At 37.7% G+C, this 72,089-nt stretch overlaps 1 protein-coding gene across 1 annotated transcript; it reads right to left on the reverse strand.

Moving 5' to 3' along the window:
* Nucleotides 1–7,492: 7,492 nt before the first annotated feature.
* Nucleotides 7,493–49,615, reverse strand: ANKRD50 (ankyrin repeat domain containing 50). Its single transcript, XM_061992791.1, has 5 exons — nt 49,439–49,615; nt 47,021–48,297; nt 25,442–25,671; nt 13,583–17,130; nt 7,493–11,367 (listed from the first exon to the last, which is right to left on the reverse strand). Exons 2-4 carry the CDS (start codon nt 47,497–47,499, stop codon nt 13,586–13,588), a joined length of 4,254 nt encoding a protein of 1,417 aa, XP_061848775.1. The 5' UTR covers nt 47,500–48,297; nt 49,439–49,615; the 3' UTR covers nt 7,493–11,367; nt 13,583–13,585.
* Between the last annotated feature and the right edge of the window lie 22,474 nt (nt 49,616–72,089).

Below are 72,089 nucleotides of genomic sequence, written 5' to 3' on the forward strand. Positions count from 1 at the left end.
GTCAACCAACACTCCCAGGTCCCTCTCTGCCTGGCAGCTTTCCAGCCACTCCTCCCCAATCCTGTAGCGCTGCTGAGGGTTGTTGTGGCCCAAGTGCAGGATCTAGTACTTGGCCTCAGTGAAACTCATAGAACTGACCTTGGCCCAGCCATCCAGCCTGTCTAGATCTCTCTCTAAAGCTTCCCTACCCTCAAGCAGATTGACACTTCCACTCAGCTTGATGTCATTGGCAAACTTAGTAAGGGTGCACTCTATCCCCTCATCCAGATGTTAAACAGGAGTGCCCCTGGGGGACACCACTCATAATTGGCTGCCAACTGGATTTAACTCCATTGACCACAACACTTTGAACTTGACCATCTAAACAGCTTTTCACCCAGGAAAGTGTCTGCCCATCCAATCCAAGAACAGCCAATTTCCCTAAGAGAATGCTGTGGGAAACAGTGTCAAATGCCTTGCTAAAGTCAAGACAGACAATGTCAACGGACTTTCCTTCATCCAGCAAGTGGGTCACCCTGTCATAGAAGGAGATCAGGTTTGTTAAACAGGATCTGCCCTCCATAAACCCATGCTGACTGGGCCTGATCACCTGGTTGTCCTGCATATGCTGCATCATCAAACTTAGGATGATCTGATCCATCAGCTTCCTGGGCACTGGAGTCAAACTGACAGGCCTGTAATTTCCCAGATCATCCTTCTGTCCCTTCTTATAGTGTTATAGTGACTGAAATCCAATCAGATGAGACCTCCCTAGTGAGACAGGACTGCTCATAAATGATGGGCAGTGGCTAGGCGAGCACTCCTGCCAGTTCCCTCAGCAATCTAGGATGTACCCCACTCACAGATTTTTTGATGTCAATGTGGAGCAGCAGGTCACTGACCATCCATTGAATTGCAGGGAGGTAATTTTGCTCCTCACTCCCGTCTCTTGGCTTGGGGACTGACTTTCCCAATGTGGAAATGCTGCTATTACTAAAGCCTGAGGCAAAGAAGGCATCAAGCACCTCAGCCTTATCTTCATCTCTTATTACCAAATTTCCTTCTGGATCTAATAGGGGATGGAGTCTCTTTCTTTTATTGTTAATGTATTTATAGAAACTTTTCTTATTACTCTTTACCTCTAAAGCCAGTTTGACTTCTAGCTGGGCTGTTGACCTAATTATCTTCATACATAACCTAACAACATTCTTCTACTCACTGTGAGTGGTCTATCCCATCTTCCATAAACTCTTTTTACTTCCCTGCTTTTAGGCCAAATCTCCCTATTCAGCCAGTCCGGTCTTTGCCTCTGTCTCGTCTTACGGCTCATGGGGATGGCCTGTTACTGAGCCTTTAAGATTTCCTTCTTAAAAAGTGCCCAGTCTTCCTGGACTCCTATACCTTTCAAAACTGACTCCCAAGGGATTCTATCAAGTAACCTCCTAAACAAGTCACAGTCTGCCATTTGAAATTCCAAAGTGTCAGTTTTGCTGCCCTGCCTCCTAACATCTCTATGAATAGAGAATTTATTAATTTCGTGGTCACTGTTCCCCAGATAGCCTCCAACTGCCACATCCTCCACAAGACCTTCTCTCTTCACAAACAACAGGTCCAGCGGGGTGACCCCAAAGGTCGACTCACTTACCAGCTGTGTAAGGAAGTTATCCTCCACACAATTCAGAAACTTCCTTGTTTGTTCCCTCTCTGCTGTGCTATATTTTCAGCAGACATCTGAGAAATTGAAGTCTCCAACAAGAAGACCACAAGATTTCTCCCAAGTGCTTACAGAATGTTTTGTCTACCTCACTACTATGGCTGGGAGGTCTATAGCAGACTCCCACAAAAATATCAGCTTTATTGGCCTTGCCCCTTAACCTAATCTAAACACACTCTCAACCCCAATATCACTATACTTAAAAGTTCTGAACATTCACAACAGTCCCTAACATCCCAGCCACTGCACCTCCTCTCCTTCCCCGTCTATCAACTTTCAAAATTTGATAAAATGCCAGCTATTAGCAATTCTGCTTCCCCGCTGTTTCCAGCTGCCTACAGGTTGCCCAAGATCAGTATGTACCACTATGGAGAGAGACAGCGTATTCTGTTTGTCCAGCTCCATAGCACTTTGCCTACCAATTGGGATGCCTAAGTGAAGAAAAGAGCAGGTTTAATTTAGACCGCAGTTTTGCCATGTGAGGAACAGTGCCCACAACCTAGCGACCCTGATGGAGTGGGAAAGCTGGAGAAGTCGAGGTATATTTTGACCATCTTAATTGTGGAAACTTATTTTATTTCTAAAAGAATGAGTTAGGACTGTGGGGAACATCAAGCCTAAACCAGCTTGACACTACTTGGCAACTTCCAGTAATTGTCCACATGACCTATAAAAATCATAGAGTAAAATGAAAACAGATTGAAAAGATAAACATTATCTCGGCAGGGTAAGAGCTTGATCCTGTGAATACAGCATGGCAAACTGGGAACTTAGGAAATGCAGAAGGGAGTAAATCTGCTGGATTAATTTTCCTTTTCACCCAGTTACTGTCATGCTGCATGACAGTACTGACAAGAAGTATGATGGTAATACTATCTTGCACCTATGTTCCCCTTTGTGCATAATGTTAATTTTGAAAAGTAATTTTTAAGAGTATGCATTCCTTATTACTAGCATATGATGGCTTGGACTAACAGTTAAAGAGATAGTGAATCAATATTCAAGTTTGTTCATGTTGTTAACCAATAATGAGGAAATAATAACTCATATTTTCACTCTTGGGATTGTCTTGTTACTAGGCAGAAAGACCTGTGGCTTCCCTACAGGATCTGGGGTAGTGTAACATTTTTTTCTTGCTTCCTGCAAAACAGGTTTTTCACAGATGTGAGGAAGTTCTTCTGTCTCAAGTAATGTCTTTACTTTCTGCACTGTTTAATGTTAATATCAAGTGCTCCTCATTTGTTCCATACCAAACAAGATTTTTTTGACATCTAGAGTTCTGGTATAAATCTATGTAGGGATTAAACCTTGTGTTTTCTAGCTGATTGCTCAGTGGTCTTACCCTTAAAGAGCAAATATTAAACACTTTTTTTAAAATTGCAACGGGCTTTTCCCATCTCAGCCCCTTGTTCCTGGCTGATTTGCTTAATATAGACCAACATATGAAACATTAATGACAAAGATATTGTCTCTAGGCTTGAACCACAAACTGCTGGAAAGCACTAAGAGGAACAGAAGTTTTAACCTGTTCTTATAGTCTTAACATCTAACATTGGTCATTGCTAATGACAAATTGCTGGGCTGGATGAATTTCTGATGTATCCTAAAATGGCTGCTCTTTAATTTATCATCCCATCTTGGCAAAGAGGAAAGACTTACCCTTTATAAAAGCATTCATGTAAATGAGTCAGCAGTGTGAGCCAAAAACCACTGCAATATCAATTTAGGCACATATTCTGCTACCTTTCCTTCAAGTGAAGGGACTTGTACTCTTAAGGCATTGCTATGGAAACTGATGTAACAGCTCAAAGAGGGAGTCTCTACTCCATGTAAATGAGAATGTCCCTGAATAATTTTGTTCATTAATTTCACACGTTAAAAGAGTAATTAGCAAAATCATTTTAAAAAGAACTTCATCCAGTGTCTCTGTTGGGAAATTGCAACAGCAGATAAGTAGACTGAATTAATTATGGTGTTACCAGGGCACGCATTGCAACAGAGAGGAAAAGCACTTCTGCCCTGTCCCCAGTCTGCAATGAACATCTCCTGCTGAAAAATGAGGACTCTTGCTCTTAATTATGCACCTACTAAAAATCTCAAGGTTTGTTCTGGTAATAATTTTTTTTTTAGTTTTATTTTTTGTGGCAATGAGTTAATTGCATTTTGAAGACTTCTGAGATGACATAAACCTGTGTGTCCTCTACCCTCACCATGTTTTTTCTCACGCAACCAAATCTCGTACATCAACTCTTCTCGTGCTTTTTGCTTTTGCCTTTTAGAGAAGTATAACTTGCAAGATATGTAGACAGTTTGGTCCTATCCAGCTTCTGAAAAAATTATATACTTTGAACATTGTGCCTCTAAAAAGATCTTGTCTCTCAATACCATGAACACCATTGAATGACAGTCCTCAGAATCTCACAGACCTATTAATTTATCAAAAGACTGACAGCACACCAAGGCACAAGGGAGACAATAAATGTTTCCCGAGATAGAAACATTCACGTTACTTTATCTTTCATTGAATTGAGAGTATTACATTAGGAGAAAACTGGCACCAAAACATGAAGGCTGGGATGTACACTCAATTTTTCTTCTCATAAAGTTTGAAAACCTCTGCAGTCTTTCTGTATCTGTCAAATCAGGTTCCTGGGTCAGCCTTTTTTTTTTTTTCAGAGGGACTTCTGAAAGATCCCATTGCAGTGGCAAAAATGAGCAAAACTACACATAGCGCTTAGCGAGCCACACTACTCAAGCACACACCATATGCAGTGAGGCAGTCCTTTGCCCAACCTAATACAAATCTGCTAGTTGAGAGGCCTCTAAATTGGAGCTGACTCATCTCCCACCTAGCTCAAATGGCAGGCCAAAAAGCTTGAGCTGGCGGCACCCAGCTGTGTGGGTAGCCTCCAGCAAGTTATACTGTAAATGCAGAAAAGCAGCTAAAGAAAACAGGAGATGAATTAATGCCAGACAACAAGTTATTCAAGTTGGCAGAATTATCTAGTGCTGGGAGAGACTAAGGGGATTTTCCTGACTTTATTTTTGGCCTGTTAAGTGACTGATACAGAACAAACATTTCTATATCTTAATACTTGTCTTTTCTGTAAAGTATTTTGGGACTTACTGCTAAAAAGTAAGACCTAGAAGCACATGGAAAAAAAGCAGTGTGATTCTGACATTATTATTATTAAAGCAATCTAGAGTGCTATAGCATTGTACTGATAAACTGACGAATAAGACTGGATTGTTTTGTATGTATCTGGGGAAAATACAGTGGTAAACTGTACAGCCAGTATAATGGAATACAACAGAAAAAATTGTTAATAAAGGTCCCTTCTGTCTTTGTCATCTATGAACACAGCTTTGAATTTTAAAGAGTCTTCCTATGAGTTTGCTTAATGTTTGCTAAGACATAGCAAGTACACAAAAGCTGTGCTCACAGCCTTAACTCACAATGGAAAGAATTCTATTACTTACCTGGAGATACAGACTGAAAATCAGTTACATCAAAGAAGTTAAAGGGAAAAAAAAAAAACAAAACCCAACTCAAAATAAAAACCCAGCACCTTATTCTGTTTTGTCCCCAAAACTCTCTTCTCTGGACTCTTGTTATTTTCAGAGTATCAAATTCATCAAGAAATCTGTAATGTCATCAGGATGCAGAAGGTTCCTTTGCTGGCAAGCTCCTTTAATAAAGGCACCAAGCACCTAACAAAGAAGTCTTGTAAAAACTTCCTGCTCTTTCCAGCAGTTCCAAATAAAAGAGACTGCCTTTCTCAATACAGATTTGGCAATGTACATTATCATCACTATTCTAGAAGTGAAAAAAACCCTCAAACCCCAGTATTTAATATGGCCAAATGAAATATTATGAATACTCACTTTAATCTATCCTGGTTTAGCCTTTCCATTATGTTCCTCACATGATAATTTGACCAACACTTTTCGGTATACTTTCTTCTCTTTTGGGATACTAGCTTTGTTGCAGAAAAAAAAAGATTAAAACCAGCCTATGTACAGGTGCTCTTCCCCAGCAGGAAGTCTTTATCCTACATGTGTAATGAACAAAATTTAACTGGAAATAAAACCATATCTTTAAATCAAATCATAATCCAGCTGTCAGACTTTGACTGGAGAAACTGCAATAAGTGCCTCAGACAGCTTTCAAACTTTTTGCATTTTATTTACTCCCAAATCACTCTGTGAATAAAAAATTCTAGACTTAAACCCACTAACTTATTTAGCTAAAACTTTAGACTTGTGGTTTTCATGCTTTTTGATTTGCAAATTCCTAAGCCCCTCTAAAGAATTCAAGTCACCTGATAGGGCATTTTTGTTAGGCCTTTTATGAAGGCCACCACATTTGTTCATGAGTTATGAAACTTCTGAAGACCACAGCTGGAAAACCACTGTTCAAGGGAAAACAGCTTGCCCAAATTATGCAAGTCAGACCTCTCATCTTAATTCTCCAAATTGCCATATTTAAAAAAAAATAAAATTAAAATTTAAGAAGAGTAAACAGACCGGAATGAGGGTTTCTGGAACCTGCCCTATTTAACACAAGCCAACGGCAAATAAACCAGAAGCTCTGTAGCAGTCTAACATGCAGTAAGAACAATTTTGAACACAGTTGTAGACTTGGAAGCTAAAAATTTTAGTCCCCCAGGTAGGCTAGTCAACTGAGTTGCACACTGCTACTTTGTAAACCCATTTTCTTCAAAAAGTTTCTCAGAAATAATTGATTTCCACCCCCAGAAGCAGTAGATTGTGTTTGGAATAAATACAGTCCTTCAGCAAGGATTGACTCTTGAAGTGCAAATCTACCTGATGCAGCCAGAGGTATAGGGATGCCTACCCTTTGGCTAGAGATCCAACCCCTTCTGCCAGGAGGCTGGTAGCCATTCCAACATAAAGCCTGAATTACGGCTTCAACTTAATGAAACCATTAGAGCAGAGACAACTGCTTGAAACCTTCCAAATTCAAAGCAGCAGCTATTATTTTTCTGATTAGCTGTATAGGGCATTTCCTGCATCATCCTTCCCCATTACTTGTTTTTTCAAGGATATACAAGAAAAACAGTGAAAGTGACTGTTGCTCTAAATGATCCCTTACACAAATGCTGCAGCAAGCCCCAAAAGGCAACAAACAGACTGTATAGTCCAAGATGAAGTAATGAGGCTCAAAGATGGAAAAAAGTTCCCAAACCACAACATCCTTACTGTGGTCTTAATCTATTAGAAATGGTTACAGGATGCAAACTGAATTCCTAAAGATGCAAGATTTTATTACAGGAGTCTGTTAGAAGTAATTGAATTCAGCTTAAAATCTACCTGTAATTGTAGTTCTGTGACTTGACTGGTTTTATAAAAACTTACAAGAATTAGAAATGAGAATGGGTCTTTTTGGGTCTTTAGACTTTAATTCTAAAGATCAATTTGCTTATATTATCTACGTATACATTTGGAGACTTCTTTATTAAAATGATCTGTCAAGTAGATTTTTCAGTCCCATACCCTATTTCTGTGACTTTGTAGAATTCTTTGATTAGAATTTAGATCAATGCCAAATTCGCACTGCTGCCTCTCAAAGGACCTCCAACTGCCAACGGCCCAGCTTTCTTTTGAAAAATATATGTAATACACACGTCAAATTGTCATAAAGGTCTCACAGAAGATTTGAAGCATTATTCAGCGTAATTGTTTACATTCCATAAAATAAGAGATTAAGAACAGTTGTTGAATAGTTTTATTTAAATATTATTACAGCAATTATCTGAAGAAAATGTATGTCTCTAAAACGTAATATAACTTAAAGATCAATCCAGTGAAAACGATTTTTTGCCTCAACGAAAAATAGCCACTGAACTAATGTACCCAGACTTTGTTATTTCTGACATACAGTACTTAACAAAAAAGGGTCAATAATTATTGTGGGAAACCTCAGAAATATACAGAAAACAAGTCAACAGTTACTGACAATTTTGGCATTCTCCTAACCTTAGAAATAAGTTGACTCATAAGCACCAACATCTGGAAGCTGTATGAACACGTGGAGATAAACCTGAACCATCGCTTACAGAAGGCACAGCCAAATTCTTCCTTCACATCTGATAACTCTTTGCAGAGAAATCACTACAGGTATATACTCAAAAGCAGAAGTGAGACAAGATCACAGGGGAAAATGGGATTATTGCAATGACTGGAAAACTCTCCTACTTTTTTTTTAATAATGAGGTCAAGAAAAATTAGTACCCACCATCAGTAAGTGAGCTTTTGCTTAAACTAAAAATACTGCAGAGAAACACTAATCAAAGAGATCATGAACAAATACCACTTGAAGCGGTGAAGAACTTAGAGCAACTGAAATTTTTAATTTCTTGACCCTCCTGGTATATATATGGTATGTAATGGCCAAACAAAAGAACACACAACGAATTTTCTCCTGCAAATGCTCAGGGCTGACTCAGAGTAATGTGAAAACGGTCAGTTGAGTGATAAGCTGGGTCACAGGAATTAACATCAGGGTCTGTTTTGCTAGCCTATGTTGCCTACTGGACACATACATCGTGTTTCACCAGGTATTACAGAGATGTTAATGAAGCTTAATAGCCTTTTCTGGAGATGTCCCAGGAAATGAGGTAGTAAAATTAAAACAGATGTCCGCTGAAAAGCAAATATATTTATTATGCATTTTCATATACACAGGGATTTTTGCTTAATATAATACAAGGAATAAAATAAAAATTTTACAATGTGAAATTCATTCAATGTACATTAAAGGCTATTTACAACCCACTCCAGGAAAAAACAGTCTACCTGCAAACCAAGTTAACTGAGGAGTTCAGATGGGGAATATTAAGCATAACAGACATTTGCATAGCAGAGTAACTGATGAGGGAAAAGACCTTTTTATTTTTAAATAAATGGTAATGTTTTCAATACCAATCACAGAGAAGACAAAAATGCGTCAACTGTGTTGTTCTATCTCACAATGCATTTCTCTTCTCTTCTGAAGTTTTCCCACATGCATACAGTATTGAGATGTGTCCACAAAACAGTCCTTTTCCCTAGGTCTCCCATCACAAATTTTAGACGTCTTGTGGAGGTGACCTTGGAAAGACCAGTGAAATGGGATGAGGAGAAAGAGGATTCATGTTTTATTCAGGTTTTTAGGTTGTGAGAACTGTTACATTGCCAGAAGAAACTGTGCTGAGTGACAGCTATGCAACTCCATTCACCTCCACTTGATTGTACAGATGTGAAAGATCAGAACAGAGTGAGCAACAGGTGAGGGGGAACAGTAACTTTCTTTGTACATGAAATCCTCACCAATGATGACATTAAAAATCACAAGCAACAGCAATGTGAAATTACACAGACCTTCTGAGAAAATAAATCTTTTAAAGCAATATCATGCTCTGTTCCAAAGTGATATTCAAAATCTGTAGGAACTGACATTCCAAAAACATTTTTTAATTTCTGCTGATTTGGATAGAAGGTTTCCCCAGCAACTGTTTCAAATGTAAAATACTATTCACACAAAAATCATCAGGCTATCTATAAGTTGTGGCCCCTTGTGAAACTGGCCATATTTTTACTTCCTCTGTCCACAAGGTGCAATTAATAACAACACAATAAAATTAAATAAATATAATCCCAATGACAGTCAAGGTCAGTAGAAAAATGTCGGCATTCAGAGATCCCTTTCTACAGAACAAAACATACATCTAGTAACTAATAAAAGTTGTATTCTTGCACAATATTGCAAATGTACTATATTTGAGGTTTGGAATGAGTATGCTGAGAACATTTTGGTACTGTCTCTTTACTGAGCCATTAACCCTCTTAAGGCCATTCTGCCAGACTCCTGTTTTGTTTATTTTATAATTGTCCCACAGGGACAAGAAATTCAATACATGAAACATTCGGAATAATCAATATTGCCGTGTGTCAGCTTTTAACATCTAGTTTAACTATATGCTGAATGCCTGACTAGAAAAGATTCTTTTCACATTTAGTAACAAGCAAATAAGAATGGAGGTGCAAGACATTAAAAAAAGTTCTGATGATTGTTAATCATAGTAACAAGACATAGAGTCCTTTAGTGCCTCAGAATATGCACTATATATACATCCAGGGGCCATTTATCAAAGTGTAAGGATAGCCATACATCTAATTAATCCTCTATGAAAAATAACCTCAGCTTTCTATCATGTTATTTGTGGAATGACCAGAATTAAGAGTATGAAAATCATGAAACCCAAGCCTTTAGAAGAAATACTCACGTACAAAAATAGGCTTATTTTCTAAAGAGCAAGGCTGTGTAATGGTGAATAGTAGAATATAGCTTGCATTTGTAGGAGAAAATAACCCACTTGTTTCATTTTATCACTTGAAGAGCTGTGCAAGTAAGATGTGCACATTTAAGGGAAAAATTCATACTTTTCACTTTCACAACAATGGCCTTGATTTTGCTCTCTTTCATATACACAGTATTTGCCTGCTCTAAGAGTGGGGAACCAGCTTCCCATTATCTGTAGATGGACTATCCAAGACTGCTGATTAGCCACGCTTCCAAGTAAAGAGATTCTCCTGCTGGCTCCACCTAACCCATCTGAAGCAGTAAACACATTCATACAAGTTTGTGCTTTAAAGAGTTATTGTCTCAGTAATCTCTGTACTCCCCAGACAAGGGTATTACTGACGGTTTGCTTTTCCATTGTACTCTCACTGTAATATTCTTTCAGCCTCATTAACAATGCATCTTTATTTTCCATGGTTCATTTTACTAACATTCTCAGTACAGTCCTCTACCTTGGAAAAAAAGAAAGAGCTGTTTTTAATGTATTAAGATAAACATGAAAGGAGGATCAGACTTTTAACTTTAGCACCTAAAAATACCCATATTCAGTTACCTCATTACCATAACAATAATGGAGGCTATTTAAGATCAAGTGTCCAAGAGTAAATTTGCCTATTGCTTTCAATGGCCACAGTCTGCCATCCAGATTTGATGCCATAGTACCAGAGAGTTGTTTTTGCCTCTTAAAAATCCCAAAGATGATGCAGATGTGGTTGTGGTCTGACTCCTTTGCTACTGCTGAACAGCTATTACATAGAGAGAACACACAAGTACAGTATTTATAAAATACTGTTGCAAGATTTGTATTTCTGGAGAGAACTTTCTAAAATACACAGGGAACTGACCATATATTACAACAATGCAAATGTGACAAACTCTATGCTTATTTTCTTTAGCCACATGAAAATAAATTAAAAAAAAGCGCTGCCTTTCCATACACAGTTTGCTGTGGCACATGCACCTCTACCAAGTGTTTTGGTATAGGAAACCAGAATTCCTTGGTCTTACCATTTTCAGCCGTTGTCAGGGAAAATACAGCATACATCTTTCTGCGATTTAAAATTTAAAAAGTGCTCATTCTGTGTATTAAATACAAAGTACACAAAATAAATTTTTGAAGCACAGAGGGTTATACTGAGAAGGCAGCCTGAAAATGTAGGCACGTTACAGTAATTAAGGTAACTGTACTGTAGTAATCACATTCTCGAAGTTCTAGGAGGACTTAACAAGCATTGTATGCTTTCATCCCAGCCAGCTGATAAATCACTCGGAGCAGAAGAGCCTCTGTTCATGGCATCATGGAATTGGCCTAAAAGTACAAAATAAAAACAAGTTTTGAAACACTCCCTAAAACAAACAGCATTGCCAGAGAGAGCTAAATAATTTCTGATTAAAGTTAAAAGCACAGAACATACCAATGATGAAAAGCATTTCCTGCCTAACTCCAATCCCTGTGCTCTCTATCATCCAAAGCAGCTATGAGGTTCCCACAGCAGGAGAGTTTCCTGAATAGAGCTGGGAAGCAGCAGCCAGGGAAAGCAAGCCATTTCTTGGGTGCTCTTGTAGAGAATTTCTGATGTGATTCTTCACAGGTGACTAATTTATTCACTGGTCAGGGAAATTACTGGTTTTGTGCTTGAGACTTGGCAAAAGAGGAGGCAAATTATAGCCTGTGCCAAGCAATTCATAATCCACACAAAATCCACACTGTTTTAAACTTCCATATTTAAAATGAAGCTATGAAAAATCATTAAGAGAAAAAACAAAAGGAACCCTTTAGTTATCCATCATCTCATAGGCTTAGCAACTTGCATAACGAAGTACTTCACAAAGACCCTGAATTTTCAATATAGCACTATTTGTTCCACATAAAGCCCAATCTGAGTTTTAAAATAATACATTTTAAAGTAACAAAGATGTAAAAATCATCAAAACTAGTCTTTTCATGACAGGCCAGGTCAAATCCATACATCCTAGGTCAGAAGCATACAATTTATTTACAATAAAGTGTAACATGAAAGCAAGCAATAAACATCAGGTGCAGGTATGTAAGAGTAAGGAAATACGCTTCATAATTATACTTTTGAATATGTTTTATGGAGTCAGGAAAAAAAGTACAAACCAATTTAAATCCTGTTTGGACAAGAGGTAGAACTGTGGGAATTTTAAATCCTTTTGACTTTTATGATTTAGGGCCCATTCTCTCTCACCTTCTCGTTGCTCTCTATGCCTGCCCCTGTTGTCACACCTCTTCACTTCTGCCTGCCCTGCAGCTTATCTGACTCTGCTAATATCTTCATTTTACAAATGTGCAGGCTCTAGTATACAGATGCAGGCTTTTTGGAACACTATTGTTTGAAATAGTATAATTCAACCAAAATGCCAACCCCAAGGAAACACCTGAAGAGTCCTGCACAACATTCTAACGCTCTGCAACTCACAAAAGACTTTAGGTACATCTAGAGAGATGTGTTCTGTTAAAGTCAAATCTATTTCCAGGATGTTTCTTGAAAAATTCTGTCAACGTGTTTTTGACAGTTGAGACCCTCCCATTCGTGGATTCTGCACCACCTGCAACTGTCCTAGAAATCTGAAGCCTTTGATGACTTGCGGCAGAACCAAGTCAGCTAGCAAGAACATTCTTTTTCTAAGGAACAGCAGTCTGTAAAAAATGCAGTATTTACACCAACAAAAAACTGTGTTTTCAAAAGTAAGCAAATAAGCAGTAAGTGATATGTATATATTTCATAAAGATAGTGCTTCTTTGAAATTTAAATAAAAAAGATGAATTATTAACACATTCCCAATACCCTAAAAAAGATACGATCTCATCAGGAAGAGGAAAAAAATAGTTCTATTTTAGCTGACTCTCTGACAATTCTGGTCTGAAAATGCTACATAAAATTCCTTTTCAGCTTAGAGCTCCTTTTTTTTTCAGCTACATAAAGCTCCTTTTTCAGTATGGAAGAGAATGAACTCTACTGATTAAGAACTACAGAATGGTCAGAAAATTGCTACCACAACACAGATTCTAATCTCGCTCTAAGGAATGCCATCTCTTTTAAAGGAGGATTACTGTCACAGTAGAAATCTAATATCAAAGCTTTAGTGTGGCACCTTTTTAATTTGTAGATAATTATGCTGCTGAGATTTCACATTTAAAATAATTACTGTATCTGAAAATATCACATATTAAAATTCCCATCTGTCCTTACATTTGAAAAGAAAATTCCAAATCAATGTTACTTGAAACTTGCTGTTTTATTCAATCACATATCAAAGACAGTGGGGTACGATTTCAGCTATCAGAATTCAACACAAAACACAACAGTGATCCAATTCCTCTATAGTTGATGCTTGTTTAAGGCAGCAAAATAAATATTTGCTAAGTTAAGATTTCAACGTTCATGGTTTTCATTAAGCAACCAATTATGATGGTTAGTGACAATGAAACTTCAGCTTAGCATCTCTAAAATGCATGTGATAAAACATGTGTTTGGTTCCTTTGTGACTGGATAGGTTACCTTTTATAATGGTGTCTCCTTCTTGTAGTTGAAACTTGGGTCACTACCTTCAATCTGAAGTTTTAAGGCTTGCTTAAGGCTGAGTTCTGTTTCTGCAGGAGGATAGCCTTCCAGTACTTCCTGATGTCCTCTATCCTGCACTGCTCGCGGGACAGAAACCCTACCGAGAAAAACCTGATTGCTCTGAAGATGGTAATTTGGATTTGTCATAATTCCATTTCTCTTCTTCTGTTCTCCACTCTGTTGGTGAATTAGGAACTGTTGCTGGGATCGACCAACTTCTTGCTGAGCTGGCGGGACCAAAATTTTGCACTGTGGCTCTGCCGGTATTGATTTAAGTGGCACACTTGTTCCAGATTTGGCAATAGGTGCTCGTTTATCAAACTGAGTCATTTCATACTCTAACACTTTTGGTTGGGAGGAACTACTTTGTTTTATTTTTTTTCCAGCTGACCCAGACTTGCTGGAGTTGTCCATTTTCCCCCCTTTGTTAGCTTTAGTTGATTTCAAACTAGGTTTTACTTGGCTCCATTCAAATTCACTGCTTGGTGAATTATGATTTTGACTTAGGGAATGAGTTGTGGAGGAAGGAGAAACAATAGATTGCCTACTTCTACTGCGTGGCAGGGAATGTTGCTGTATTTGCTCTGTGAATGACAGGCTGTGGAAACTATCAATGGGCACTGTCTGAGCAGTTGCAGTTGAGGACGTGGTGCGGAGAGAAGAATTTTTGGAACTTTTCAGGGAATTATTTGATAAAGATGACTTCTGACGGTCAACCGTAGAATCAGGTGACTCTGAAGGAGAACTGAAGGCATGAGCAGGCCCATTAGATAAGCCACGCAGACTAGGCTGCATATCTCCACCAGTACTCCCTGAACTATTTGACTTCATTGTTAGTGACTGCATTTTAGAAGAGACTGACTGTAAGGGTTTTTGCTCCATTGTGTGGACTGGAGATGGAGTGCAACCATTCAGAGTAGATGCACCATATTTTTCCAGTAATTTAATAATCTGAGAGTGTCCATTTTTAGCTGCAACGCGCATAGCAGTGCGTCCAAACTGGTCTGCATGATTTGGATCAGCACCATGCTCCAGTAATATTTGGACAACGTCGATGTGCCCTTCTTGGGCTGCAATGCAGAGTCCAGTAGCACCTTGATTACATGTGTGGTCAACCAAAGCACCATGCTCAATGAGAAGCTGCACCACCTTCACATGACCTTGCCATGCAGCAGACTGCAAAGCAGATCTCTTCTCATTATCTGCAGCATTCACATCGGCATGGTATGTTATCAGCACCTGTACCATCTCCAAATGGCCCTGCCAGCAGGAAACATGGAGTGCTGTTCTGCCTTCAGCATCACTGGCTTCTACATTCGCACCATTTTCTAAAAAATACTCAGCCATTGTCAGCTGGTTTTCTAATGCCAAGATATAAAGTGTTGGCCGGCCATCGGCATCTTTGTAGTTTACATCTGCTCCATGGCTGAGCAATAGTTCAACTATATCTCTGTGACCTTCTAAAGCTGCAACCCGGAGAGCATTTCTCCCATCATAGCCTCTCTGATCAATGCTGGATTTATTTTCCAGTAATATCTGCACACAATCATAGTGACCTTCTTGTGCAGCTAATATGAAAGGTATACGTCCATCGTTATCAATTTCGTTTGTTCTAGCACCTTGTTCTATAAGAGCTTCACAGATCAACCTGTGACCTTCAAAAGCTGCCATGTGCAAAGGTGTCCAGCCTGCATCATCTCTATGATTTTCGTCTAACCCTCTGTCCAGCAGAGTCCGTACTACTTCAACATTGCCCTGAGCAGAGGCTATGCTCAGAACTGTTCTCCCTTCACTGTCAATGCTATCAACAGCTGCGCCCCAAAATAAGAGAGTATTTACAACTGAAGCGTGGCCCATGGAGGCTGCTGCCAGAAGCGGTGTACGGCCATTGTTGTCTGTGTGATCAACATCAGCTCCTCCTTCCAGAAGTAGATCAACAACATCTACATGTCCTTCATAAGCTGCTACCAGCAGTGGAGTCATGCCGTCTTTATCACAATGGTCTACTTCAGCACCGCGGTCAATTAGAAGACTAACCACTGAGGCGTGTCCCTTGCTGGCTGGCACACAAAGCGCAGCAACAGACAGTGCAGTCCTTCCATCCACGTCCTCATGGTTTACCTCTGCACCGTGATCCAGCAGGTGCTCCACAATCTCTTTATGTCCCATGTATGCAGCTGCAATCAAGGCCGTTCTGCCCTCATTATCAGCTTTATTAACTTCAGCACCATGCTGAAGCAGACTGAGCACAATATCTTCATGTCCTCCCCAAGCTGCTGCTCTCAGCGCCGTTCGACTATCAGCATCTGCACAGTCCACTTTGACCCCAGCATAAAGGAGGGCAGAAACGACCTCTGTGTGCCCACCCCATGCTGCAGATCGCAATGCCGTCCAGCCATCATGATCGGTGTGATTAACATTAGCTCCACATCCAATCAAGCAATTAACAACCTTGGTGTGACCCTGCCGAGCAGCTAAGGTAAGTGCTGTCTGCCCATGAGTATCTTCTATCTCTAAATCTGCTCCCCTTGAAACCAGCAAGTTAACAACATCAAGATTGCCACTGTACGCTGCATTGGCCAAGAGCGTTCTCCCATTGGAATCACACTGGTTTACTGATGCTCCGTTGTCTAACAAGGTGCGAATGGAATCTTCCCTCTCCAGGGCCTGTCGAACAATGCAAGATGTACGGTCATCTTCGCTGTTGACGTGAGCACCAGCTTTTACCAGCAGCTGTAATACTTCTTGTTCTTTAGGAATTAAAGTTGACAGGGAGTCTTTGACAGGTGTGCCATTCCATATCATCCATAAAGCCAGCTCCGAAGTCTCTAACTGTAAATTTGAATTAATTAGATGCAATGCAAACTCCTGAGCTTCTAATGGTGTTAAATCCTTTGCTCGGCAAGTGTAACTCATCGCCAGCATTCTGTGTCCCTCTGCTGCATTACACAAGTATTTCTGTGTACAGTGCTTAACATCTAGCAACCACTCTGCAAAACTGTAATGAAACAAGATTTTTGTATTTCCAAGTCCATCAATAAGGACTTTTGCCAGGACATCCAACTTGCGTTGAAAGTCTTCCACCGTCAATGTCATATTTTTGGTCCACACTGCATGATACAATTCCGTTGTGGTTAACGGCCTACAGGCTGCAAGAATTACATTTAGAATAGGCTGGACTTTTGCAAATTGTTTCCTCACAAAAAGTCTCTGACAGAGCCAAAGATATAGGCCATTTAACGTTCCCGGAATATCACGGATCTCTCGTAACATAATAAAATTCTCCACAACTCCATCTAGGACACGTTCCAGGTACAAAAAGCAACCGCTGCTTTTGATGTGAAGCTGATTCAGCATTTCTGCAGTTTCTTTTGTGAGATGTTGTCTCAGTGCTTCTTCTTGATCTAAACGATGCAGAATATATTGTTGCACATCTTTCACAATATAGGCCTTTCGTAGATCATCCAGACTTATTTTTCGAAAACCTAGTAAAAAAGAAGAAAGATATTATTATTTCTGATCTAGTTTCACTTCATGTTTAAAAAAATTAATAAAAGACAGACATTCCTGGGTAGTGAACACCCAAAATAACATATTTTGAGATTCTGTGATTTTGTGTGTACACAATGAATGTGAACTGATAATGATAGCTAAGAACTTTTATAAGAGATGAATTTTTATCACCATCTACCACAAAAGATGAAATACATGCTACCAATAATTTCAGAAAGCACTTTGAATCAGGCATTGTGTCTACCTACTGATACTAAATACCTAAGTGAAACCACCAGAACTGCAGTCCAAATAAGATTATTAAATATTATTATATTTAATATTAAATGAATAATCTGTCCTCAAATGTGGTTAACAATGGAATTCCACATAATTTTCATCTGTTTAGATTAAGACAACTATTATATTAATTATAGAAGAGATTACTCACACCTCGTGCATATGCCTGATGAAATGTACATAAATCACTTCAACTTGATCACTCCAGTTTCCTTTAAAAGCCTTTTATGATATAGGAGAGGCACACTTAAAAAGAAGTTGTGTCTTGCAGCTCTGTGCACTCAGATTACCTACTTTTTTCAAGTAAGGACTGAGTTTTAGATAAACACCCTGGTTCCTTGGTAGGTGATTCACTGTATAAGGAAATAGGTTGTCTCATAGTCACGTGATCTTTTTGTTCTTCCAATCTGTTTACTTTTTAGAGGAAAAATGGAAATTATTTCATACACGCATACTGTGTAAATCCCCTCCCTACATGCATACACTGCACCTGTGGCATATGCAGAGTTCCTAAGGGCAACCTCAATGGTTGTAGGCTCAAGGAGGAGGAATGAAGCTATAGTTCTATGGACTCCACAGCCATCTCTGTCATTTAAAAAACATTTGCTGTGATAGTGCTAAGTTAAGCACTTTACGATGAATGACACTTTGCACTGTTTGAGTACCACTTTTCTGGAAGCTATGGGAAAAATGCAGGGATCACCAACACAGCATTTTAAACTTCTGTGTTTCAGACCAGAACTGTACCTCACTTCTCCAGGGACAGGTTGTCATCTCATTCTCCACTGTCGCAGATTGCACCTATTTCCTCACAGTCACCTCAGCTAGTCACAAGAGACACCCAACTTTACTTTTCAAACCAAAGCATTTAGTAACCTCCAAACTATATTGAAGGAAAAGTAACCACTGAACAAGCCATTCAATGAGATTTTTGCCCTGTCTGCAAGGAATCAGTAATTTTCAGTGAGACTCTGAAGACTCTTACTTTTAGATCTGTTTTTATTGTATTTAAACATTCTGTGGTTCAAACTGCTCAGTCTGTGAGCTTGTTCTGACTGAAAATTCAGCCTGATAAGAGAGCTGTTCTTTTTGTTCCTGAGTGTCATCAGCAGAGGTTCTGAATGTCACATTAAGCTCATTCTGTTAATTGTTTAGTCTACATGAGTATTGTGCATACACAACAGATTAGAATTGAGAGACAAACTATAGCAGTGTTACTAAAATATTACTGCTTCCCTTACTAATTATAGTAGTACTACAAATCTAACAATAGAATACCTAAAACAAAATCAAATGACTGGATAACATAGTTTTGTGTAGTAACTTACCAGGCTAGGACTACACTAGTAAAATTGTCTACTTTTAACATTTTTGAATGACAAGGCCAGAAGGCAGAAAATAATTATTTTGGGAGATCTTCCTCCATTCCACAGAGGCTTCTCAAAAGAAGCATAGAACCATCTTCATCTACCATAATCTCTCACCACTTAATGTCCTGACTTGACCTGCAGAATGGCATAATTAACTGATTTGCTCTGTATTTGACTGAGATGTTTTGTATAACTCTTGCACATAAGCCAAATAAGAAACTGCTGAGTAAGAACAGACAATGCCCTGCAATTCTGCAGATCCCAAGCAAGGCTGTTTCTAGGTTATGATCCTTCAGAAGATACAGAGTGAAAACAGGCATTAAAACCAGGGCATTGCTTGGTGCATGGATTCAGAGTCATATACATACATACATAGCTGTAATCAGATACAAGTGACACTGGTTATCTTACGCGTGCAGGGAACATCTCTGTTTTGCTCAATTCAGACCAAATTACTACTGCTGCATTCACTCACCTTCCAGTTCTTTGAACTTCTCTGCTTCTCCTACTAGAGACTTCTATCTGTTATTTGGCTGAACAAGAATACAGACAGAGCTCTGCAAACTCCTCAATCTGTTTAGTCATAACTGACTCTGCTCACAACATCCTCAATCTCTCACATCAATCCCATGCCCACATCCTTCCTTCCAACAGGTGTCTGCAAGTGTTTTTTCAGTTTTAACAGTAGTTGATTTTATTTCACCCCAAAAAGAAAACCCAATTCACTCACATGACAGCAATTCTGAGATTTCAACTCATGTTCAGTGTTGCCTGACTAATGACTATACTTCACCTCCCTTGACTCCCAGCCTTGCCATGAAAATCTGTAGAATGATAACTGTTGTAAGTGGATTAGCGCCTGTATGTGTGCTTCAAAAGCAAAAGACTCTTAGCTTGCAATGTGCTTTGAATTGCAATTTTCATTTTGCTTCCCAAAACAGGTGGGAAAGTGAACAAAACCATTTTGGATGTGATAAAAAAGGCCCAGTCCCTCAAAAAAAAAAAAGTAAAAATGGAAGGGTTTGTGTGTTTGGTTGTTTTGAGTTTTTTTTTCCTCTAAATGAGGCTGTATCGTTACTTTGTTCCATGTTAGAGTTAAAATTAGTTCTACTCTATACTTACATGAGATATATCAAATATCAGTACAGCAAATAAATGTCAGAAGACTTCAGCAAATACTCCAGAAGTCAGTAATTTAAACAATTGGATTGGCTATATTTTTACAAAAGCAAAAACCCGATTCTTTTGTGATATTTTCAAACATTTCTTGTTAATGAGATCCTATATATTGTAACTGAAGACAAGTTGGTGCAGCAAGAAGCACACTACAATCACGTAAATCTTCACACATCCAGGGGTGATCTGCTCTTTATTGTCTGGTGTTAACAAACTGCCATTGTAACAGACTTTTGAACAGAAATATGTTGTTAATTTTAACCACTACACCTTGTCGTACTATTATAAGCAAGTAATTAAAAAAAGGCTTTATAGCTAGAACTGATTTTTTTTATAAATCTCAAATTCTTGTTGCTAATTTGAAGGAGGAAAACAGAGCCTTGCTTTTTTTCTTCCCAAACATCTATCTATATGAGGTCATTTTACATTTCCAAATATCCTGCAAACTTGCTTTTCAACCCTACCAGATACAATAAGTCACTTTCATGGACAAGCAGCACCAAAACATTAAGAGAAAGCTCATTTTGTTTTAGATGCATTCCCATGAACTACTTAAGTTCAGCAAAACAGGAGTGCAGTAGACAGAACTTGCAGTCCCACGACCCTGCTTTTTGCATTGTTAAAATTTTTCTTACAATGCATCGCTTTCAACCCAATGGGAGCTCCAAAATGGATTTTCCTGATTTATTAAATTCCTGGCAGTTCTGTAAACAAATCAGTTCCAAATGTATTTCTTGGCAAGATCTAGGGTTGTTCAAAGGTAGAAAAAAAATAAAAAGGGAAAAAAGGTATCTTGGCCATATAAATACTTTCACAGTATGTCAACCTTCTCAAACTTTAATAATAAAAAATAAGCTATTAACTAGCAGGTTCCAGTAAAGACTTAAAAATAGCCTTCAACTTTTGTACATTTAAATATATTTACAGAAGTAAACTACAAAAGTTTCAAATACATTTTAACATGTTTCGTTTAACTGAATTGTTAACTTTAAAGTAATCTAAAGTATCAAAAACATAGTGACATTTTGGCATTAATAATTTACACTGCTGATCTCAGCATATATGAAATTAGGTATTTTTACGGCCATTTACATACACTTGCTCAAAAAGAATCATGTAGTCAGCAGAGTAAAATGCACCTGAAAATTCAAGCAGCACATTTAGCTTTTAGTGCATTTGCAATACACTCTGCATTCCAAATATTGCTGCATCTACCACAGATGCTAAAAGACATTGAGGTTGAAGTTTGCTGCACTCTCTGGTCCATGTCATTGCATAGACGTTTATTTAGTTAAATTTATGCATAACAGTACATTTAAAACAATTTAGTCTTCTCTCTTTATCATAAAGTAATTAAATTCAAAATTCACACACAATTTTTTACTAGGAAATATGAAATTCCCTAGTATTATGTTTTCAAATTGGTAATTCAGAAAAAGTGATACTGAGAAGAAAAAAAACAGTGTTTAAAAGCTGCCAGGTTGTTTCCCAAGCCTATTTTTTTTTTAAAACCCAAACAACAGACTTTTTCAAAGCTTTAATATTATAAAAGTAAAATTTACTACTACATAAATGCATAAAAGTTAGCTTTCATAGTAAAAATCTAACTCCCTGAAAGACTTTAAAGTGACATCAAACAACTCAAACAAATTCCAATTTACAGTGAAAAATTAGAGGAAAACTTAGATTTTCTTTTTTGAATCAATCTCTCCCGAAGTGGTCTTGTGCCACTTATTTTCTGGAATGGCAGCTACTGAGAAAAGGTTCAGTTCCAATTCAGACAACTGATTTGGGAATTCAGCAATACCTGAATAGGTTCAATTACCAAACTGTGAGTTTTCTGGGTGCAGAGAAGCTAGGTTGTGATTTTTATGGTATTTCTGAAAAAAATCTCTCCATTTTTGCTTGTTTCTTTTTTTTTTAAATTTTAGGAAAGGCTACAAGGAAAACAACTCTCTACATATATTCAGACCAGAAACAACAATTAGCAGAAATATGAGAAAGATGCTCCAAAGATTTCTAATCCAGAGTAAGTCTGGATAAATATCAGACCTTAATAATATTTGGCTGTCTGGAACTGAGTGATGGATAAAAGGAAGAATGAAAAATGAATAACAGATTTTATGCATTTAAAAAAATTTTTTTAATGAGTAAGTGGGTAAATGGAGCTTAAGCTGCCTCTGCGGGCTAGACTGAACCCTTTCAAGTGCACTTTTGATTCTTTTTATTGTAGTTTCCTACTATGGCTCCCTGAAACGTGACATCTGCATGGTTGTACCACTCTGGTGCACTCATGCCTCATGAATGTCACTGAATGTCAGTGTTTAATTGAGGGGTATAATCAAGCGAGATGATGCAGATACTTAATTTATGTATGTATCAAAAAGAGGAAATTAAAGAACCACCTATTAAAAAAAGTCTCTTCAAATCAGTACATATGCACTTTGTCTATTTACTTTAGTGCTGATAATGAGAAAATAATCTGTTTTACACTCAAACTTATCTAAATAAAATGCCAGATTTTAAAACGTCAAAGTGTTTAAACTAATATGATGGATCTTTAAAAAAGGAATTGTTTTGTAAGAACAATGGCTGTGCTTTCAAGATTTAGTCTCATTTTGGAAGGCGTGTTTTTATTAGCTAAAGCATTAAAAGAAAAAAATCTATGTTTCAGTTATTATCAATACGAGAAAACTTTTTCTAAAATTATAAGACAAAGACTGCTTAATGGAGATGCTTGACTGTCGTACCTGTGGTTAAATGATAGCAAACGACGTGGGAGATAATCTGGATAATCATGGGTGCAAGATAAAAGAGTTGTTAAATTTATGAAAAAAGTCTATCAGAAAAACATACAGATATGATGTGGCACTTGGTGACAGGGCACATGCAAGAGAAGGCAGAAGGACACACATTATCTGTTCCCCTCCTCTTTTACCCAATTGTCTGGTTGTTGCTTACTGAGGAGGGTGACCACAGACTCATGCAAGCATCATTTGACATTTGGTTCATATTTTAGAGGTTGTCTCTGCAGTCACAAGGGGCAAAACCCTTCTTTTGGGTAAGTTTTTTTTTTTTTAATTGATGAAAGCTGAGAATCTGAGTAATGGGAAAAATCTGTAGCACATTGTGCTACTACAGAACCAAGGAATACAGAAGGGCCCAGAAGACAAGCTATAGCAGATGCAGATACAACTACTCAACTTTCATAACTAAGTCACCAATCAAAGTGAAGGAACAAAGAGGACCACAATAAATACCCCTCCTCATTTTCTTATTCTTGGATAGGGATGATGTATTTAACACTGTCAGCAGCAAGATGACAGTGGATGAAAAAGACTGGACTTTCTTCCACGTCATTCCTATTCTTGGCTAAGGAAATGCTTGCAGAACTCTCATCTGTACTGGACACACAAAAAAGGGCATTATCAGGACCAGGCCACTGCAGCAAACCCGCTCCCAGTCATTGGTAACACTTTCTGACCAATAGGTTTAGCTCTCATTTCAGCAGACATCTGAAGGGAACTTGCACTGTATGAAAATTTTATGTGAAAAGTGATATAAACTGATTATAAAGAAAATAATATTAATAAGTATTTCATATAATACTCTAAAACTTATAGCAGAAAATAATACAGATGGGACATATTTTCCTAAAATAATCCTAAAAGGATTCCAACTTGTCTTGCTAAATTACAGTGACTTTTTTTTTAATTCCAAAGTAAAGCAACATATTTGAAGAAAACATACAGTGACTATCTTATCATTACAGTTGCAAACATTTATCTGCTTGGAAATTGGAAGTATTAGATAGTACAATAGCATCCCAGAGGGCAGCTCACATTATACACCACTTATTTCCTCCGTGATGAGCGCAAAAAATACTTATTCTTGATTTTGAATTCTGCTTGCCCACCACTTAAATAGCTTTATAAATTGGCTCAGCTAAAAAGAAAAATTCCAGCACCACAAAGGAAGAGAAGAGTTTGCCCCAGTAGAAGCGTTAATGACAGTCTATCCTTTTCAGGCTAGAATCAGAAAAAAAAAATCAACGTTATCTCAGGTTTTACAATACAGAGTTGTAATGTATCTGAAATTAACAGAACCTCCAGCCACGCACCTCATATCCTTGCTGTATCTTTCAAAAACTTCAACACTGTCTGCAAAGATGAAAATAATCCATGTGTATTCAGTGGGCAGGTGTCACATGGGCTATAATGTCATAATTTGCTTTTGTAGTGGATGAAGCACCACTTCTTCTAAATAGGTCTTAGAATTTGTTCTCAATTTGTATCCAATTATTTGAGGATTCATTCTTTCTTTGCTGCACCTTTTCCACAGCAAAAATGGGATTATAATATCACAACCCTGCTTCCTTTATATTATTCCGCAAGTCATTCTCTGTGGAAATGAGAAATTAACTCATTCAAATTACATTTATTTTAAAGGCATAGCCATTAATTCTGCTGATTTTTCCTGCTGGGAATACAATCTGGAAACATACTTAGAAGACAATAGCAATTTTTTTTAAGACTAGTCTGAAACGTATGATTCAATGGAAAGGAAATAAAACTGCTCTGAAGAAAGTTTTGTCTGTTTTTTTGGAAATGACAACATACCTAATCAGCCAAGTTTTGACAAAACTATTCCCATATGAACGTCCAAAGGAGCCCTGTGAAGCTACCTCAATGTTTCCTTTAGTTCTCACATACTCCCAAATACCAATCCTCAAGTCTGCCACTGATTAATACAGTACTTCATTCCAAGACGCAATTATCCCATTGACCTTTTGCTACTGTGGAAATGAGCAAGCCTATGGGTCTCTGTTCTATAATCACATTTTTGTTCTAATTGTGTCCTTAAAACACACAGGCTTTATACATAGGCCTGGAATCCAGTCTAGATTTTGCCCTTTATTAAATTTCAGAAAACTTCCAGTAACAATGTCATTATAGTGAAGAAATGTTCTCATAACACAGTCAAGCTAGCATGAAGAAGCTGTAAAGAATTTTTTTTACTGTGCAACCTTTGCCAAAAGTATACTCCAAGAATTCACAACTATATTGTTCCTCTCTCAAATTCTACCTTCAAAGATTATTCTCTGCTTTCCAAAATATAGGAAGAGATTTTAATGGGAGATGAAAACTAAAAAAAACCTTTTGAGGTTGCAAGGAATGGGTATACGCAGCTGGCATATGTATTTACACGTCACCTGGACTGTTTCAAAGCTTTTTAAAACTAGCAAAGCAAGAAAAAAATACAAAGCAGCTACATTCTTTGCAGATGTATTGCAAAGACACAATTTACCTCGGAATGTGTGGGTTTTTTTAATTAGCATTTTTGTGATCGTAATTTTTTAGAAGCACGTTAGTACTTTCAACCATCACTGAGGATCTTGTAAACACTACATCCTAGTTACAGGTGCAGGTGACAAACATTTCCTATGCTCTGTACTCACCTGTAAACATTTTTGTAACAGCTTTACTCTGTTTGCGGGCAGAACACAGGAGCAGCAGCCAAGGAGGGAAGAATTCAAAATGGCCAGCTAAAAGCTCCGCTATTGTTCCAGATAGACTTGTAGAAGTCTGTTCACCCTCGGAAACGTTACAGCCCTCATCAACTGAATCTATGACCAGGAAGAGGCTCTGCTGAGGAGGCTTCATTCCCAAAAGAGGGAGCAGAATGCACCTGTAAGGAACACGAAATAACATCAGTATTTTAAATACATTTAACAATACATTTGACTATTGTGCAGTCATTCAAGTTGAAGCTATGATCAACTTACAAAGCAAAGTTATTTCTTAAACAATGTAAGGAATGTTTTGAATGGTTACCGCAGAAAATACAGACGTATATTGACAGAGATAGTCTGAACAGTCAGTGATGTAATATTAATACTTGCTTAGGCAATGTTATTTTTTAATAAACTTATAATTTAGAATAATACTTTAAAACTGTGTAACGTTGTTCAAGGTAAAGTAGAAGATTTGGAAAAACGCTGCTTCACTAATAATCTATTTGGCCTAAAGTTTAAGAACTTCATTCCTGTTATATCTGCTAAAGCTGCTATTGCTTATCAGAAACAAAGAACAAACAATAGTTGGTAATGAAACAAAGGTCTAAATAAAAGATACATGAAGTACCAAAGCTCAAAGAGTTCAAGTCTGAAGGAATAACAGCTATATAAAGAACAGAATTTCTGCCATACCTTCACAAATGAAATGCAGATTAATTTAGCAGCAGACTGAGGCATTTGGTAGTGACTTTGATGTATTAGTATTTATTTATATTGAAGTTGTCAAGATCTGATTACTAGAAAAGGATTATCTGCATCCTCAGGATTCTAGCATATATACCACTGCATCTGACCGTGCAGCTAAAAATCTCGAGTCTGCATGTATTGCATTGTATGCATTTGCATGTGTTGTTGCCACCCTTAATAATATGTCTTAAAAATATATCTATCTCTGCACTTACATGTATCTTTAGATAGCTACTACATTAACTGTCATGGGTCTATCCAGTATTTCCATTACTCTACTATGTTTTGGGAAACAATAATAAACGATAATAAAAAAAGTTTAACTGACTAAATTACCTTTAAATATATTTCGCAAGTAAACTTTGACTTTGTAATGAAAGAAGGTGAGAAAATTATGTATCTAGCAGTTAACTCTTTAGATTTGTTACTTAACACATGTCTAGAAGACATGCCCATCATAAGTAATTTTTGTTTTACTGAAGACCATAATATTTTTTTTTCATTTATTTTACTGAACAAATTATCTTTAGAAGACACTGGTCAACAAGCATTCAAAGTAGAATATGGGCAAATGTTGCCTGTTAATGGAAGAACACAACCCACTTGAGAAATTATTTGTAAGCCCTGTTAGTGGAAGGTTTGTTATTTATGTTTTTCTGAATGAGAAAAATGCAAAATGGAAACAGAGTGGTGCACCTCTCATGATCAACAGTAACAGCAGAATCCAACAGAGCAGATTAGGTGATCTAATACACTTTGAGAAACTTCCCCAAAGGTATAAAAAGGAAACCATTTATGTTGTGAAAGTATTCAGTATTAGATGGATTTTAAATCCCTAACATTGTCATGTTCTGGTTTTTTTGGGTTTTTTTTGTGTTTTTGTAGATGCAGAAGACCACTGAGAATTCTTTCAGTAACAGCTAGTTACTTTTTCAGAAGACGCCTAAAGTACAACTAAAATCACTGTTCACTTAGCTGGGAAGTTAAGCAGCTACCAATTTACAGAACAGGAAATTAAAGTAGCCAGAAGGTTAAAATTACTTTCCTAAGTGATGCCAATCCCACAATGAAAGGAGGCAGTTGGAAATGACCACATTTTCCACTCCTCTCCCCAGCAGAATGCTGCCTTGCCCCTTCAGCTATTTATGTGAAGGCATTTTCCTTGCAACGTTTCTGTCAAAAATAATTCTTTTTTCACATAGTTTTCTATATAAAATTACCTCCAGTACAAATGTTACTGTGAGATACGGAGAAATGGTAATGGCATCTTAAACTAAAACCTCATTTAAAATCTGTGTGACCCTAATAGAATGCCTACAAAGTATCTTAGGAGCATCCGACAATCTACCTGAATTCCACCAAGAAAAGCTAACTGTCATGTCTGGGAAAGAGTGCTACATCATTCTGTTTAATTCCTGCAGTAACTAGCACTTGACTGTATCAAGTAAAATCAAAACGTTCATCCTGCCTCCAAACAGGGTTGAAAGCAGATGTCTAAGGAATAATGTAAGCGCTGGGCAAGCACTAAACTACATTTTCCCAGAACTTGCAGGGAACTTACAGCAATATTACTAAAAGTGTGGCATTGATGAGACATTGGTAAAACTTTAAAGTGTCTTAGGAAACCATTTGATAAACTTCAGAACTTTGTAAACATTTTATATCTCTTGACTTCAGAGTAGATGCCAAGTAACATAATAGTGAAACGTCACAGAGACAGCAAGTGCTGTGGTCATTTGCCAAAAGTCACGTCATGTTTACCTCCATGTGACTTAGTGCCCTACACTGCCCTACAATTTCTTGCTTGCATAGGAAAATGACATAAATCAAAACGGAATTAACAATGTCTTAAAGTACTTCCATACCTGGTGATTCATCTACAGATTGTTGTAACAGATTGCTTAATTTGCAAAGTACCTCTCAAAAGGTTTGAGGTTGATTTTCTTTACCTTCTGAAAGGATAACAGCTTTACAACTTCCATATTCAATTCAGATATAAAAGTGGTTATTGTTACAGAAGATTTATGAAATAAAAATCATTACTTAAAACAATGATTAATCAGTAAAAATACAAAATCTCTAAAGACAGCACAATCAGTTACTTTAAATGATGGAATTCATTTTAATTGCAATGTAATCTAATGACTTATGTGAAGCAAAGATGTTTTACATGCTCTCTGGCAAATAAGGAGTTCTCAGAACAATGAACAATCCCACAGAATTTTTAAGGGTTGCTACTGAGTTGACAGAGCCCACGCAAACATGATTTTCCACATATGGAAAGAATATATACGGGCTATGGTAAAGTTCTGTTTATAATTATCTTTGAGATTTTTGGATTGGATCCACAAAAATATCAAGACACAACAAAGTAGAAAGATAGTGGTGTTGTCCACAAAGGCTGAAAAGAGAATCACAGTGGATTTCACACACTTAGGGGGAAAGGGAGTGGGAGAAAAAAAGAAAATAGAAAAGGCAAACACATACGTGCCAAATAACAGTAAGAGGTTCAAGTGGTTTCCGGGGTAAAAGAAGTTATAAATCCTATTTCCTTATGAATATTTTCCTCATATTTGCTTGTCTCTGGTGTACAGAAAATTCAGTTGTGTCCCCACTTAAACTGTTTGATGGCTATTACAACGTGAATGTAGCTTATTGTTAAAAGGGCTTATTGTTTTATTGTATAAAACTTAGCTTATTTATTGTATAAAACGTAGCTTATTGTTTTATTGTATAAAATGTATCTCCTAAGGAAGCTAGAAGCAAAGAAAAACCAGAAAACCCCCAAACACACCTCTCCCCATTTGTCAGATTCCAAATGCTGTCATTTTTCACAAAACACGAAATACTTAAAATTTCACTGTAGAAATGATTGATTTGGAAATCTGCTATAGCTCTTAAGTTGGTTTTTTTCTACATCAGTATGACAATTCTTTTACAAACTGCCATTTGAGACATCTCCTTGCCAACAGGTTACAGTTGAGCACTTGCATTTTAGTTACAGTCACTGACGCCAAGAAAGAACAGTCCCAGAGGTCTGTGTTGGAAGCTTACAAATTTTGCTCTTTCAAAGAAACTTTGTAAAAAAGCAGACAACATCATTACCCCACAAATGCCCCTCTCTGCTTTCTCCTCCTGCTTTTTCACAACTGCTTCTACACCAGATTCCCTGAGCAAATTCACCAGCTATTTGTCATTTTCCTAATCCCTGCATATGAAATTAATTCCCCCCCACCTTAATTATCAAGCGGTTAATTTTTCATCCTCATGTTAAACTACTAAATGTCTCCAAAGATTTTCATTCAGAGGAAACAATGTTTGTAAGCTACAGCTAGAGAGCCAGCTTCAGGATTAATTCTGAAAGTGGGCATGCACGCTGAACTGTCCCAAAGGTGGAAATGTGAAGCTGATTTTGCATCTGCAGACCAAAACCATAGTATTTTCGCCAGTGTTATGGAATGAAGGCTATTGTCCTCTTCCAAGCTTTGCTACTACCCTTGCCAAGCTTGCAAGGCAGAGTAAAAGTAATGAGTGGTACAGCTAAAGAACACTACTACAAGGCATGAGCACAAGAAAAGTATGGCAAACATCCCAAATTTTTTTTTTTTTTTAATAGGGCTAAATTCTCTAAGTGATGTTTAGTGTGGCCAGGTAAGGTTGCCCTCATGCTCCATTTCAGCTGTCTTGTTTTTGGGAGTTATGAAATGTTAGGAAATTGTCATCCTTCTGGCTTGAATTCACCAGCACCTCTCTGTTGAAACGGCCACAGAACATCTTTCCTAAAGACTATTTGCATTTGAAAACAGGAACACAATATTCAGTGTCAATGAGACGGTTAATACGCAGCAGATACAATTAAGTTAATATTAAATGCCACTATTCTGAGTCACAAGAAATGGTAGTGCCAGTAGGCAATCACACAGAGTAACAGAAAATAGCTGCAAATGCCATGAGGATTGTAATTCTTTGGAACTAAAGTAATTCCTTGAGGACTGTAAACATATGCGCAAAAAACCTGTATTCAGATATCATGGATGAGATGGTTTGGTGATTACTAGCAATACGATGGAGCTGATCAAATGCTATCAGCAATTGAAATTACATTGTTTTACCTGAATTTATTATTCTATTGGCAAATTTTTACTAATAGAACCTCTGAAAACATTCACTTTACATGAGAGACACCACAGTGCTGTCCTCTGTATGAGATCTCTGAATGTCTCATAGAGGTTACAAAGAAATCACTCATTTGCACATTTGATCCAAAAAATTACTGAAAATTCAAGTAACAGAGGAATATACCTACATATATATTGGATGGATATCTCTCTGTATATACATATTTCTATACATACAGATTAACAATAACTATCATATTACAAAATAGACAATTCTTCAAACATTACTTGTCAGTCTTCTGAAAAACGAGCATTTGCATTCTTATGGGTGGTTTATATCACAGCAGTTTACCACGTAGTTTTTAAGACATGTTCATTTATGTTGTAACAGAAAATACAGAAAATTAAGTACATAGTGAAATTTTAAATAGGCCAATTATAATTACATAATGTTGTAGTCATTTTTGTCAGCAACATAAGCAGCAGTGGGATTATTGCCTAAAAATCACACAGAGTCCCAGCAAAAATCCCAGCCAATAAGTAAAAACCTTGTGCTGTCCCCACCAGCTCTGAACCAGGTCTAGCAGAAGCTCCATCTTCCCCAGCCCACTGCTGAGGGACATGATGGGAAAGAGAAGGCTCTCTAGCACAGAGCTGGAGGTGCTGCATGACAGCAAAAGGGAAAGGATTTATCTTAAACGGATATTCCAGACAACAGCCCAGGCCATTGCAAGATACCTAAAGATGTAGGTACTTGAGGGCACAAGTCTACACAATAGAGTTTTCACTACTTCCACTGCTCATGGAATAAACTTGAAACCTATAAAATGTATAAGAATAGAAAACAAAATGTAAACAATTTTTTACAATATCTGTACTTAAAAAATTCTCAGAAGCGACACCAAATCCTGCACTTTCCTTCCCACTGCCCCATGAGCTTACAAACACCTCTTCAGTTGTATACTGTAATAATCATGGGGTTGGTTAGCACAGTAAAATCCATTAAGGTTGTCCTCCTAAGGCTCCAATTTGCATTTCAAAGAATGAAGCCAGTGAAGAAAAGGCTGATAAAGACTGTTAGAAGCTTTAGCAAAGACAGATGTGTACCAATAGCTGATTTTTTCCCTTTTGTTTTCCAAATGCATATGGGGTATAGGTCATAATAAAAGAAGAAAAGGTAAATTTTACCTCTATATACAATTGGCAATTCCTGCTCTCAGCTGATAAAACATTACCTTCTTTCTGAGAAGGCTTTCAGCGGCTGTATTCATACAGAAAGAAAAAACAGAGCATCTTTACAAATTACTTGCAGTACTGTTTGCAGTTTAGCCAGTTTCACTTTGTGCTATGAGAAGGCATTTATGTCTTATGGATGACTGACAGTAAATACTTTATTTACCTGTCTTGCAATTCATTTTGGGTAATGATTAAACGGGAAATTTTAATGGTCAAGTCCAACAGCTACTTTGTGGGTAACAGCACCCTAATTCAGCAGGCATCTGCTTCCTACTCATCACCCAGCTGCTTATACTGGTAGTAACATTCTGAAAAACATACTTACAGGGCCCTTAACATCAAAAATGTTTGAGAAGTACAAGGGCTGTGAAGCATAAGATACTTCTACACTTAAAAAGCTGCAAAATAAAACACATGGCTAAGTATGCCGAAAGAGGAGTGACCCGGTTTGATGTGTGCACACCTGTGTACATACCGATGAATTTGATCAGGTTATTGAGGTAGCTGCTCTGTAATTTTTCAACATAATAAAGTGCACTGCAACTGATAATGGCTTTCTGACAAAGTGTGATACTGGAATCACATGCACTTATAGACTACAGTATAATATGGATTATTGTTCCTAGTAAATTATTTATTTACAGGCTGCACAGAAATACAAACTGGCTCTAGCAGTTCTACCCAACTCAGTTAGTCTTACAAAGGGAAAGGCAGAAAGCAGAAAAGAAATTATGAAACCCACTCCTGAGAATTACCTGTTGGGCAAGCTCTAGGTACAGTACATGGATGCAAATGTAAGGTCTGGTCTTCTCAGAAACGCTGAATTAGAAACAGCAGGCAACTTTTGTGCAATTCAGTACCTGGTTTTGCAACGTCTTGTAGCAACTCCAGTTTTATCTGCAATTGTAAAGCAGACCTGCAGTCTCACAAGGAGAGCACAAAGGCTAGCTCTAGGGCATCATGCCAGACAACAGTAGAGTTTATGGTAGAACCAGTGCCATCGGTCATACACAAACAGAGCATGCTGGACCCCTGCATGTGGATTAGAGACCTCCTACTGTCTCATACAAATATATGGGTGATTTTTGTCTATAAAGCATTGCCAGCAGATTTACTGGTAGATTTACTAAAAATCTCAGAAAATAAAAGCTTCAGAGAAAATACTTTGGCATAATAGTTGGACTGCTTAGAACAGTTTGCAAACAAATCAGCTATTATAAAGGCCAGACAACTGCAGCTGAACACCATTCACACCTGCTACCATGAGCAGGTTGGTCTCTCTCTCTATATTTTTAAATGGAATATATTCGCTATATGTGCTAACATATACAATAAGCTCTAAACTACTCAGAGTCTGACACAGAAAAACCTGCTGCCCTAGCAAAGGCCTTAAAGAGGAGGAGTATACAGGAAACAATGCAAACATTTTCCTGAAAACATAATATAAAATAGTAATTTATTCGACACAAATTCTGCCAGTTATGTTTTTTAGTGTGACAAGGTCACATAGTCTACTTCCACATCTGCAGACAGATCACCTTCAAATCTGTTACACCTGAAAGACACTAGTTTTGGCATTCCTAAAGATTTCCACTGATCAGTGAGGTCCCTTCCAACCCTTCAGATTCTGTGATTCTGTGTACTATTTCATATCCCTAATATTTTTGTAATTGGCAAGTTTTTCTTTTCCCCTTGTATGTCTAACCTTAACATGTTTTTCTTACTATTGTACTTCTTGCCCTATTATTTGTGTCTTACGGTTAACACAAGGATCATTAGAAGGAAGCTAGTAGCATCCACAATTTATAACCATTTCTCTCTACTCAGAAACATCATTAAGGAACACAATGAAGAAAGACAGACACAAGACAGGCCTCTATGAAATCCAACATCATTTGCTGTGGCAGTCAGAACAGGAAATGCTGGTAATTAACTCTGCAAGTACAGTTACTCAACCCCTTGCACATAGCCTGTTTGCACGAGTCTCATGTAAGCATCAAAGCCTTCCTGTAGCCAAAACGATATTTATGGCTATCCCTTATCCACAAGTACTATTACTCAGTCTCATACAAAACGAGGTTATATTAGCTTTATCAAAAGCAAACCATGTCATATCATGTTAGCTGTTTTTCAACTTGTTTTTTTTTCCAGTTGCTTGCAAAAAGTTCCTTTGTTCCAGTATTTTTTATTTCAATTTATACTCTTCTAATTTCCTAATGCCTTTTTGTCTCTTTTTAAAGCAAAACACTATAGATACATCTTTTTCTTGCAAGTCTGAGTTTTCACTCATTTTGATAAAGATAACCTGTCCTTTGAAGATAATTAGGAAAAGTTCATAGGCTGAGCAGTTTGAAAACATCTCACCTATTCTATGTTTGTTTGCATTTTTGTTTCCTAGTGTATGTTTTCCTGTATCTTACTTCTTTGTTGCTATTTTAATTATGTTAGCTGACTGAAGAATGGTTGCTGTTAAGAAAGGGCAATATACACAAGCATTGAACATTTTAGCTTTGCCAGTGCTATCATTTTTTCCTCCGCAGTGAATAGCAGACACTTAGTGGGTATTGTCTTCCTTCTGCTAATGTATGTATGGAATTAATTCTCATTACTAAGCATAACACACCTCTCGAAAAAAATGAACAATGCACCTTGAACTTTCAATTTCACCCTCATTTTCACCTTACTCTTTTACTTTCATATTCATCAGCTGATCTTTTTTTTTTTTTTCCCTGCAGTCTTCCTCCTAGTATTGAAAACATGAACAATAAGGAGCTCAGTTTCACTATACCGGACATTTAACATACTGCTTTGAGGCCTTAATTCTGTTTCCAGTTAACTTCTTTCTTTATACTTGTCTTCATGAGATCTTACCCAAAATTACCTGAGGACACCAGTATCTCCAAGTCCATTGCTTTTAGCTTGTGTTTCCTTCTCAACACAATTTTATAGTCACTATCTCCAGAAATTCTCTTTCATTTCCTCAGCTGGTTCTTTACAAGCTGATTAAAGTGAATTTATGTCTTCCCACCAGCTATTTTCTCTTCTTTGACATTAGAAATATGGGAACTGACAGACTTTCACTTATATCATGCTTTCCCAGATGAATTTAATCTTGTATTTGTTATTCACATTTTTCAGCTATATAGACATTATTGTGCAAATTCTATGCCTTGGATAATTACACTTGATATCTTAAGGAAACTTAGCTCACTTCATCTTGCTGGTTTAGTAGAGAACAAAACACTTGTATTTTAGGAAACACATAGTTTAGAGTTGTGGAAATCTCTTAGTTCCCGACAACTACTATACTTTGCCAAAACAGATAATCTTTTAGACACACAAGATGGTCTAATATGTTAGTTGGTAGGTAGTTTAACTTACAGTCCATAAAAGCTAACATTTTTACCAACAAACCTTTAAGTTGATATCTTTTATTCATACATTTTTCATTGGCTTTAACTTCTTTAGTGTATTTTAGAACTACAACCAAGCATACAACAGACAAAGCAACTGCTAAACAAGCTTATTTTTTTGAACATACCAGTTATTCAAGTTATCCTGACACATCTTTTAGAGCATTTAAATCAATCTGGGCTGTGTACTGGTATTTCCAGTTCTGCTTGTTATCCCGTACCTTTTCTCCATTAGTATAAAGACACCTAAGGCATTTGATTACTACCTCACCTATCTTCCTCTTTGTCAATTCCATGACCCTATATGAATAACCCTATTTCCTCTCAACAGCTTTTGAGCTGTTGTCTGAATTGCTGTTATTTATATTTACCCTTAGATTTGTCATACATCAGGTGTTGTTTAAAATCCAAACCCACTGCCTTTTATTTTATTAAGTAGAAATTAAATTATCATTGTTTCCAAAAACCAGTGTCCTAAAAAAAAAATAGAAAGGTAGGAGTGTCCAAGAAAGTACACTTTACATCAAATGTAGAAGATGAAAGAATAAAATCAGACTCATTGAAAACTAAATACTAGTTGAAATGAGAGAATTACCTATACTGCAGCTGATTTTCCATACTTGTAAAGTAACTTACTGTGTAAATATTCAGAAATAAATGGTTCAAATGCAACACATAAGAGTGCAGTACCGCAATAAGAAAACTAACAAGTTTATATAAGCAGTTGAACATTTTAAAATGACAAAGTTGGTTTTAAATCATTGATGAAATGATGCAAAATGTAATATGCAGTCTTTTCAGCTTTCCTTATTAACTATCTGGTTCCTTAACTGTAGAAAAATAATATTTATTTGTTAAACAAAAACATACCTTCTTATCTGTACACATTACTATACAACTAAATCAAAATTCTTGTATTGTATTTTACAGGCATTTTAATTTGTTGGAATTGTTCTATGTTTTGGAGATGGACAAAATCAATTTATTTCTTTTGTCTCGATTTACATAGAGCATAAACACAACTGAAGAAACAGATATTGCTTTCCATATATACAATTGTATTTAGTGCCATGATTCAAATGCTAGCCACTAAAAAGGAAAAAACAAGACTGCTGATGAGACAGGTAGAAAACTGCAGTGAATACATTCAGTTATGTGCCTTTTGTCAGGCTGTATTCCAGTTAGGCGCACAGCCAGCCCTACATTCTATTATTCCATGACCGTGTAACAAAAGATAATAGCATAATGCACATGATACAAAGCCAGTCACCATTATTACTACAGTTCAGTCTGACAATCTACAAATTAATTAGTTTTTTCCTATGCATTCGATTCCAAAACAAAAATACAGTACTGATTGGGAAGCACAAAGAAGAGGTGCTACAGTGGCTATTTTCAGCAGTAAGATGTTTCTTCAGAAGAGAAGAAATTGCCTGTCTGAAGGAACCAGGATAAACAACAATATGCAATTTGAAATCTTGTTCATCCCTAACCAAGTTGCTCTATACCTGCCTTTCTCATTCCTTGCACATTATTAGAAAGCACTCCCCACTTCAACTGCTGAACTGATTGCCAGATTATACTGTCCAACCTCATTTTCAGAAAATCCTTTGCACAAATACAAAATGAAAAATTAAGATTTTAAGATAGCTAGTCAAGCACTTAAGACAGCTTTCCTCCTATGTTTGTGGTACCACATATCCTTTTTAATATTTTCTCAAGTAAAGGGGACTATCATAACCTTTAATTGCACTGTCTTAGTTGAAGAGGCAACAGATGGAGCAGCTTTCGTCTGTCCCATTCAAGATTATTCTCCCATACTCTCCAAAGTAGAATCCACAGCATATGTTTCTCATGCATCACCCTGCATCCCTATTAGTTACCTTGTGCTTGTTGTTTTTTTTATCTTCCCTTGCCCCAAGGAGATACAGTTTCTCCTAATTTGACTGTAAATCTCCTATGGATCCTTTCTTTATCTTTTCCAATTTACTTTAAAAAACATTGTTAGGTTAGCACCATGTGAACCTGATTCTATTATCTTACAGCAATGATGTGTTTAGCTTTGGAACTGATTCTATACTTCCATTTCTTAAATTTATTTTTAGCCTTGACAGCAATAGACAAAGTGACAGAGACTACACCCTCCTTTTTCCCTCCCCACAACATTTTAGATACAAAATGTGTACTGTGGATGACTCTTTTCTCTTGTCATGGACCAGCTGCACTTTACCTACAAGGTTTTTTTCCAATGTCCTGTTTAATTCCACTTCATGAACGTGTAGAAAAACGATAGACAGCTTGGTGACTGTATCATGCTCACCATCACTGCAGGAGAGCTAATGTAGTTAAACCAAGATTTGTTAATTAACTGCCTTACGATGGAAATCATGTTGTAATCCCATTTTGAACAGTTTTTCCTCATGACACTCATTCTTATCTGTTCCGTACTGTCTTCTCTATACTGCCGGTATTTTCTTCCATGACAATTCCATAATTCTTCTAATAACCATGTCCCTTCTTCTTAATCTCTTTAGTCTACTAAGATATCCCAGATCTTTAGCACACAAGCTTGCATCTGTGCAGCCAGATGCTTATCTCCCCTTCTTTGCACAGGCAATAGTATTAATACCTCTTAGTAATCAACAAAGAAAAAAAAGAACAAAAACAAATCACTGATGGGCCATGGACTGAAAGCCCACTCACATATGATTCTTCATCCTCAACCTTCCTCTCACTCCGGTCAATTTAAACAGCAACATCCAAAACTGGTATGTCTGATCACCTCTTACCAAGTGTTTAGTCCTTGCTTTGTATGACATTACCTACCAATATGCAATATAAAGAGCACATTTATTGCAATCTTTTTGCCCCTTTTAGTCAATCAGCTATGTAAATTGCCTTGTCTTTTTTCTTTCTCATTTTCAGTTCTTTCATATTACCCCATCATATTTTGATGTCATCAAGTGCACCAGGAACCTATCTACCTACACGCTATCTTCTCTGAAATACCTTTGAACACTTATATACAACTTAACACTTATTTCAAGTAATTACTTTCTTAATTTTCCATCACACTTGCTTTTTTTCCCAGTTATTTATTTTTGAACAGTAATTCTTCAACCATGAAGTGTTTCTTCATTAACTATTGAAAACACTCCTGCTTCTAGACAAAGACAGAAGATTTCTCACCATTCCTAGTGTATTGTACACAACATCATGCAGAAGAAACTGAAACCTCTTCAATGCACTGCTTCACTAACACTTTCGGGTGGCAAAATTTCAATAATATATTTTCCCAGCATATTAGACATGCTAAGTCCTTTCTACTTTACAATCCATAAAATCCTTTCACTTTTCGTCATTAAAAAGAAAGAAAAGAAGAGAAACTTAAACCCTTGCACAAGCTATGAACATGTGCATAGAAAACTGGAGGGAAGGGAAATAATTAACAAGTGAGAATTGCTATGAAGGTCCACCTAACTAAACAGCTTAGAGGAAAACCTGTAAGGTTTAAGACTGAGCCACATAGATTAAAGACAAAATGTTAATGCCTATAGAAGTAGAAGACAAAAAGGTCTATGTAGGTTGTCATTATTAAAATGCCTTCGGGAAACTTTCTTATGGTAATTTAAACTAAAAAGGTTAAAACCTTAAAAGGTATTATGTTAAGTCTGTATGCAATGCTTCCATATAATGAAAGAACATACAACTTGGTCTTGCAGAAATACTAACTGTTGCTACGTGACCCGATAACTCCAGAGGTTTAGGGGAAAAGCCTAAAGAGAAACATGCCACAAAGTACTTAAGCTTCAGGACACACTCGACTTTGTAATGGTCTACAGAGTACCAGAACACAGTGTCTTCTGTGATACCTAGTGTCAGTTAGAAGTCTAAAGCATCAGTTACACACTACTTGTACATACTACGAATTAGAAACTCCATCAGTCAAGTTGCTCTCACAAGAGGAAGTTTAAGAACTTTAAATTTACCTTCTGCAACTTCACTTTCACCAAGCTAGACATAAAACCTGAGTTGGCAGATCCTTTGAATCTCTTGTGCATGCTCTTACAAAAGTAGTTTCTCATCTTACCTGTGAATTGGTATGATTTTCAGTTGGTGTCCTGCCTTTATGAGTATAAAATAAATCACATTACTGAGTAACTAAAATGCAGACAAATACTTTATTTACTAGAAGTCTCTATAACATACATAACAAATACATAAGTACTTATAAATTCCCATATTTATACTACATAGAAGTGAAAGCACAGAAACTGTATTCATAATTACTACAACTGTTGTAACTGGTAAACTACCACTAGTAGCATTTTATCAAACATTTAGCATTAATACACCGTAGTTGTACACCACCACACAGAAGACATGATCAAGATTCAGTACAATACGTTCTTCTTCACTATTTTTCTTCATCAGATCTCAAAATATTTCTTGATTTTGCAGATATCAGCTTACATGTAGCTGCTTCCTATAGAGTCATAAAAGGCTTTGTGCTGTGAAGTCGTCTGCTATTTTTAATATTTTATGTCTCTCACTACACAATTGCTATGTGTAAACATATTTTAATTAAAAAGCACCTCAGACACTTGATGTTGAAGGTACAATTTTTTACATAACTTTCTTTACAAGAAGTGAGATACTGAAATAAAGTGGTAGTTATTCTAAAATGATTGGGTACATATTACTGCCAGTGGTAAAAATGTGCTGCATACATTTTGGCTAAGATTTTCCAAAAGTAGAGACACTTAAAAGTCCCTTCATGAATCTAGCCTTAAATCATAAAGAATTGAGAGTGTGTCATTCAAACACCCAACTTCTATGGAATCTCAAACCAAGACTAGAAATAGGATGGAAGGCTACCTGGAAGAGACCACCAAGTACCTCTCTTGCTAGAGCACTGCTTGCACTTCCCCTTTGGCACGCTGTAGGTGTCAACACCTTCAGCAACCCATCCATGCACTACAGGAAGTCTACGAAAGATACCTAACACAAACCACCTGGCTTTTAATGGAAGTGAGCTTGCTTTTAACTGAAAATTTGATGGCTCCTACTAAAAGCAGAATTCAGTCTTGTACCAGATCAAGCTCCTCTGGGCTAGGATCCAACTAGCTTCAGGATTCTAGTCAAGCATAAGTGAAAGATACAGGAATGGATAAAATTCTGGGAAATTACAGACACAGAATGTTGCATATTTATACATCTAAAATGTTGCTAATATCTTTAGGTACAGAAAACTTTATTTAGCTGAGGGATTTTTTAATGTCACAGTTGTGGGTGTGATCTCTAAGAAAAGACTAACAAGTTGGAATTATTTCATTTAAAGACAAGTTGAAAGGGTATAAAGCAATATTCAAATCCGTAAAAGGTTGTCTCAAAAATGAAAGAAATAATCAATTTTCCATGTCTCTAGTGAACACTGCATGTAGTAACAAGCTCAGATTACAGTAATAAAAAAAAAACCCCAAACTCTGGTCAGACACATTTTTTCAAACTTTTTTTTTTTCTTGGAAGAATTGTCAAGCCTAAGAGCAGTTGAAGGAAGCATCTCTCAGAAACAGAGTTGGTTTCCTACATCTGGAGAAGAAGACGGTGGATTTCATTTTCTTTAGTCCCCTTCCAACCTCTCTATCAAGGTTGAAATTAAGCAAGCAGGACATTTCATCTTTACATGTGGTAAACGAACAAACACATTGGAAGTTTAAGAACCTTCTTCTTTAAAGGGTCTTGTAAATTAATTAATGATGCATCCAGATCTTTCTTTGGATGAAACAGGATATAGTTAGTCTTTGGCTTTCTTTCTACCATTTATAACTACGAAATTACAGTCTGACAAGATCTACGTTCTTCTTTTAGCTGTTGCAAAGCTACAGCTATCAAGCTTGTACTGGAGCTGCAGAAGGAGAGAAAGGTTGTGTAGCAGCCTTTTCCAGAAGAAGGGAGCTTAGAGAAAAATATGTAATTCACTTTCATACAGTCTTTGAGACTTGGGTGAGAAAAATCAAAGTACTTATTTTCTATAAAAAAGATTGATACTGAATTACTGATGTCTTATAGAATAAATTGATAGAAACCCCAGCAACTCTCAAGTTTCCTGTACCCTAAGCTCAGGCATCTGTAACTGTTTCCTGTGTGCTACCTCTCAGTGTATCTTTTATTTCAAATTCTCCTAAGCTCATGGAAGAAACAGATTTTTACTACATGCATTTAATTTAAAAGAACTAATATAAAACTAAGAGAAAAGTAGCCCAAATATCACATGCTACCACCTCACCCTCTCCAGAGAAAAATTAATACTGCTTATTTTCACAGCCACCACAGAACTTTAGGTACTGCAAATATCAGCAGAAGTGCATAATGTAGTTAAATTGCTAGCAAGGAGAAACCTCCAAGATTGAAGCCCAAGTATCAAAGACTAATACCATGAAAGTCAGGATATTCTAACTAACCTCCAGCCTCAGTCACTACAATGGACTTGAAACTTTATGTTACCTAAAGACAATGCAAAGGTAAACAGTAAAAAGAGGGAGGGAATAAAAAGAGAAAGCAAAAGAACTAAAGAGGAGCTGGTCTTCAGTTTAACAGATTTACTCTCAAAAACCACTTAAGATTTTGAAATTAAGAATAAGCTACTCCAACAGTGAAAAGCTCAGTTATTAATTGTTCAATAAAGCCTGCACAATCCATGATAATTTTAATGATGTTACTGGCTTCAAAGATCATATACAGAGTTCTAAAAAGAACAGCTTCTTCACACTTCGTCTGTTATTGCACACAACTCAACTTCTAAATCTGTTCTTCCATCTATGCTAAGTAAACGGTAAGAAAAATGGCATTTCAGTACTGCAGATTTGAAGTCCCAGGACCACAGTCACAGAACATTTGCGGAACAAACCTGTGTTTTTCAACACTGTCAGACAAACAATGAAATAAAACTTGTTTCCCCTTATCTCTCAATCATCTGCAAATTGCAACTTTCTGATGGTATGTCACTCTTGAGGGAAACGGGGAAGAAAAAGAAAAAAAAATAACTAGTAGCATAGAAAGCCATAACAGTGAAGGCCAGGGGTGGGTGAAAATGCTTGTTAGCACTGGTTGACAGCCCTATTTTTTTTACTCTGAATTCTGCTGTTCATGAGATTTCCATCATATTGCCAAATATGAAACACCAGAGGCTTGATCCTTTGGAGTTCTCTTCCAAACAGGTAAAAGTAACTTTACCCAGATAACAGCTATTGGCACAAGATTTGTTGTACTTTAATGCTGTCCAAATGAATGACTCATACAAGAGGGCTTTCAATTTTAATCAACATAAACCCCCGCTTCAAGCTTGTAGTCAGCCTAAAACCTTACATTATCTCTCACACTTTTGACTATTAAGTTGACAAATATTTGCATATTCTAGATAACTATAAAACTGCTTTACTTTCTATGTCACTTAACATTATTGGTCATGTTCCACTACAAAGCAAATTGGTACATACAGACACATATGAACCATACCACAGATACTTAGTAAAGCATCACAGGGCACATAGGTGTGGAGGAACCTCAATGTCCAACAACTCTTTATTAGCATTATTTTAACGCTTTGGTGTGAATACCTATTGTCACCTGCCAGTTTAGTTAACTCTTTGTGGCTTCCCTTTTCAAGTCTGAGAAGCAGAGATCATGAGTTAAACACAGAAGAAAAGCTGTGATTGTCTGGAAATCTGCAAAAAGGAATAATTTTCTTAGACTTAGTATCAGCATGCATAGAGAAAGTAATTTGGTGTTCTTTCTGAAAAAATGATACTTAAGTTCTGGGCCAGTCACCATTGTATTCATTTTTGGTAAAGAAGATGTTAACATCAGCTTGAAAGAAGTTCTCTGAAGTTACTGTACTATCACAAATTTGCTCAGCAGGTTTGGTTTTTTTTTTTTCTTTTGTTTTTTTTTCTTATGTCCCTATGGATCGGGGCCAACTACTTGTATGATATGCAATTTCAGCAATGCAAATAAGTGGAAGCTTGAATTCATAGCTGAATTCTTCCCTCAATAAAAATCTCCTTAATCAGACCATCTTACATTAAAGTAGCTGTATTACAAATACTTTATCAATGCATATTTAGGAGACCACAAATTAAAAAAAACACTTAAACATCACTGACCCAAATTCAATGGGTGAAAAATAAGTATGTGAAAAGTCTCAGAAGATTTGAAGTTTCTTGAAAAGACATGCAGAATACAGTAAGAAACTTCACCTGTGGGTGACAGCAAAGTTGCAGGGAGATGCAGAAATTGAGCATTTAGGGGATATTTACTAATTTCAGCAATTCACTCAAGCAAAATTCCGATTTCGCTGTTAAGTGTATACTAGACCAACACACACTAAACATGAGTTTAGTTCCTGCTTAAAATCATTGTTATTTAACAAACATGCTCTATCTGTAAATTACTTTAAACTGATTCAGGCGCTCTGGTCATGGCTGCCTCTCAAACTCAGAGCAACAACTGCAAAAAATAAAAAACAACTCTGCAGAGTAAACTAGGTCTACACTTCTAGTAATGTCCACTTTTTGGGCTGTGAATTAAGAAAGCTCTGTCTTACCCTGGAACATCCTTTCCTTCGTCTGAAAAACACAAAGGTAATAGAAGGATCGTAAGGGTAAAAGGTCTTTTTACATCTAGATTGCACAAATTTCAATATTATCCATGGTTTCTATCAGAGTTCATCTGTGTCCTCGTGGCCTTGGATAATCGATTCCTACCAACCACTGGCAGCATAAACCTGCTGCAGTAAAACAAAAATTAAATACCATTCAGAACCCTAGACATAGTATTGCAAAATTTGAGTTATTCTGGTTTTGATTTTTCTATGTAAATATGGAAGAATAGCTTAATAGACCTTTTCCATCAAATTCTCCTCAGTTTAACACATGATTTGTTCCTGCTTTTAGAATTAGTAACAGTCCTTGCCCTTTATTTTAAACTTTCTGCTTCACTTTCACCTACAATTTGCATGTGAAGCTTCAGCATTCTCCCTTACATTAAAGACTGCTTTCTGCTCCACTACTGCATGCAGAAGTGCCTCAGAAGCAGTGCTGTAAGTGGCTGTTCTTTCTCTCAGCTGTCAGTGCAGCAACATATGCTTGTTAAATACACTGATCTAGACCAGCCCTTCCAGCTCTTCAAATCTGCAAGATCTGCCCCAAAATAATTTTTAGGGCATGATAAGATTACAAATACATGAGAAGTTTTTCAGAAAAGACTTTAAAACAGAAGGAAGAAAGTCTTAGCTCACCAGGTTACCACTTGCCCGTGTATCACTGTGACCAAGATTGTTGAAAACTTATTTAAAAAACATTCTTCAGAAAGATTCACTATTTTAACTAATTAACTTTATATTGTTTATAAGCTCACACATGAAAAGGCAGTAAAAAGATTTTCTTCCTTACTATTTCTAGGACAATTAGCACAAAAATAAAATGGTGTAACCTTATTTAGCACTTAAGTCTTTCCATTTTAGGCCATGAATACATAGCTGAGACTGCAGCAGTCATGCAAAGCAAAGAAAAAGTTTGACAGTGCCTTTAAAGAAAGATCTTTCTTCTACTGAGTAAGTTAAATAAGTTAAAAATCAATGGGGCATTGAGAGGAAAGCTTTATGCTGTTTCAGTGCCTTTAGACAATGCAAAAGGTAATCAGCTAACTGTTAAGTCTTCGTAGAACATTTTGCATTATAACTTTCACTGAACAGAGGTATACACAGTCAACCAGAATACTGAAGTGCTCAATGGTAAGTCTGAGAAACTATGAAAAATACTTGTATTTTCATGAATCATTTCTTGCATGTTTTGAAAATTAACAAAAGTCCAATTAACAAATGACTGAAGTATCTGATGGTGGGAAGGCGACTGCCAAGTTCCTCGTGTTTGTGGACAGAGATTGTATCATACAGGCAGCAAAACAAGCTCATGGTACTGCTGTCAACAGCCATCTCCTGGTCCCCTGCCACAGTGCTGAAAACTTATATTCCCAGTACAGCACCTTGTCTCTAACACCTCATCTCCCTGAAATCTGAAATATGAGAATGAAGACTATCTACCACAGCTGTTTTGAGAACAGAACAGGGTAAGTGGGTAGTAAGGGAATACATCAAGGGCCAAAAAAAAAAAAAAAAAAAAAAAAAAAAATTTCTCCTTCACTGAAGCTGCTGTACTACAATAGTTTTGTAGTATTGTTTGCATAATAAGCATTCACAATCACTGCTGCAAAATTTGAGCAGGGAAAGACTAGGAGCAGGTGTTTTCCACTACAAACCCAAGAACTTTGTATATCGACCTAAATACTCAAAGTGCTCATCATTACACCACGAGTTTATAAAAATCGGTCTTATCTAAAAAGCTTAGTCTGCCGTACAAGTACCATTTCTATTTCTATGTAGCATTTTTGTTTAAAGACATTTATTTAGTTCCTGTTCTTGGGAGTAAGGCAGTCATGTTTAGAAAAAGAAGAAATCCAGCTCTTCGATAAATTACTAAGATTTCCTTGTAGTAGACTTTTAAACATAAACTGTCTCTCACCAAATCAATCCACTTCCATGACTCTAAAAGACTACCTAAAGCTAGATGGCCAGCCAGCTATTTCATTTACAGACTTAATTTCACCAAGGTTTTAGTCATCAGAAATTGAAAAGGCTTAATACTTCTGAAATTAGGACCTTAGTAGCTGCTAGAAATCACATCTTCAGTTAGCAACAAACAAAACATATCCAGAGTTAATCTTGGTTGAGACTATTTAAGACATTACACTGAGAACAATGTAAACATGCATCCTGTTTATTCAGCAGGCAAGGACGTAACAGCCATCAGAACTAGAAGGCTCTTTTACACCACCACAACAATATGAGCAAGCACTACAGTTCAACCTCAGTACTTGTTTACTCAGTCTTAGTAGTCAGGAAAAAAAACTAAAAAGAAGATTTTTTTTTTTTTAATACTGCAAACATTGTTCAGTAAACCCTGAAGTACCACAAAAAGTTATGTCACTACACAATACTAAAAAGTTCCGATTTAACCAATATTCCAGGAAAAGTTTTATACTGGTAACACAATCAATTGAAGCTCTGTTGCTAGAGACAAGCCTTATCCTTTCTCTGTTTTCCTTCATTGTGACCCAAAATAATAAAGATCAATAGAAACATGCTTGGAAAGGCTATGCTTAAGATAGCATACTGTTCTAAGTGATCTATGGATATATATACACATTAGCATTGGTAAAGAAACAACACTCGGCAACATACTGAACAGACTTTCATTTGTTGGGGAACACCAATTAAAAAAAAAAACCCAAATTTAATTCAGCTTAGATAGCTGACAAACTTTTGAAGGGGCAGGATGAGGCTTTTGACAAGCTCAGCATTTTGAAATAATTGTAAAATAAGTAGCAGTAATGATTTGACCTATCTGTACATATTGTGAGAAGTAACATAAGGAGCTAATTGACATTTTCCAACTGCATATTTTTAGACAAACATAAAACCGATGTGCTGGATCAGACCCAGAGATCCATTAGTCCAGTTTCCTTTTAGAGTACAATATTGGAAGCTCTGGCGAGGGTCTTATAAAGTCTGTTTAAGGTCTATAAAGGACAGCTGCCCTACCTTTACGGCACATGAAGGCCACTGAGTAGGTATCTTCAACTCTAGAGCCCATTACTTTAAAGTATTTTCAAAACACCGGTTACATCTGAGGGTATTAATATTGAAACGTAAATAAATTCACTATTAATAGTAAATTTTGTTTACAAAGTAAGTATTTATTTGTCAGCTATAAGGACAAACAAATTTTTCCATGGAAGGTCTGCAAGCTCTGACAGAAGTAACAAGCCATGAAACAAACATGTTTTAAATTGCATCCTAGACTTTTTGGAAGGAAGACCTAAACAGGAGACAGCATTTTTTTTTAATTTGGCTTTTATTTTGATAGGGTTTTTTTTTAATTTGTTTTTACCTTTTAAATGCTTCAGCAGGGTTCCTCTCACATTCCCCGGGTTGCAAGAGACTTTGAATAGCAGGATCTCTTAGTTTGTCCTCATATCCCTGGATCAGTCCGCTGCGGCAGATTTGTGTAACTAAACCTCTAATAAACCCTCCAACACACAGTGTGTCAGAGTCTTGGGCCCTGCAGAAATGGAAGGCTAGAGCCTGACGATGTAAGCCTCTTTGTAGGTTTGCAGGTGAGCTTGGCCACAGTAACTCAGTACAGAGGGCCGTCTTCCCACTACCGGGCCCTCCTACCAACAATACACCCCAGGCAGCTCCTTTCCCAGAGACAACACCAGTATTATTCCCAGAATTCGCTACAAGAGATGGTTTGTTGGCAGCACTATTGCTGCAGTTAGCTTTCTCCTGGAGGCAGTGCTGAAGCTTGTGGAAAACCCACTCCCTACAGTAAAACTGCTTTCCCTGCAGCAAGCTGGTTTGAGCCATTTTATAAAGCTTCTCTTGGATTTGTCATAAGCAGCAATACACCTTCAACAGCTCAGAGTAGGGAGATATGCATTCATCTTGCACAGAAAAGTCTTCTGCATGGAACTTGACAGAGGTTATGGTAAACAGTTAACCTTTCTCATAAAACCTCACAGTGTCTTCTCAGGAAGGGTGTCATTCCATTTATATGCTTTTATTATGATTGGCGTAACAAAATCACAGTTCGGCTGACATTGTGAAGCGGTGTCTGATACCAATGCTCGATAATATTTCTCATTAGGCTCAAAAGTTCATACAGCTCCATAGCTGCATCTGTAGTTTATGAAGTTGTGTGTGTTCCCAGCATACAGGGGAGATAATACATCTGGAAAAACTGAAGGAAAGCCAACTTTTCAGTGTATACTAAATGCCTTTCAACTCTAGGCACTAATCTCTCTAGATATACATCCAGAAAAAGTTGTCCATAATAAAATGTTCCTTCTGGGAATTCTATAGAGAAAGCGATTTTTCTTCAGAGTATTATATACATACCACAAATGTGGGTAAGCACCACTTATTAAGAAACAGTCAGTCTGGAGAGTGAGCTTTGCAGACTTCATACATCTGGATGAGTGTCTGAGAAGTGCTTCAGACTATGGTTTCTTATGCAGTACAGAGGACAGAAAAACAACACGTTTACAGCTTCTTATTTCAATACATTTGTAAGCATCTTCTTCAGCAACTTGGATTCTTACTGAACCTGTTCTCAGGTATCTTAATCGCAAGATGTCAGAAGAGACAACATCTTCCCCTAGAGCTCTGAAATAAAGAAGACAGCACTTTTAACCCTACGTGCAAGTCACAATCCAGCCAACTGCAAAATGCAGACAACAAAGAGTAAAGTCAAGCGCTCTTATTCTTTATTTTTGCTCATACTATGAAATCAAATTAATCTAAAAAGCTTTTTGAAAGTAAATCTATTGTTACAAGGTACACCTAGCCTCATATAAAAACAAACAAAAAACCCCATAACAAACCCCAATAAACATATATGACAGTGGCCTCAAAATCACAAGAGCAGTAAGTCCTGCATTTTCTCCCGGGGACAAGTGAATATGCTCATTCATCTTAAGAAATATTCTTTATATCAGGGCTTCATCGCCGAAATCTCTCTTTACCCAATTTTTCTACTGCCGGATACGGACGTGGGATGGGTTTTTTTTAAGTTTATTTTACCGGGGAGAGCTACCGACGGCTCCTTGCACACTTCTTTGTTCACGACTCGCCGGCAGCAGGGCGCCTGGCAGACTCCGGGGTCACGGTTTAACACCCCCACCCGCCCACACCTCACGCCTTCTCGCTGGCCATGTCACCACTCCATTCCCCTCGGCCGAGCTCCGTACCCACCAGGATACCCACTCCACAAAACCAAACACGCCCTTTATCCCGGACTAAGCTTTAAAGCCCCGCTCCCGTGCCTTTCAGCGGAGCACTGACACACACATACGGCTCAAAAGTCACTTCAGCTGCACCCTGGCAGCCCGACCGTCTCCCTCTGAAGAACCCCCAGGTCAAGCTAGCAGCTGGGCAGCTCCCCCCACTCCTCCTCTTCTTTCGCCCTTCATCTGCCTCCCACTCCCCCGGCTCGAGCACACACGCCCTGTCCCCGGCTCCCCTCCCCCAGCTCATACACACTCGGCTTCGTACAGCGATCTCGGCCATCGCACCCCTCACCCCGCCAACGCGGCCGGGCCCCAACGGGGCACCCTGCTGCCAGCCCGCCGGCAGTCAATCTCCTCTAATCCCCAACGCCGCGCACCGGTGCCAGCCCTCTGGCCACCTCAGGCGGCGGGTACCGCCCGCCCCGCCACAGTCGCCCTGCCAGGGACGACCCGCCGCCGCCGCCACCACCGCCTCCCCTGCCGCCGGGTGAGGGGCCTCCCCACTGCTACTCGCTCACCTCCCCCGTCACCCCAGCGGCGGCTGAGGTTGCTGCTGTTCCTCCAGAGTCTCCCCGTGGCGGCGCAGCGCGCCCCTCCTCTTCCTCTGGGCCTCGGGGCTCCCGCCCCCCGGCGCCGCCGTGCCAGGGCCCCAGCCAGCCCGGTACGCGGCTGCCTCAGCCCGTTTGGTACTCTCCCCGGCGCCTCCCTGACCCCCTCCGCCCGTCCCTTCCTCGCCTCGCCCCGCCCCGCCCCGCCCCCTCCGGCACCCGCCCCGCCCCCTTCCTCTCCAGCGCGTGCGGCGGCGGAGGCGGGCGGTAGGATGCCGCCCGACATCTGGGGCGAAGTAGTCCTCGGCGGAGGGAGACTACCGGCGACGTCCCATCACCGCCCGCTACTTGTCTTCACCGCGCTGGGCTTTGTCCCGGCGTCTGTGGGCCGCCCGCTTCTCTTCAGCATCCGCAGCGGCGGGACCGTCCCGACGCGGCCCTGCAGGGGGCGGCCGCGCGGCTCCATCCGCTGAGGACCGCGGGCATGGCGGGGCGGTGCTGTGAGGGACCGGGCGAAGCGGCGTGGCCAGGCGCAGCCGGGCGCCGTGCCTGCGGCGCGGCGTCACCAACGGTCCTTTCGGTTCCGGGCTCGGCTGTGCTAGCCCCGGCACCGTTCGAGTGCAGCGAAACTTGAAAAATAAAGATTCGTGTTAGAGAAAACCGAGGTGTTTAGTTGGCCTCGGGACGCCCCATTCCTGATCCCAACTGGTGTGGAAATGCATGTGTGAGCCCTCTGATGCAAGACCTTACTTTGACTTTAACTAAGAACAGGCCTAATATTTTGGGGTTTTTTCCCCACTTCTGCCCCATTCTTGCCTTTTGTCTTTTTGTCCTGAGCTGGGCCTTTTCAGATAGAATTTCATTACAATGACGGCAAAGCACAGGTTCATGAAATGCATGGGGGAATTCTGAATGCTTCACCCCTCTAGATCTGGTGATGCACAAAAGTGAAAATGATGTTTACATCTCTGCTGAGAGCCTCAGAGCTTCAGTACAGCCGAGGTTCAGTCCCAACCAGAGAGACACTTGTCATACACCACAACAATGGTGACTCTTGAGCTTTACAATTTATGGATCCTTACAAACCAGTGGAAACACAGGCCATAATGTGGAAGAAGATACGGTAGAACTTGCTACTGGACACCTTTAGGAGGCCCATGTGAAGCCCTCTGCACTCATGACAAGAGGGAGAGCTCTGTTTTAGCTGCATGATAGAGAGGGAAGAATGTTCATGAAAATTTGCTTCCATTGAAACTGACTGCACTATTTATGATAAGGCACTTTTTCATTCATTGTTACATCAAACTCTTTATGATTACTAAATAGTGCCTTCATTTTAGTGTGGCTCTATATGGTTTCATATACCAGCTAAAGTACCATGGAGTACACACTGAACATATCCATATGATAGAACAGTCATTTAGAGGCCTTCGGAGCAAAATGAAAAATGAAATAAATTCAGTTGGTATACTGAAGAACTTAGAGAAACAAGTCTGCCTGCTTCTGAAAACCAGTAGAACAAGTTTGAAGAACCTTTGGAAGCAATGACTTACAAATTTGCAAAGCAATTGGGAGTGGGGGAAGAAACAGAAATAAGATTAGTAGTAAGAAAAAGTTGTGTGGTTGTTTTGGAGGGGGTTTTTTTAAGCTTTTGTACTTTTTTTTTTTTTTTTTTAAACCATGTACTTTAGGCAAATAGTCTTTTCTAGGCTTTTTTTTTTCTCCAGTTGTACCAGCCTTCAATTTTTAAAATGTTTTGGAAACTCAAGACTTAAAACACTGATGCCACTACAAGTTCCAAGAGACTCTGAATTGTATCATTTTTAATTTTTTTAAAAATTTAATTTCTTTTTTCCGTCTTTTAACAGTGAAGGAATAGAAATAGGTAACACTTGGAGAGATGGAATTGCAGATCTGGTCATTGGAGTTCAGTAGAGAGAAAACAGATATTGACAGACAGAAAGAAGTTCTAAAAAGACCCTCAAGAAACAATTGCAGATTTAACACCTTAAGAGACAGGTGTTAGGCACAAACATTAGACTGGCAGATGATCCAAGAAGAAAAAATTGGTATGAAAATGGTCAGTGGTGAGACCCAGAAGAAAGTGTAGCTTCTACTTTTCTGATGACCAAGGCAAAACTAAACCAAGTTTACATGAAAAGATGCTGTAAGATCTTACAATGTCTGACATGAGTATACCACTGCAGGAGGAATGGCATGAAGTTCTAGACGATAATTGTAAAAATGCTAACCCTTCCATGCTAATACGTAAATACTGCATCTGAGCAAAGTTTCTCTTCAGGATTTCACTTCTGCAGCTACCATGAGGAGTATTAAGTACTTGTGGGAGTGAAAAGGTGAAGGAGAAGAGGAGATCAGGGAACAGAAATAGGAAAAAAATGTGTCTGGCCTACAATACATTTATACCCGTATCAGTAGTAGGATTTTTTATCCTTTGTTCAAAACAAGGAAAAATATTACAAGATCCACAGTTAAGGCCTGCACACTTATTTCCAAAAGGATGTATGTGTCACCTAAAGGTGAAGGTTGGTAGTGGCCTTGCATTGACCCCCTGGATTACTGTTGGGAAGCAAAAGCATACAGACTTTTTTAAAACCCTAAAAAAAGTTCAAAGGGTTAAAAAAATGAGACTGTAATGAAGTAAGAAGCACAGCTGCTTAGGCTGAGATCTTTCATCTGTACACAAAAAACTAAGACCCTGAAGTCAACCTTCAAAAGCAAGGAAGGCATTTTGTTATCAAGTTTATTTGCATAGTACCTCCTATATTAACATGACAGCTTAGATGACATCATCCTAGTGAATTATTATAGCTAAGGGTCAGATATTACTGATACAATTGTGCAATGCTGTAGTTAATGAGACAGTATCAGGATAAGAACCAAACCTTATTTTGTGGTTTTGTATAACTTGGTTTGAGATAGATAGCAAACCAACTATGATATAATTGGATGCAACCTTGCAGGCTACAAGACTGACAGAAAAGAGGCACAAAGATGAAACAAGACAAAATTTCCATTCTGAAAAAAAACCACAAACCCAAACCTCTGTCTTTTTAGGTTCAGTTGTTTGAAAAGTTGCAGAAACCTTCCTTTTTAACCTGAGACACAGTGCAGCACTTGATTTGGTGTCATGCATGGTTTTTAGGTACAGCTTTATACTTACTTCAGTACTAGTTAAGAAGACGAGGAGAAACTTAGTAAAAGGATTACACAGAAAGTTGTAGCGTTGTGAAGTCTTCAACACTGGAAAAGCCCTTGGGGTGGGTTAAGCTGAAATCTAAATGGTTTGCGGCATCTTTTTTCAGAATATTAGAAGATCATTACATGTCTTTCAGTGATTTTAACTGTTTCAAAGGGTTGTTTGGATATGAAGAGAACAGCATTTATTACAATGAGAAAGGCAGCACAACTTAAAGTCATCAAAATCTGAGCCATCGTATGCACATGTAAAATTTTGCTTTGTATGTAGTTCGGAGTGCTATTATCAGTTAGTCTCCTCTGTTTTGTGCATGACTCAGACCTACTGCGAGTCCCGTGGTCTGGGTGCACGCACATTCCAGCCAGTTTGGAGGCGGCTCTGCACGCAAAGGGAGCGGAGCTGCAAATCCTTGCAAGCTTGTAATGTCTTTGATAAAGCTTTTGGTAGGCAGTGATTCACATCCAAGAAAAATGTTTTGCAAGGGTGGGCCCGAGGCATGATTATCTACTTGAACATGTAGTAGTCATTTTAACAACTTTTCTAACTTCAAGTTACTGATTTTTATGCATAATTATTTATTAATTTAGGAACTTTCATTCTCTGACAGGTTAAATTAGTGAAATTGATGATAAATAAAGATAGTGTAGACTTAGTATAAGAACGAACATTAGCAAAATTTTTATGATTTCCCTGCAAATAGTGGAAGGCTTGTCACATGAAATATTTAGGCAAAGACATTTCTCTGATACTGACATTTCAGGTCTCAGTCCCTGCCCTGGTTTTGATTGGAATAGAGATTTGGTTTTGGTTTTTCCCTAGTAGCTGGTACGGGACTCTGTTGTGGATCTGTGCTGAAAATAGTGTTGATAACACAGGAATGTTTTAGTTATTGCCAAGCAGCGTTTGCACAGCATCAAGGCCTTCTCTGTTTCTCACACTATCCTGCCAGTGAGTAGACTGAGAGTGCTCAAGAAGCTGGGAGGAAGCAGGGCCAGGACATAGACAAAATCTGTCTAGAGTGAGATGCACTTTGATCTTAGGCCTCTCGGTATCATATAACATGCCTCCACAAAATCAAAAAAGTCCTGTAATGTGGGCAACCAGTGTTTGGCCTGGCGTTTGGCCTGGCATCCACTGCAATGTTTGTGAGCCCCTGTCGGCAGGGCTACTGGTCTTATGGTGATTTGTCAAACCTGGAGAGATGCCCGAGGTTCTTCTGTCCCATACACAGAGCTCTGGCACCTCTTCTTACTGAACCTCACAAGGTTGCTGCTGGTTTGATTTTGAATTCAACAGGCTCCCTCTGGACTGAAGCTGGCTGCTTACCATACCAGCAAGTTCTGTGTAGTGCAGTGCCCTCCCTCCACAAGTTGCACTTTATCTTCATCCAGGCTAGCAAGAAATGTGCTGGAAAACATCAGCCCCCCATATTGATCTTGGAGCCACTGCTAGTCACTGGCTGACACATGGATCTTGCACCGCTAGTCGCCGTTCTCTGAACCAAGCCCTGCAGCCAGTTTCCAACCCACCTTATCATCCATTTCTCCAGGACATAATTCCTCAGCTCCTAAATGAGAATGCTATAGTGGATGTCTGAAAGGCTTGCTAGGATCTGATTAGGTCACATTCACCATTTACCCATCATCAGGTGAGTTATAATCAGTTGTGCTAGTAAAGCACAGTTCGCCTGATTACTTTGTCACATATTTGAGAATGCACTCCCAAGAGGACATGCTTCATGAGCTCTTCAGAAACTGAAGTAAGACTGACCATCTAGTACCTTGCATTCTCTTCCTTGCCTTTTTTAAAGAGGAAAATGATGCTTTTTTTTCCCCCTCTAGTTATTAGAGAGCTCCCCTCATAGTTTTGATTTTCAATAGATGAAGGCAATAGTGTTCTTTTACATGAGACTATAGCTAGGAAGTATAATAGTTCCTTTCAACTCCTTCTTCAAGCCTTCCTCATTACCCAGTAATTTGGGTAGGAGTACTATCTATCCCATCTATTGAAACTGGATCTCTGTGAACAAAGGATGCAAGAATTATTGAGTTGAAGCAAATTTAAACAAAAAATCCTGCATAGGATAATGTGGTGTCTGGAACACTTGGCTAGGAGAGGAGTGAGTTGTATTTTCAATCCTCCTGAAAAGGAAACTGTTCCCATTTCCAGGCTGATACCATTAATTTCTAGGTCATTACAGCACTGCCACAACAACATACTCTAGTTGCACTTTGATAGAAAAACAGCTACTGTGTTCTGAGTTACAAAAGGCAATTACCTGCTCCTTGATAAACAAGGATCAGAGTCTGTGCCCTCTTTCCCATAACAGCATCTGTCCTTTAGCCACAGAAAAAGGAAGGAAGGAAGTTTGCATCCACATGTCCTCATCTTTATTGTAAATATCTATGTGCATTTAATAGTCCAGCAATGGGTGGATAGTAATTTTGTAGTGTACAAGAGGAATTGAGAAAAAAGACTGACTCCTCATGCCTGGAAAAGGTTATGGGTGGAAAGAGAAACTGGGCAGGGAGAAGCACCTGTACTGCATGGCATAAGGCACTTACGATCTGGAAACTCACCCTCCTCCATAACACCAGAGCAGAGGCAGGGCAGGTAGGCCTACCAGACCTGCGGTACCAGCAAGTAGTAATATATCAAAGTACAGCCAATTTCAGCTGCCAAAACAGAGCACACAGCAGCAGTATTGCAGATGCCATCATTTGTATGAATGCCTGGTAGCTTGGATACCTTTTGTATCATATGTAGTTATAACTGTGATAATATCTACTACTATCTGATACTATCATCATAGTAGTACAATTTCTAATCACTGCTATGCTGTCAAGAAAAATGTTTCTCCAAATGGATATTCAAAATATGAGCTTGGTTTAAATGCTCTGAAATACTTCTGGAGTAGCCTTGTTCTTCCTCTTGACATGAGAGCATGGTCTTCCCCATGTGGGCATCGGGACTGCACACTAAATTTAGCCAATAGACTAGGGCCAGTAAGATGATCAGGGGACTGGAATATCTTCCTTACAAGGAAAGGCTGCAGGAACTGGGGCTGTTTAGTCTAGAGAAGAGGAGACTGAGGGGGTTCTCATTAATATTTACAAATATCTAAATGGTGGATATCAGGAGGCTGGGGCATCACTTTTTTCTGTTGTATCTAATAGCAGGACATGGGATAGTGGAAAGAAGCTGGAACACAAAAAGTTCCATTTAAACATAAGGGAAAACTGTTTTATCATGAGGATGAGGGAGCCCTGGCACAGGCTGCCCAGGGGAGTGTGGAGTCTCCTTCTCTGGAGGTCTTCAAGATCCACCTGGACATGTTCCTGTGTGACCTGATCTAGGTGGACCTGCTTTAGCAGAGGGGTTCGACTAAATGATCTTTAGAGGTCCTTTCCAACCCCTACCATTCTGTGATTCTATGATTCTATCCTCTTGGGCAAAACTCCAGGTATTGACTTTCAAGATTTGCTGCAGCATCTTTTAATATAGATATATACATATAAAAATGCATCTGCATAAAACAAGGGAGAGATGAATCCTCTATTCATTGATGATCAGCCTCTGATACTTATTTGGCATGAGTTTAGCTGAGTGTCTTGAAAATGCATAGCAGCTAAAAAAAAAAAAAAAAGAAATCCAAAACGACTGTTTTTAGCATGTAAGAAATGTGTGTTGATGTAGTGCTCTGGATTGTTAGCGTCTGCCCAGCTTGAGTCATTTTAACCTTAAATATTGCTGTGTATATAGCAATATGAATATGTTTCAGTTTCCTCCTGTATTTGTGCAATGTGGATTGTAGCATAACATTACTATTCCATTTAATAACAGTTGACATACACAGGGATAGTCTAATAATAAAGTATAAAATTCCGGAAAACAGGTGCTGCAGTTGATAGCTAGTCCTGTTGGATGAAAAGGAGCTGTACAAGGAACAGGAAAGAGTTTAAGTGTTGTTAAATGATGGCATGATAATGTCTGTGGAGTGGAAAGAAGAAATCTGCAGCAGTAAGCCATAAGAGAAAACTGAATCAAGAAGGTGACGTTTTATGTGAGCTGGACCAGAAATATATTCAGTATAATTTTCAGATTAGGTATGAAAAAGTATTCTTTGGCTACTAATAATAAATTAATAATCATAATCACTAAAATAACTAGAGACTTTATGTCAGTGCAAGATTTCATATAAGCTTTGTGAAATCTAATGAAATATTTGATTTGTGAGAAATGATTAAGCTGTAAACTTTGGGAAGTTTTGTGTACAAGTAGTACATATTATATATTCCTTACGTACTCATTATTTTTATCAGTTTCTGTTACAAGCAGTGTCTGAATGCTTGCCCTGACTTGCTTGTAGATCTTGAGCAACTCTTGTCACATTACCTGTTTCTGTTTCCCCATCAGTACAATGAAAATAGTCTTTCCTATCTCCTTTCTTATGCCTGGTGAAACAGCAAGCTAAAGCAAGTTTTGCCAATATATTTTGTACCACTCCAGTAACAGAAGGTAGCCATGAACTTGCTCAAACCTTTTCTCAAAACAGTTTCTTGTTATTGGGGAATTCATTCATTTAAAATGCTGTACTGGAAGCCTTCTCTAGGCAGGCTGCCCACTTGACAGAATACCTCAGGTCAGTAAGCACTCCTGTTGTACTTCTGTTCTTCAGGATTTGTGATTGCTCCATAAGTCATCATTTTTGAAGTGACAAAATGGTGGGATTTAATTTTGCCTGTCCTTTTAAACTTCACCCAAATAGTGAGTAGCCTGCTTCATCTGAAGCTGGGTGGGCATTCTCCTGTTCATTGCATTTGTGGCAAGATTACTACACCTATCACATGCAAATTTGGTTTTATCTGTAAGCTAAGCTTCCAGAGTTATCAGCATTTTGGAAAGTAACATGGAATGCAACCATGCCCTTCTTTATTTCTTAACTTAAGAGATGCTTAAAATAGCAGATTCTCCTTTCTTACAAGGAGACTCAAGTAACAAAAAGCATGTAAAACAGCTCAGAGAGAGCACTGGAGCAAGCAGGAGCAGAAGAGAGCAAGCTCAGAGCTGTCTTGCTCCTACCTAAAAGAGGAAGCTAAAATATATTCCTAGAAATGCTCTATTAGACTTCGAAAACAAAATGAGAAAGACAATTTAATGTTGATAAAAAAACAACATTTGTGTGGAAGTGAATTTATTTTGATCATTAATATCCCTTGATAAGCAGAATTTCATTTCACTTACCCTAGATAAAGAACTTGCTCTATTTTCCATCTTCCAGACTGTCTATTCTAATCAATTTTTTAAATCCCAACTAATTTTTTATAAGGGGGATAAAAAGGAAAGAATCAAATTATCATAGAATAATTTGGAAGAGACCTTCAAAGATCTTCTAAATCCAGCCCCCTGCCATGAGCAGAGACATTTTTCACCAGATCAGGTTGCTCAAGCTCAACTTACAGTGTTCAAACACAGCACTTTGGTTCTGCAATGTTTAGCTCATGAAAAAGTCCTACCATAAAAAAGGAGTATTAGCTTACACTGAGAAAATGATGGTGAGTATTGCCAGGCACAGAAAAATAATTTAAGGATACTAATGTTTTCTTGGTCAAGAGTTCCTCATGCAACACAGTAAAATAATTCAAAACTTTATAGACTCATACTGGAAAAGATGACTCATGGCAAAGCAACTGATGTTTCTACTTGCTATTTTCCAACGAGACAAAATAGGTCTTTTATGGGCTAAAATTTAGTTTGGCATGTCATAATAGTAAAATTTGTTTTTTCTGCACCTACCAAACACAGAAGTCCTATGGTTTACTTACACTTTGCAAGCTGAAGGTAACTCAGGAGACATTCAGAAAGTACATCAGGTTGATCCAGAGCAGGTAATAGCTTTGTACGTTAAATGGTGTTTGTAGAAATCCACAAAACCCACTGTTCTCCAAGGGCAATGCCTGCAGATAATGTAGATAGTATCCGTGCATATAGAGCTGCATTAAACACTGCAGTATGAAGTAATAAATGCAGGTAGCTTTCCTCCACAGAAGCAGCAGTTGCAGCTGAATATTATTCTTTTCCTGTGAAGTGTGCAGTAAGCCCTGCAACCTAAATAGCGGTAGTTATACCAATAGGAGCAACAGCTTCCACATATTCTCTTTGGCAAAAAGTTCTCCAAAATAGATACACTGACTTTTCCAAAGTAGTCTGGGTTTCAATGGCATTTGTTTTGGACCAGTCAGTGTACTGGGAACATGAAAAACAAATGTGATATTGTCTTTGAAACAGCTCTTCAGCAGCGCTGAGTGTTGTGATACATTATGTTACATTAGCATATTAGCATATTGTAGAAATCAAAATTTAAGTAAAAATCCAGGCCACATTTTTAAAGCTCAAAGTGTTTGGGTACAGGTTCTTTCCATGAGTGCTTTATCTTCATAAAATCCTGTTAATGCTCTTACGAAGTAGACAATGAAATTGAAACCTGTGAGAGGAGATGAAGATCTGACTTACGCAGCAGATGGTTTATGACAATGGTTTATGACTATGGAATAAACTGCCCAAAGGGATTAAAGGCTATTTAGATGTAGAGCAAGACTCATCTTATTATTTTAACTTTCTCTTGAAAGCAAATCTCATTTTAGAAAGTCTAAAAAATACAAATGGATGTTAAAAGGGAAAAACCACAATTTGATGATAAAATTCCTCTAAAAAAATTAATACTAATCTGTGCTGAAAATGGTATATTAAACTAAGCATATTACCAGTCTGTCCTATTCACTTTCTTATACATGAATTCCTGTGATCTTGAACTTGCAGGAAGAAAGCACAAAAGTCCATTTTTGTTACACAGTCATAAGCAGCAAAAGGCAAAAGATAAATTGTTTTTGCAGGCTCTGCTGAGTCTTAAGCAAGAACACTCCAGTACCTTAGTGCTGGATATACTTAGAAGCATTAAATGTGGCACATAGGACCTTGAAACTGAGGATTTAGCAGAAGAAAAAATAATAGAAGGGTTTAACTGGATTAAATGGATGATGGGACTCAGGCAGAAGGGGGTGGAGATAATTTTAGTTATCTAGTAAATGAGAAGAGGGAGATATGATAAATGGAATCCTGAAGCCTCCACAGATTAAATTATCTGGGTGGGAGGCAGGTGTGAATTACTGGGGAAGTGCAGGGACTAAAGGTATTTTTGTATTTGATGATGTAAGGTAAGTTCCCCTTTATGTGACATGGTCACAGTGGTGGTAGTGCTTGGGGTTGTGTCTGTCTGTATTACTTAAGGACTGGGGAATAATTCTTAGTGTGAGAAACAAAGGAACTTTTAGTGTCTCACTGGAGACTCAATGAAATGAAAAAGAAAGGCAGCAGAAAGATCAACCTTGACATACATAGGAAAAAGTCATTAGTCACCATGGCACAGACAATCTTACTCTAATGGAGAGGACTGTAAGTAGTCTGAAGACTGAGGAGGTTGCCTGTATAACAGATAGACATACTGTAAATAGTGCTAGAAATCAGTTACATATTCATGATGTCAACAGATTTTCAATCTTCTTGCCAAGAGTGTAATTTTAAAATACTTTTGCAACTATTTTCATATCAATTTTTATTTGTCAAGTGGTAAGAACCTGTTTGGTGCCTGTGACTTTATTATAATATTTACTGTGTTTTGCTACAGTTTTTAACGTGGATTTATTTTCTTCATCTTTGACCACTAATCGAGAGGATAATCACTATTACCCTTACGGTAAATCAAAATGAACAGATTAAAGCCAGGTTTATCAAAAGTTCTGTCAGATTTTGTCAGAAAAATAAAAAATAAATTCATTGACTTATCCCTAAGAATAATAAATCAGATCCCTGTATTAAGCCACTATGTTAACTCCCCATGTTAAGAAACTAATTAGTGTCAATAATTGTTTCCCTCATTTGACAAGTGTTTCAGATTTCAGAAATCATTGAAAGTCAAGTAGACACTTTCTACTTTGCAACAGGAAACTTAAGCAAAGTGAATAGTTAAGTGGCTGTTTTCAAGGACTTTTAGAGTCATATGTGTTTTTGCTTTATCCTCACAGTATTAAATTCAATGGAAGAGGATTAAGTATTTTACTGCTAATTCAGTGTTATTACCCGATGTAATAGCATTCATGCGTATCAACTGCTTTATAATCCTATTGACATAAACCAAAGTCAGATGTGAGCAGTATACAAGTGCAGTGGTGACCACAGCAGTTGTCCCAGCTTTATAATCCAGCAACTCTATGCTCTCCTTTAGTAGGAATATTTTTTTAATCATTTAATAATTTTCTTGTTTAAGCCATGCACCTTAACCACGTGTACAGGCTGATTACGCTCTTTAGTTTTGACTGCATTCTCAACAGAAGGTTGTAACCACTAAATCCCCTACTAGCTTGTTAAGTAGCTAGCTTGACTTTTCTAAATGCTTCATGAGGTCCACCCACACCATAAAGAGTAATTCCCTCCAAATGAAATCAAGTTGTGTTTAATCGGGAAATTTAATTATGCCATGGCAATAGATACTTTTTTAATGTCATAGATTAGATGGATTAATGATTTGCTCAGAAGGTAAGTGGTTGATAGCAAAAAGGCAGAATTGTTTGCCCTGTATACACAGACAATTCTGAAACTGCCAGCCAAATCAGAAAGAAAAGATTTGCGTTGGTGCTTGTAATGAGATGTAGATGAGTAGAAGCTGTGCAGTTAAAACTAAAACAATCAAGATTTTAAGCCAAGTGGAAGAGTGCAAAAACAGTCTAAGTTTTTACTAAGTATAATATCAATGGGTACTGAATGACAACTTCAATATTATCTCCCTATAAATGTGCAATAATTAGTGGGGTAATTCATCTTTCTGAGGAATAATATTGACTATATTAGGATCTGATCAGGAGATCAGATTCCTAAACATGCTGAAGCTAATACCTGTTTTCCTACACATCTGGGAGGTACAAGGGATAACCAGCACAAGTGACATTAGGACAATGCAACACAAGTATTTTAGGAACTTGGACACAGATCTTCCTTAGCTTATGTCTGAACAGCAACAGTTTCCAGCTCCACAATGGAGCAAGACCCCAGTATAAAAATAGTCTCTGCACTGGCAGTGGCACGTAGCTGAGGCAGGGAGATAGAGTTGCTGCAGAGAGAGTGCAGCAGCAGACCTCAAGGTTATGGAGTCAGAGGGTTGTCTGTGTGTATGTAATGATATTCATGTTCTGATTATATAGCCAAATGACTCAAGCACATGTTGCTGCTGTTCCTAGGAGCATAGAAAACTTGGACCACACTAGTCACCACAAAACAAAAATTCTAATGACTGTCATTACACTGGTTTGTAAGCAAGGCATATTGTCACCTTTATGAAAATCCACTTAATTAGGAATAACATCATGATTATAGAAATTCTGCCACAGTCACTGAAGATTTTTCTATGTCAGGCTTAAAAGACAGAACAATGAACAGCATTTCTTTTAAAAAAAATCTTATGACATTTCAGTTTCTTCAAATCACATCTTGAATTTGTTAATATACTGAACGTACACATCCAATAGAATTGTTCAGCACTGGAGTAAATCCTGTTGAGTTAATAAGCAGGAATATCATTGTCAGTGAGTTACAAAATTATATTCTATTACTAATAGCATCTATGCTAATTTAAGTATGCTTTCTGCTGTTTAAGCTTTTGGTACTTCAAATATTTAAATTGAATTAGTGAAATAAAACTAATCTTTTCTTGTTTTAATTGTTTTCAGATTTTTGAGCTGTACTCCCTGCAATTTGGAAAGCTTCCTTTTAGCATGTTGAGGAAGAAAAATTGAAATTGTCAACTACACAATGGAATTTTCTTATAGTTAGTTTTTAAAAATTATAGGGTAGTTTTAGAGGAAAAAAGATTTCTGATGCATTTCAAGTTTTTCAATATTCACATCCATTATCTTTTTGTTTTGTTTTTTTTTTCTGCATTAAACAGATTATATATTTAGAGTAGAAGCAAAGGATGCAACTTAAAGTATTTTTCCCATACTGAAATAATGAGCATGTTACAGAGTAAAGACATAAAAGTGAATGAAAAATACATTAAGCTGCACTAATCATGCTCAATGTGGTGGTCTGAAAATATATAAACAAAATTTATGAAGATTTCACACTAAAATTGACATTTTAAAACCTCTTTGTGGAGTTAATTTTGAAGAATAGCATCACTGGCCTGAAGCTTCAACTAGCTTTCAAACTTCTATTTACGTATTTTAGAGCCATGTTTCAGTAGCCTCTCTGCTTCAATCCTTACTCACATGTCTTAGCTATGAATGACTAGTCTCAGAGTCCTATTGGACTACTGGTATCTTCAAAGCTGAGCATGAGGTCCACACAAGGTTTTGGATCTGGCTAACTACCTTAAATAACGCTGTGCCTATCTGCTTCTGGAATAACATCTAGTGTCTTCCATAGAGGAAGCTATGTGTAGAAATACATTTAATGCATGCTTACCTACTACACAAAACTGGCTGTGTGCCTATGATAACCAGGGTTATTTGTGAAAGGATACCTGAAGGTAGCATGGATGACAGGCATCTATTACAAATTTGTTCCTTAAAGCTGAACTGTTTTTCTTTAGGCATTGAGTATATGCAACTATTCAGATTTGTATATAGTAAATATGGTCATACATAAACTACTGTGAAAATTCCTTGACATTTAGATCCATTTAAAACTTCACTTGATACCAAATTTGTTTTATCATCATATATTTATGATATAGATAGGAAAACTTTACAAAGCGCTTGGTAAAGAAAATTATTAACCAGCAAATCTTTGCTTAGGAATGAGTGTCCCTTAACCAACCCACATCAGCACTTGGTGAACACCAACACTCCCTTGTTAAATAAACACTGGTAAACATGTTTATTTGTAGAAAATGCTAAGGGAGCACATTGCAGTGCAGCATCAAGAGCAAGGACAGCTTTGAAAAACACGGGACTAGGAAGTCTGTGATTACTTTTAGGAATCTAGGCAGGCATTTTGATGTGTTACAAAGAAGCCAAACATAGGAATATCTGGAAAGATGAGTTTTATGGTGATAAAATGACAAGCAAGTGTGCTACAAGGATGTCTGGGCAGGAGAAGTGTGTCAAGGCTGTTGATATAGTGAAGGTCTTTGTAGTCAGAAGACTGAGAGGGGAGAAGAATTAGTAAGCCTTGATAGGAAAATGAGAAATCTGTGCTAAAGGACATGAATGGATTTGAAAATCTTTGTTCTAAAGGTGGAAAAGCATGGTTAATAATAGCAAGAAATGAGATCCTCGAAAGGTGGAATTTAATTACAACACCAATTATACACTCTATACAGAGTCCTGGGACATGGAAGACATAGCGGAAAGAAGCACAGTGTAGGCTTTAATTAAACGCAGGACGTGGAACTGGCCCTCTAAATCAATTATTTCTAGGAGGCAGGGACGAATGCAGAACTGTGTAAATGTGTGAACAGAATTTTGGGTAACAACTCTGCAGATTTCTCAGACGAAAAAGCTTTGACAGATGCCGAGTGCGACTACTTCTCCTTATGTTGAACCCAAAGGCAGCAAAAAAATGGAAAATTACTTCATGATATCCAAGAAAAATCTAAAAGAATACTTGATGTGTAAGGTTCAGAGTTTATTTTTTCCCCAGATCTGGAGCGAAGTATCGGAAAGAAAGCAGACTAATAGTCTGATTCAGATAAGACTCAGACACTACTTTTGGAAATTCAGGACAGTTTTCTTTCCAAAGACTAATTCTGTTGTTCTTGTTACATACGTAACTACAATTAAAGCATTGATCCAACTCTTCATGCAGTTTAAACATGTCTACATCCATAAACTTGAGCAGGAACATGCTTACTTAACTTTAAGCAAGGATCATAGTCCACTGTCTTTAGTGGTAAGTGGTCTGAAATGGCAGTCTGCCAGATCAGAAAGTATGCTTACAATCTTTGTGCAAAAATTATACCCAAACAGAGTTCTGAGTGATAAACCATCACTGAGTATTTTTGAGTGGGTTGACAAAAGCATTTACGGTTATACTATGAAACAAAAGGTTCTTGGTGATGACATTTGAAAGCGCCTATCATTTGAATGGCAGAATAGGGAACATAGTTGAAGTTTGTTATTTGCTAGTCAACACTTTGCATATTGCTGTTTTTTGGAGCAATATTCAGTATTTTTCATGAACCTTGTCCTAATATAACATGACAACAACACAATCAGAAGTAGGAAGCGATCTGTGACTCAAGGATACCAGCTATGATGGGAATAGACTTTGGACAGGAAAAAAAATGGGACTAAGACAAGACAAAATATTTCTGGCGGTGGCAACAGGAGACTGGTCAGATCCCATGACATACACAGATCCTAAATCTATCAGACTTACATGGTTAAGGGTGTAGTAATAAGAAGGATGTTGCCCGTCAGTGAATGTAACAGAACGAGAACAAAAATATGCACAAGTCAAGTCCAGTGTGAATGGAACACAATAATCTTTTTATCTCTTTCTAGATCTGCTCTGGAGCAAAACCACCCTTGTATGGTGTCAGTAATAGGGCTAGTTATGGAAAAAAAAAAACTTGTGAAAGAACAGTTCTGCCTCTGAACACTTATCGAGCATCAGTTTTCTCAGTTGTCTTTGCACCTCTAGGATGCAATGGAAGTTGTTGGGCACTTTCTGAATAGGTTATAGGGGATCTTAGGAATGAAACTATGTTTACACCCCTACGCATGAGTTTCAGCCTGGAAAGGTTATAAATCACCATACATTTATAGCTTTGCTAGCCCTGCAAAAGTTTAGGTTATTGAAGATTTTGAAGTATTTTAAGCATGTAAAATGCTTAGTTAAATTCTTAAAAATTCAACTATCTGTAGTAAAATGAACCTTCTGTTTCTTACTGACATGAGTCCTGTCCCATACAAATAGCTATGTGTAGGAAAAAATAAGTCACCATTTGTATATCTGTAGGTCAGAAGGTAACCTCTGTAAGGTTTTATGTGTAATGTATAACATCAGATAGTGGTATGGCAATATCTGATCACAATTTCTTTTGTCGACTTGTATGTGTGGTTGGATGTATAGTGTTGATGTATATGTTTAATTCTTGGAAAGAAGGAATTATTTGACTGGACATAAATTTAGGGTTAGAAGACTTGACATTTTCCAAGTGTGAGTTCTAGAACTGATTTAACTGTAGAAATAATAATAAAAAATGATCGGAAAACCAGTCAAGTACTTCTAGGACATGTCAAAATCTTTTTAAGCCTTGTTAGATATTGCTAGTTACTGGGGGAAAAGGCTTTGAATCAAACATCTGGAAGCAAATCAGTCACAACATTCCTGTAGCCTTTGATGCAAGCTACATAGTCAGAGTGAAAGGTAGGAGAGAAAAATGAAACCTCAGAGACTGAGTTACCCTTTTCCAGTCATCAAAAACTCAAACATTTAATTTGTCCCAGTTGTGCTGGTCTGTACAATGAGTGTAAACCTCACTGAGGAATCCCCCACAGCTGACCACTACAAATAACTGTAGATACTGTGTCACACCTCAATTACCATAATTTATCTTCCAGGTCTTATTTCTACTCATCTAATGGCACAGATGTTCTTGTATCTACTATCTTCCACAAACATTTTCCATTGTCTTTGGAGAAATGCTTTCCTTTAAACTTTTTTTCACCATGGGGACAGAGCTGGATGCAGACCTATCACCTCTGGTCAGAGCAATAGCTAATATATCCTAAATGACTCTGAAGTGGCAGAGACCAACCTGCTTTAGCATTTAGTCAAGCAGCTAAATCACACAAATATTAAAGCAACAGAAGGAGAAGATGTGATTTCCTGTGACTTTGCTTTCTAATAAAATGCAATAATGAAAGGTTGCCCCATCAACTGGATATTGAAGATTCTGCCATGTGAGCTGAGGTTCACTTCACACTATAACCCTTCCTTCAACACAGATGCCAGTACTTTATTTTGCTATTTCCACAGAACCTCCAAGAATGTTGCATTTCTAGGGCTATTTTGTCAGATCTGATAAAAGAGTAAAGCATCAAATGGATTCACAAGTGAGGAACTGAGGAAGGCAGACATACATACACAAAGATTGTCTGATTGCATGAGACAGGAAGCTTTTTTAGGAAGCTTCATTAGGAAGAAAGTACATACTTTCATAAATATAGTTCCTCCTTTCAAGGCAAACAGCAAAACACACTCCCCAGTTCCAATGTAAGTCAAGTGTCAAAAGATAAGGCTAAAGAAACATGTAATTAGATAATATCCAACAGATATCCAGAGACAACTGATCTACAGCCATGGGTAGAAGACTAACAGAAGCATTTAAAAAGAACATTAAGAATTGCTTCATTTTCTCCATTTGAAAATGAAAATGTAAGATAACTAATTTGCACTGGAATAATTTTTTAATGGGACTTACTCTCTTGTAAAGGATTCCTGAGGTAAATATCCTCAGATCTTTACATTTCCAGGATGTCAAGATCAGACTTAAATCTTTTCATTACTTTTCCCCTGAAGTCTGACTCCACTTGTTACTGTGTAATGTGCAAGTTAAGCCTCTATTATAACTGTTAGATTTGCAACACCACTATTAGACATGCCAGCTTTTTTTGAAATAGTAACCAAACTTTGATAAGTTTATCCTATGATGACATTATGTGAAATGCAACAGTGAAATGAGCTTATCATAGAATCATAGAACGGTAGGGGTTGGAAGGGACCTTTAGAGATCATCTCGTCTAACCCCCCTGCAGAAGCAGATCCATAGATAAGGTTGCATATCTTTTAAAAGATATTAGTTGTCCTTAGCTGGGCTTTACTACTACAGTTATAACCAGTGGTTTTCAAGGTATGAAGGATGGGTAAAGACTTTCTGCCAAGGAAAAGCCCCCCCCCCCCCCACCTTTTTTTTTTCCTAAAGAAAAACCCTATATAGCTAAATGAGTAGGAAGAAATAATTACCTTTTCTACATTGACCCTTTGCATAACATGGGACAAAGTATTTCAGACAGAATATTTTACAGCAATTTTGTTGCATTTAACTGAGTAATTTAAAAAGAAATCTATTCTTTCCATTTATTTTAATGTCTATAATCTCCATTGCTAATAGCCTAGATTTTATGAGTTTACTTGCAGGGACAAGTGATTTAATGCTATTATATGGTACAAATACTTTTTTTGAGGATGAAAATAATCCTCAGGGAATAATGTAAATTTCCTTCCTTCTTTCCATTTGTCTTCTTTTGTTCCTGCAGCAATATAAAGTTTCACTTTTCAAAAGTATATCTGAGAATACCTATGATCACATAAGAAATGAATTAAGATTACATGCTCATGTGTGCTTTAGGAATTATATATTTCCAATACTTGAGCCCTTTTATGTCTTCCTGGGGCATACTGGAAAGCCCACTGGAAAAGTAATCTCAAAAAAGTGTTTTGAGACTCTAAAAACTCATATCAAAGAATAGGTTTTTTTCTCTATTTACAGAAGCAAGTCTTGAACATGAATAGGGCACTTAAAAGATTTTAATAAACTTTCTGACAATAAATTGTGTTGTATTATACAGATGGTTTGATTGAATTGGAGTAAAATATTGTATACCCATAGCTGTGAGAGCAAGCTATTGGGCCTTCCCTCTACCTCAAATTTAGAGTAACTTAAAGAGGAAATTAAATATGAGAATTTGAAGACTTGCAACAGAATTCAGGTTAATCAGTTTGGCTTTTTCACTTACAGCATAAAAAGTGGTTAGTATAACAGATTTTCAGATGTTCCCTTCTGAATGGTTTGCAACTTCAGAGATTATACTGAATGACTCGTGAAAGAATCAAATTAAACATCTATTACAGTATACTTCTCATCTTTGGTCAGTCAATATATTAAACAAAATATTGTTCAGGTTTCTAAACCTGGAATATTTAACAGTAGTTATGTTATAAGTTGAAATTTTGCCATTGATAATAAATTAGAAGCCGCAAACTATTTCAAGCAGTGTTGTGTAATTTGCAGGAGCACGTTAAAAGCAATGAAGACACTGAAATGATTCTTTTTAAACTGTAAAAAGGGACAATACAAAGTGTAAATCAAAATATTTCAAAGAAGATCTAAGTGGTTTGTATTTCTGCATCCTGTCAAGAAACTGCATCACAAATCACATTCTCAATCCGTTTTCATATAATCACTAAATGGGTTCACTCATGAAAGTTGTATCCTATACATGATGTAAACCAGATGCAGGTGTATTACCAACTTCTTTCAAAAGAAGAATTGGGTTTTTCATAAAAATTGTGTTTTTCTAAAAATTCTGTACAATTTAAAGATACAAGTGAATTCAAAGTGAGACTGACAATATTTCTTTCACTTTTTAGTTACCTGCTCGCTCTGAAGTTTCTGTGAATTCCGTTAGATGCTTGTTTAAACCTCTGGGTTCCCAAGTACTCTTGAAATGTGGTATTTCATTTTCAGAAATGCCTGGCTGAAATATCAGTGATAAAACTCTTTTTAAGTGAGCATTTGCTCTTTAATAAAATGACTGAATTCAGAAGACAGGAGTTATTAGTCACTGTGGAATTACTATCTTTTGATTATGATGTATCCCAGAAAAACCCATCACATAAAGAATAGTCACATTACACTTTGAAAAGTCCTATCTGGGAGGTTGAAGAAGACAGATAATATGTTACATGGTATTGCTTGTGATTCTTTGTCTGCCTGAATCTATCCTGTCCAAACAGAAAATTAGCAAGATTTATTTAAATTCCATGTCAGAGGACAACAGGAGGCATGATGTGCTTGTTCTCTGACCCTACTTGCAGGGCTGTAGCAGAAGCAAGGAGATCGTGCAAGCATTAGACAAAGCACTACTTTATACGTCTTGCATGCACTGTCAGATCTTTGGAAGGATGAGCCCTTGGGTTGCTGGAGCTCTGTATGTATAAAAAATTCAGCCCTTCCCTGTCAATCACTAAGAGCATCAGGTCATATCTTTCTTACTAGAAATATTCTAGGCAGGGAGAGAAGCAATTAGCTGAAGTCAGACTGGTTTGGTAGGTCCTCCAGGTTCAAGTAGGCAAGATAAGCATCGCTAGTGCTCATTCTCCACTCTCCTGCTGTAGCCTCCTCCAGCTCATGGTTTACCCCTGTGCTGACAGCCGTACAGCATTTTTTGGATGATGGCATGACTGTGGTGCCTATCCAAGCCTGCTGCAGAGAGGTGGTACTCAGCAGCATTTGGGTGGCTAGGGGCTGGAAGGAGGCACAGCTGTCTCCGTATCTGCACTTACATCACCAGCCACTACTCTGTTGCCTTCCAGCTTTGTTTGATTCAATTACCTTAAATTAAAATTAGAAGTAAATTTCCATATGCTGACATACTATTCTGGGAGTGAGATCTTCCAGGGAAAGGACTGGTGGCAGAGACAAAGTGCAATTGTACTATTCAGAGCATGTGAGGAATGAAGTAATATGGGCTATTCCTCCCACTCCTCCCAGGTTTTCATCAGAACTGCAGCCAGCTGAAGCCATTGATCTCAGGCTGCAGTCGTCTTGGAAGGTAGTCCAAAGAGCAGGGAATTCATTTACAGAAGAAGTAAAGCCTGCTTCAAACCTCAGCACTCTCTGGTCCAAGGACTTTTTATTTTTTTGGCAGCATGTGCTTTCTAGAGACACACAACTGAAATAAGCTCAGATATTTTCCCCTGAGGAATGCAGAGGGAGACACTCATTACAGATGTTACCGTGTAGTTTTACCATCTATTGAAACACAACAATTTACAACAGGTATGGATATATCAGAAAGTGAATAAAATGTATATCCCCTGGTTAGCCTCCTAAGGAATAAGAAAGGACAAATCCAAGACTGAAGTTCTATGGCAGGAATGTACCATTTTGCCCTTCCACTTACTAGAAAATCAGATCAACGTCAACCAACCATTTGACACCATGTTTTACCATTTAGAGCAATGAATACAGTAGTTTTCAAAATCCTATTGTAAGTATCAAGGGTCACTTCTATGCCTTTTAGTCCATCTGACATGATGATAGTATTATAGAACAGATTGGGTTGGAAGGGACCTTAAGGATCATCTTGTTCCAACTCCACTACCATGGGCAGGAACACCTCCCACTAGACCAGGTTGCTCAAAGCCTCATCCAATGTGGCTATGAACTCTTCCAGCTTCCAGTTGCAGCATAGCTATCAAGACTCCAACGCTTTTCTTGACCACCTTTGCCCTCACCTTATTCATATACAACTCTGGGTCAGGTCCACTGTGTGAAAGTTTCTCCACTGTTTACAGAAACAACATCCCAAATTTTTATGAGTTCCAGGTTTAATGATCATGTTTTAAAAAACACAAATTATTTTAATTTCTCAGTCTCCGTGTCTCCTTTTCGGGAAGTGTTCCTGATGATGTGCCATTGATAGTATTTCTTGTTAGGAACATTTTGAAAGAAAACATTTGCAATAGACTTTATGATTTTCTCTTTTTGCTAATTGGCCATTTGCATTCACAATCTAGGTATTTTATCTCTCAAATTCTTTTATTATGTCTTATGGCTTATTCAGATGAGCAAATGATGACATTCACCTAAATTTTGGTTCTTCTCCAAGAGACCTAGCAAAGCATGATACCTACATAAGGTTTTAAAGAATTCTTAATATGATTCAGCAGTTCATAACATCCATAGATCAATATTCCTTAAAGCAGCTTATGGCAATAAGATGATTTTATTCTACATTACATTAGCATATGCAAGTCAAAGGAAAACAAAACAAAACACATGCAGAATGAAAAATATCTTAAAGCCACATATTTTCCAGTCAGAAGATTGGAAGATCTGCAGTAGAATCTTGATTTAATTCAAGTACTGAAGACTGCCCCACTTGGGTTGCTATTTCTCTCTTTCATACAAAGTAAAGCCTTCAGCCTGACCTTGGAAAAAACATCTAAAGAGGCTTTTGTCCTTTAGAATACAAATAAACAAGATTTTGTAAGTTGTGACTATTTTTCTCGTTAGTCTTGCATTTAAAAATAATCAAAGCCATAACTTTTACTTTGATGCTTTGGAGTGAGAAGAGTAACGATATCAACAATAAGTCTTTTACTTGTCAACGTTTGTCTTTATGTGGTTTGAATTTACTTTCAGTGCACTCCAAGATAATATCCAAAGAGTCACTGCTAGGAAATGCAGAGTTCAAACTATGTATGGATTCCAGAAAGCTCTTCTTTGTGCCTGAGCATAAGTAATTTTTCCCAAGAAGCCCAAAGAAGCAAATGACACATGACTATTCACTTGGAAGATTCATTAGGTTTCAGGTTCAAAAACTTGGACTGTAG

This window comes from Colius striatus, chromosome 3 (assembly GCF_028858725.1).
Source record: "Colius striatus isolate bColStr4 chromosome 3, bColStr4.1.hap1, whole genome shotgun sequence".
Classification (NCBI taxonomy): domain Eukaryota; kingdom Metazoa; phylum Chordata; class Aves; order Coliiformes; family Coliidae; genus Colius; species Colius striatus.

What these genes read in the sequence shown, in the direction of transcription:
- ANKRD50 (XM_061992791.1), bottom strand. Translation starts at nt 47,499, where the DNA reads ATGGCTCAAACCAGCTTGCTGCAGGGAAAGCAGTTTTACTGTAGGGAG. An exon ending in CCTGCTGAAGCATTTAAAAG is followed by an intron (nt 25,672 to 47,020) that starts GTAAAAACAAAT and finishes TGTTCCTTACAG; the next exon opens with GTGCATTCTGCTCCCTCTTT. An exon ending in TGTTACAAAAATGTTTACAG is followed by an intron (nt 17,131 to 25,441) that starts GTGAGTACAGAG and finishes CTTTTTTACTAG; the next exon opens with GTTTTCGAAAAATAAGTCTG.